This window comes from Sphaeramia orbicularis, chromosome 6 (assembly GCF_902148855.1).
Source record: "Sphaeramia orbicularis chromosome 6, fSphaOr1.1, whole genome shotgun sequence".
In the NCBI taxonomy this organism is placed as follows: domain Eukaryota; kingdom Metazoa; phylum Chordata; class Actinopteri; order Kurtiformes; family Apogonidae; genus Sphaeramia; species Sphaeramia orbicularis.
The window spans coordinates 32,154,782-32,218,619 of NC_043962.1; the positions used below are offsets into that span (position 1 = coordinate 32,154,782).

General features: G+C 38.9%; 2 protein-coding genes across 2 annotated transcripts; one reads left to right on the forward strand and one right to left on the reverse strand.

The window, feature by feature from the left end:
• Positions 1-5,981: 5,981 nt before the first annotated feature.
• On the forward strand, positions 5,982-7,673 carry LOC115420356 (E3 ubiquitin-protein ligase TRIM11-like). The gene has a single exon (XM_030135595.1). The coding sequence runs from the start codon at positions 5,982-5,984 to the stop codon at positions 7,671-7,673; it is 1,692 nt and encodes a 563-aa protein (XP_029991455.1).
• Positions 7,674-33,224: 25,551 nt separating this feature from the next.
• On the reverse strand, positions 33,225-56,080 carry iqub (IQ motif and ubiquitin domain containing). Its single transcript, XM_030137626.1, is given in 14 exon segments — positions 33,225-33,518; positions 35,696-35,881; positions 35,985-36,233; positions 39,339-39,515; positions 41,360-41,530; positions 44,759-44,832; positions 44,835-44,933; positions 45,023-45,233; positions 46,146-46,301; positions 53,290-53,424; positions 53,426-53,466; positions 53,630-53,797; positions 54,976-55,110; positions 55,802-56,080. Coding segments are annotated over 14 exon segments (2,169 nt in total). The 5' UTR covers positions 55,971-56,080; the 3' UTR covers positions 33,225-33,320.
• Positions 56,081-63,838: the final 7,758 nt, after the last annotated feature.

A 63,838-nucleotide genomic window follows, 5' to 3' on the forward strand; every position in this document is an offset into this window, starting at 1 on the left:
GACATATGAATAAAATATTTAAAATGCATCACCGCTGCATCACTAGTACTTCCATCACTCTCCTGTAAAGTGAAGTTAACATCTTTCACAAACCAAAACAGGGATTCTAGTTGTTTTCCCAGATCATGTGGCCACCAGAGGTCAGTGTTTCTCTGGTGTGTTTTAGTGAAGTGCTCCTGCCACAGTGATCCAGACATTATACTGCACCAAGACTACGCATGCCATTCTCATACAGTGGAGGAGTGTAACTATGTACATTTACTCAAGTACTTTCCTGATGTGAAGGACCAATGTGAAGTACTTGTACTTTGCTCAGTTTTTCTGCTTCATGCAGCTTCATATCTCTGCTCTACAAATCTCCTTTGTCTGACAGTCACTTTTCAGATTAGAATTATCAGCCTCCCATGATCCAGTGTGGTTTTCACTGGACAAGAGGAGGGAAATTAAACTAAAATATTATATTATATTATATTATATTATATTATATTATATTATATTATATTATATTATATTATATTATATTATATTATATTAATTGTAATTGTCTTTGCACTATGTAAAAAACTCCGTTTGCACTACAATTATACACACACACACACACACACACACACACACACATAAATATATATTTTTACAGACTGTATTCCTGTACATATCCACTCACTGTATGAATACTTCAATTTGCACTTTCTGTACATATTACAATGTAAAACCCACTGTAAATAATATATACATAAACATATATTTTTAATAGACCAGATCCACACATCCACTCACTGTATAAAAACTCCAATTTGCACTCTGTGCATATTACATTGTAAATTCACAGTAAATCTCAACCAATTGTTGTCTTTGTCTCTAGTGGACTGTTTGTCTATATTGTGTCTAGGTCCACATGTTGTCTGGGTTCATGTCGTAACTGTATGTCGTGAGCAATGTTAAAACCGAAGCCAAATTTCTTGTATGTGTTCATATACTTGGCCAATAAAGCTGATTCTGATTAGATTAGATTAGATTAGATTAGACACATTTAGATTAGATTGGATAATTGATCCGTTGGGTACACCCCTCAAGGAAATTAAAGGTAGAGTAGCTGCACAGCACCATATGTACAGGTATAAGAATAATTAGAAGATAAAAAGGGGAAGAAGACAATAATAACAACAATAACTATAGAAATAGTAAAAACAGGCAATTGCACATTAGAAGTACTAGTAGAAATAAGTGATAGTAGTAGTAGCAGTCATAACAACAATATCACTAATATAGTAACAATGATAACAGTAATACTAGCGGTCACAAAAATGAAGTAATAAAAGTAAGTAGTAATAATAATAATCATCATCATAACCATAATAATCATAATTAGCAATAAAAAAAAAGTAAAACAACAACAAACACACATTGCTCACTATACAAACCATAAACAACATTGCACAACAATAGTTTAGTGTTCTTATACGGTTTTAAGTGATGACTGCTGCAGCACAACAACATCTGGAGACTATTACTGCAGCCCAGGGACCAGCTGGTTGGCAGACCTGGCTGGACCAGGACCAGGAGCATGACAAGGACCAGGACCAGGGGACTGGCATGACACCGGAACTGGAGCTAATCACAGCTTTAACACACACTGTCAGTTCTTTTGCATGCTTGTTGATTTGTGGTTCTGTATCTAAGGGTTTTAAATGTTATTTTTTACAAGTGAATCATCTTTGCTGTTTTATTACATATAGAGTTTTCATCAACATAAATATTGGTTTTGAAGTTGATGACACTCACTATCCATATTGTCCTTTTTATTATTAGACACTCAAGCTCCACCCCCTGTAGTCCTTATATGGCATTGCCCTGTCTTTATTTGGACACTCCCCTTCTCTTTAACCCATAAAGACCCGGTTCTCGATATTTAACTTTTCTTAAGTGATTTATCACAATTTCTTATGACATAATCCTCTGTATTTTGTGTTTTTTCAGTGAACATCAGGTATTTCCTTATACTTAATTCATCGATCATGTAGATCAGGGGTGTCAAACTCATTTTAGTTCAGGGGCCACATTCAGCCCAATTTGATCTCCAGCGAGCCACACCAGTAAAATAATAACAGTGAAAAAAGTAAAATTATATTATGATCAGGTTTACATCTACAAAGTTTCCTTAAAAATCTAAATAACATGAACAACTTGAATTGTCATAAGAAAAACACATGCAATTTTAACATTTTACCAATATTCTGCCTCGTTTTTATCAGTTTATCATTTACACATGTGCATTACAACCCCACAAAACATTTAGTAACAGGCAGAATATTGGTAAAATTGCATTTACTTTTCTTAAGACATTTCTGTTTGTTCATATTTGTTCAAGTTATTCACATTTTTTGTAAAAGTACAGTTTGGTAATGTGAACGTTTTCATGTAATTTTACTTTTTTTACACCAAAAAAAAAAAGAAAGAAAATCTGGGGTTGTCATTATTTATAGGTTATTATGATAATATTTTACTGGTCTGACCCACTTAAAATCTAATTGGACTGTATGTGTCTGTATGTGGAACCTGAATTAAAATGATTTTGACACCATTGATTGTTAAAATCTTCAGTGTAATTTTTGCATTTCATCCCACCGCCCGGACTGGACCCTTTGGCAGGCCGGATTTGGCCCCCGGGCTGCATGTTTAACACCTGGGATGTAGATGTTCATAAAAGTTCAGATTAAAGTTGAGGGTTATTATATCAAAAACAGAAAAGACTGAAGAAGAAGTGACTTTTTCAGAAAAATTTCTTATTAACTGAACATAAGTTCAGTGAGTTACTTTTTACCCAAACAATCCAGTCATTTTACTTCAGCCAAATATCTTGAATACTCTCTATACCTCTACTCTGCTACTTTCCTCACTAACTGAGATAAGTGACCTGAAAACATAAACAATACAATATAAGACAGTATGATGATATTGTTTGGATCATTTTACATTAAAGCTCACATTGGTCTGCATCTCAACATATGTGCTGTTAGAATATTCTGCACACATTTACTGACAGAATAGAATAGCTGAAAACTGCAGCCCATGCAGATGAATATGACTCATTTCCAGTGATGTGCAGTGGGGTTCATGGCTGGGGAGGCACTGACTCTTTCAGAGCCAGATCTACAAATATATGGTGGCCTGAGAAACTGGAATAGAGAGAGTGAGCAAAAGGAATGGCCTGAGTATATGGGCTCTGCATCAAGTCAGCATAGGTAGACTGGCAGGAACTCAACAGGAAACCTTCAAAAAGAGCCATTTCAAACTAAAAATTAAAAAAAGTTTATGGTCTTACCTTTATTTGTACATGAAATCCATGCGCTGATCCTGGTGAATTAAAGTGTATAAAAAAGAACGAAGAAGATTATAAGCGCATGAATCTGTGGACTCACAGGCGCCATCTATCATGAGGCAGGGGTACTGTTTGCCTCCCCTAGTGACTTTTTCACTGTGGTTTTATGATTAATCTGCGAGCCTAAACACATTACAGAAATACATTCCATATGTTATGCAGATTTTGGAAGGATAGAGCATATAATCAGAGTGTTTGAAAGCATTTTAACTGCGATATACAGAGGGACAGCGACACAATATTTTCATCAGGTACCAGCAGAGTTCATGAGGGGAGTAGACAGTTCTCCTGGAGGCACAGCACAGCGCTGCCTCACAACGCATCTCCTCCCTGTATTTGAACGGAGCATGTGGAAATTCTGCTATTCTAATTGACAAAAAAAAAAAAATAAAAATAACAATATTGGATTCGAACAGAAAATGAGTTTATAGGGCATACCAGCTGACAACTATCAACATTTATTACCTCCGCCAAGGAGGTTATGTTTTTGCCAGGGTTTGTTTGTCTGTCTGTTTGTTTGTTTGTCTGTCCGTTAGTGTGCAACATAACTCAAAAAGTTATGGACAGATTTCGATGAAATTTTCAGGGTTTGTTGGAAATGGGATAAGGAAGAAATGATTAAATTTTGGTGGTGATCGGGGGTGGGGGGGGCCCACAGGGGGGGCGCAGACCACAAAATTTCATCAAAATCTGTCCATAACTTTTTGAGTTATGTTGCACACTAACGGACAGACAAACAAACAAACAGACAGACAAACAAACCCTGGCAAAAACATAACCTCCTTGGCGTGGGGGGGCCCACAGGGGGGGCCACTGATCAGCCTTGGCGGAGGTCTGCGCTCTCCGAGTGCTTCTAGTTATATTTTATAGTCAAGTTTTTTTTCTTTTCAAGAAGGAGGCTCTGCCTCCCTTGCACCCTCTGACTGCACGTCACCGCTCATTTCTTGATAAGAAAATACATAAAACAGCTGATAGCCAATGACAGGAACACAGAACTGAACTCTGAACACATTACACGGTCACTGTAGATATAGAACACCTGTAAAGTGAATGTTGCATCATATAAACATTTTCTCCAGTCTTGATCCTGAACCTTAGGAGCTGCATTTGAACCACATTTCTCCGTTTCTAGCAAGAGGAAACCCAAAGCTGCTTTTCTATACAACCGAGTCTCTGCAAACACTTGTGAGTAAAGCCATTTTATGTATCAGAGTCAACAGAAAACTTTAGCTCTATACAGGCAGGAAGTTAAATTTTTAACATTTCATGCTGTAATGCCACGTTTCCACTAAGTGGTACCGGCTTGACTTGACTCGCCTCAGCCTTTTTTGCATTTCCACCATGTAAAAGAACCTGGAATTTGGTACCCGGTACTACTTTTTTAGTTCTTGCTCAGCCGAGGTTCCAAAATGGGTGAAGAGATACTAAAATGTGATGTGTAAACACTGCAGACCACGGATTGGTCAGAGAGTTGTGTCTGTGTCATTGCATCATCAATGCGTGACACGCCATTAAAAAAAAAAAAAACAGACTCGGAAGTTTACACTAAACATAACAGGAGGCTAATCCATGATGACAACTTGCAAAGCGACAAGGTGGTCAGTCGAGAAGGTTCAGACATTTCTGTCCTTGGTGGCCAATGAAAAGATTCAGCGTGAGCTTAATGGGGCAACACACAACCAGTGAGTTTATCAGTAACTCTGAGCAAATGTCATGGAAGTTATGCACAATGTTGCTATGACGTCCAAGTACTCTAAAGTCAGTAGTATCCTGTAATGCAGGGGTGTCAAACTCATTTTAGTTCAGGGGCCACATTCAGCTACATTTGATCTGAAATGGGCCGAACCAGTAAAATAATAGCATAATAGGATTTAAATAATATCAACTCCAAACTTTTATCTATGTTTTAGAGTGAAAAAAGTAAATTTACATTATGAAAAGGTTTACATCTACAAACTATCCTTTCAATCAATGTGAATCACATGAACAACCTGAAAAAATAAGTGTAATTTTAACAATATTCTGCCTCAGTTTATCATTTACACATGTACATTATAACTTATAAGTCACAGTGAATCTACAAACACACAAAACATTTAGTAACAGGCAGAATATTGTTAAAATTGTACTTACTTCTCTTAAGACATTTTAGGTTGCTAATATTTGTTCAGGCTATTGACATTTTTTCTGAAATTTTACTTTGTTTTAGTGTAAATATATGAAAATTTTTACATTTACAAAGAGCAACATTTGAAGTTCCCATTATTTATATGTTATTATGATAGTATTTTACCGAGTCCTGCCCACTTCAATATTGAATTGGTCTGAATGTGGAACCTGAAATAAAAGGATTGTTAATATCTTCAGTGTAATTTCTGCATTTCACAAATTCATCCCAAGGGCCAGACTAGACCCTTTGGCGGGCCGGGTTTGGCCCCCAGGCCGCATGTTTGACACCTGTGCTGTAATGGAAACAGTCTCCAGGAATAGCAACTGGTACCCGAGTCGAGTCGAGTCTTAGTGGATGTGTGGCATTTGTTGTTAAACTTTATTTTCAAGTGCAGTATAACTCCATTTTTACTTTTGTTCTCAGTGTGCAGATATGGCTGCTGCTGGTTTTCTGCTGTCTGAAGATCACTGTCTGTGTTCAATCTGTCTGGATGTGTTCACTGATCCAGTCAGTACACCATGTGGACACAACTTCTGCAAAAACTGCATCAATCAAAACTGGGATAAAAATGTCCCTTATAAATGTCCCAACTGTAAAGAAACTTTCAGTGTTAGACCCAACTTGAAAGTCAACACTTTCATCTCTGAGATTTCTGCTCAGTTCAGGCAGTCGGCTCAACAGAAGGGCAACAGCAGCTCCAAGCAACAAGGTGTAAAACCAGGGGAAATTCCCTGTGACATCTGCACTGAAACCAAACTGAAGGCTGTGAAGTCCTGCCTCTTTTGTCTGGCCTCGTACTGTAAAACTCACCTGGAGCCTCATCTGACAGTTTCACGCCTCAGAAAACATGATTTGATCAACCCTGTGGAGAACCTGGAAACCAGAATGTGTACAAAGCACAATAAACCGCTGGAGCTGTTCTGCAGGGATGATGAGATATGTGTCTGCACGCTCTGCACATATTCAGACCACGAGACACATGAAGTGGTTCCTCTGAAATATGAATGTAAGAGAAAAAAGGTCAAACTGGGGAAGACGGAGAGCACAATTCAGCAGATGATCCAGAACAGACGACTGAAGATTGAAGAGATTAAACATTTTGTGGAGCTGAGTAATAAAGACGCAGACAGAGCAATAGCACGTGATGTTCAGGTCTTCATCGCTTTGAAAGAATCTGTTGTGAAAAGCAAGACTGACTTCATTGAGATGATCACTAAAGAGCAGAAAATGACAGAGAAAAAAGCCAACTTCTTCATCAAAGTGCTGGAAAGGGAAATCTCAGAGCTGATGAAGAGAAGTACTGAGTTGCAGCAGCTCTCAGGTACAACAGACCATCTCCACCTCATCCAGAACTTCTCATCCCTGAACTCTGCTCCATCCACCAAAGACTGGACAGGGGTCAGACTCCAGCCACCCACATATGAGGGAACTGTGGTGAGAGCCTTGACTCAGCTGGAGGAGACACTTAATAAGCAAATGAAGAAAGTTTTTGAGGCCGAGCTGAGGAGGGTCCAACAATATGCAGCCAACGTCACACTCAATCCTGCTTCTGCACATCCTCAACTCCTCCTGTCTGATGGTGGTAGACAAGTCAAACACGGTGATGAGGAACGGAAACTCCCAGACAATCCAAAAAGGTTTGATTTTCTCTATGTTGTAGGAAAGAACAGTTTCTCCTCAGGAAGATTTTACTACGAGGCTCAAGTTAAAGACAAGGCTTGCTGGACTTTAGGTGTGGTGAGAAAGTCAGTTAACAGGAAGGGAGAGATCTCACTGAAACCCCAAAATGGTTTCTGGACGATATGCTTGAGGAACAAAGTTCAATACTTTGCTTTCACCGATCATGAAGTTCGTCTCTTTCCAAAGTGCAGGCCTGAGAAAGTCGGTGTGTTTGTGGATTATGAGGAAGGTTTGGTCTCCTTTTACGATGTCAATTCTTCAGCTCTTATCTACTCCTTTACCGGCTGCTCCTTCAATGACAAACTCCACCTATTTTGCAGTCCTGGTCATAACCTGGGTGGCATAAACTCAGCCCCGCTGATCATTTGTAGGTCTGACCATCTTCGCTTACAGCCTCCACCACCCCCACCCTTGGGAAGACATGTTATAAAATTCCAGCTTTAAGATTGTGGACTGTTGTGCACTGTTGCTGCCAAGAAATGCAGTAATTTAATGTAATTTGAACAAATTGATATGAGTTTATAGTAGAAAAAAGGCTGAAATGTTCGTTTGGATCAAAATGCTGAGTGGACAGACTTTACCTTGGTTTAAATACAATAATATAAACTCTATATAACATATTAGGAAGTTTTTGAGTGTTTGAGGTGATTGGGGAGGAGGATGGTGACCGTGGCAACATTACTGGAAACCTCTGTTACCATGGTGACAATTATGCAAGCCACAATGATGATGGACATCCCAGCCACCCGGATCCACAGACCTGACTCCTGAACACATACATAGCACCAGAACATTACTTAGCAACCGAGGACAATGGTAAACAATGAGAATCCTATTATGATGAAAAATCAGAGAATGTTTTTTTAAGAAATGTGAGAGCTTTGCTTGGTTTAATCAAATCTCTTTGTTCAGTTGGTCTAATATACGAAAGGTTTGTCTCAGTCTAACTGCAAAGAAAGATAGTAAAGATGACATAGATGACATGCAACAGGAAGCACAGTCCCAGGTTCAACTATGACCCATAACAGATAACCTCTGTCTTAAAATGAGAAGATTGCACTGAAACTGCACAGTTTATGTGTCATACAGACTATTAAACGAAAAATTAACTTTGTGCTGTGATCTAGTGTGAAATGAACCTATATTTTCTATATTCTAACTCCTTTCAAGAGATCACAGTCTATGGGTAGACAGAGTCACATCATCACAGAGACAAACATTCCAATTGTGCATTAATACTGTGCAATTCATTTTTTATTTTCATGTAAATTGTTGTATATATCTACAAACAGTTCTGAAACCTTGTTAATTCTGCCAATGTTTGTCTTGGTCAGGATGGTCTTTTTTTTTCTTTCTTATTTTAATCTCTGTGAGACTTTAATGGTAATAAATATAAATATGTAAATCAATGTATAGACAATTAGCTAGTCATTAGAAAAACACAACATTTGCCTCAAAAATGAAGTGGGGTATAGACACAAGATGACATAAATTGAGCTAAATACATTAACTGGTACAGTGAAGAAGAGGCCCAGCAGGGTGGACGAACCAAAATATATGTGATCACATTTATTCTATTTGTTTATTGTTTGTGAAGGTAATACTGAGTAATAGGAGGTGTTCCACTGTATTTATCAACTGAACAGAAGCAAACTGAAACAAGTGGTGCCAGGCACAACACCCCCCCCCCCCCCCCCCCCCCCCCCCCACGTATTGTAACTTATTTTGGCATCAATCCAGCTGATGTCATCATGTCTATGCATGTGCTGATGTCAGCATATCAATTGCCTCTATGTGCCAAGTTGGAAGTAAATTGAAACAAAAATTATATTTTTATAGAAATTTCACCCATTATAAGTAAATGGGAGAAGAAAAAAGATTTTAAAAATTCATAAAAGATTTTAACTTGGACCAACTTTTCCCAAAATGTAACCACATCTATACTGGGTCACTGGCAATCTATAAACCCAATTTGGTATGAATTTAACCAATAGTTTTGCTGCTAGAGTGTTAACAAAGAAACAAAGAAACAAACAAACAAACAGAACCAAAAACAATCCCCCTTGCCTCCCTTTGGGGGTGGGGTAATTATCTGCTGTTATGTTAAAGAGTGAAAATGTGATTAGAGTGAAAAAAAATGTATATGATTGTGAAAGAAGAGAGATGCCCAGGTCTGCATGATACTCACTCAGTTAACTGAATGATTGACTGTGCTGACCGGCTAGCAGTGACATTACCGAACATGTGCAAAGGTCACCAGCATGCTTCATTAACCCGTCTGACACCATCACACAGAAAATGTTAACGTTAGCATTGCACTCATGGATCTGCCTCGGGGTTGCCTCAACACTAGACTGGAAACTCATATTTTACAAATGTGAGATTATGAGGTAATCATATATTGCCTTCGACACTTTCATACTATATCAGACTACGAATATCAAGTTCTAAACCAGTGTTTCCCAACCTTTTTGAGCCCTGGCACATATTTTACATTAGAAAAATCACAAGGCACGCCACCTAACAACAATGTCATGAAAAGTATATTAATTGAAATATAATGCAAATCTAGTCTCAATTTACTTCCTCAGTGTGAAACCTGGGCCTGTTTAGTTGAACACAAAACTGAAATTCTTGAAGGAATTGAAGATTCATATAACAGAGGCATATGCCCCCCGCTCCAACCCGATCCGCAGGTCCGCGCAACACTAGTGTGGGTGGGTTTATTAACAGAACACACAGCACTGGGGCTGGTTCACCTTCATTTTCACTTTGCAAAGGGAAACTGTTGTTGTAGAGTGGATCACTGGCGCGTGCAGTTGTACGTATCTATATCATGCCACTTTCTCACAGTACGTATCAGGGGAAATTAGATAATCTTCCATGGCACATCTGATGATTTCTCACGGCACACTTATGTGCCTCGGCACACTGGTTGGGAAACATTGTTCTAAACAATAATTCTATAGCTCTGCAGCCAAAGTTAAGATGAGTTTTAAAAATCTAACTAATGAAAACAAATGGTTCTTTAAAGGTGTGTGTATAAACACACACCCAAAATAACATCTATAAAATTATTATGTAAAAATTAGAAAACAAATTATATAGTTTCTATATCAGTCAATATATTAAAAAGAATATATAAATTGCATTGCTGAGATTATGACAGAACTAGATTAAGAAGACACTTAAGAAGAGCAGGACACATTATGTATATATGATGAAATCCCTTGTGACTTGTTAGACAAACCAACAGATCTCTCCAGACTCACATCTCTGAACGTCAGACTGCAGAACATGCTAAAAACATGGAATATGCTACAACTGAACACTATGGCCAGGCTACCCATGGCTCTGCTGTATCTCTGAGGTTCTGGTGTATTGAAAAGTTTCATCCCTTTTAAAGGTGGAGTCACACTTACATGTATCTTAAACACACAACACAGTGAAGCCTCTTGATATAAATGAAGAAATTAATGTGTCATGTCACCTGTAATCGGTCACATGTAAATAATTCCTGTATATGTGGATTAATTTGAAGGCCCAATCCCAATTCATCCCTTGGCCCTCCCCCTTACCCCTACCCCTTGGCCCTTGCACTTGGCACTACCCCTTGTAACGGAGTTGCAAGGGGTAGGGGTTGAAACAGTCCCCTATGAAATGGGACAACCCTTTGAGATCTGTTACATCATCAGCTGTCATTGATGCCGCTATAAACAGATGTGACATCTTTCTGAAACAATTCACCATACCATCACCAGCTGTAACCGTCTCTGTTGCATCGGAAAATACATACATTTGTCCTTCTTCCGTCAAACTGCTGCACTTTTTAGCTGTGTTCCCCTCCATCTTCCATCTCCCCTCCAATGGTTCAAACAGAATTATGGGAGATTGCTTATACCAATCTGTTTGTAGTGTGGTCCTGAAAAATCTGTTTCGAGGGTCAAACAGCCCTCCCCCTCTGACTCATTGAGAATCGGGACATCCCTACCCCTTCATGTGAATGCGCAAAATGGAGGAGTAGGGGTAAGGGGGGACTTTCAGTTCCCACAGAGAAAAGGTCAAGTTCTTTTTTGGTGTTAAGATATAATCCATTTGTATTTGAATTTGTATTTGTGTTTGATGAACAGACATAGATTTGATAGATTTTGTTTCTCTTGAACAAATCAAATTGTTATTTTTTGTTTTAATCAATGCATTACATACCTGATGACAGCATACAGTGGTGAGTAAAAAATAAAGCAGGGATTTATTAGACATAGAGTGAAATATTTCAAGCCTTTATTTCTTGACATTTTGATGATTATGCCTTACAGATAATGAAAACCCAAAATTCAGTGTCTCAGAAAATTTTAATATTGCATAAAATCAACAAAAAAGCATTTTAAATAGAAATGTCAGGCTTCTGAAAAGTATGTACATTTCTATGTACTCAATACTTGGTTGGACCTCCTTTTACATGAATTACTACATCAATGTGTCATGGCATGGAGGTGATCAGCCTGTGGGACTGCTCAGGTTGAATGGAAGCCCAGGTTGGTTTGATAGGGGCCTTCAGATCATCTGCATTGTTGGATCTGATGTCTCTCATCTTCCTCTGGACAATACTCCATAGATTCTCCATGGGTTTCAAGTCAGGTGAGTTTTCTGACCAATCAAGCACAGGAACACCATGGCCACTGAACCAGCTTTTGGTACCTTTGGTAGTGTGGGCAGGTGCCAAGTCCTGCTGGAAAATGAAATCAGCATCTCCATAAAGCTTGTCAGCAGAAGGAAGCATGAAGTGTTCTAAAATGTCCTGGTAGATGGGTGCGTTAACTGTGGACTTCAGAAAACACAGTGGACCAACACCAGCAGATGCCATGGCAACCCAAGTTATCACTGACTATGGAAACTCCACACTGGACTTCAAGCAATGTGGATTTGGTGCCTCTCCACTCTTCCTCCAGACTCTGGGACCTTGATTTCCAAAATGACATGCAAAATTGACTTTCATCTGAAAAGAGGACTTTGGACTTTCCACAGTCAGTGATGATTTGGGCTGCCATGGCATCTGCTGGTGTTGGTCCACTGTGTTTTCTGAAGTCCACAGTTAACGCAGCTATCTACCAGGACATTTTAGAGCACTACAATGATTTATGAACTTTTCAGTTATACAATGGGTATGGTTACATAATGTATTTTAACTTTGATTTATTTTTCCAGAAGAAATTAATTTGGAACTAAAGTATTTTCTCTTCTGTTTACATGGAAATGTTAAACCTGAATAAAGGTTTACATGAGGCATCAATGAGGTAGATAAGTGAGCAAAAGGGTTTGCGTTGCAGTGCTCACGTTGCCTTGTTCTCGTAGCCCTTCTGTTAACTTAGCTTAGCATAGTCACTGCATTTCCATGGTCACACGTAGCAAGTTTTTTAAAGGTGATTTGTTGTCTTTTGTAAGTGATTTTCTGAAATCCGATTCTCCTTAATTATTTCTTTAGATCCGCGACTTACTGCACTCATACAATCTTGGGACTGTTGTGTTGACAGAAGTTGGAAAATCTTTTTGTTGGAAGGGATGCATGCGCTAAATTAGCTTTGCTTTACCGTTTTAGCTTTGCATTAGTTTTTATTTCCCAAGATTTTATTACTGCAGTAAATCACATCGCCATGATTTGAGCCTCAATTTGTGATCATATTGACCCCACCGAACTAAAGTAATGATTAGGGAGAATTTAATTTCACAAAATCACTCATAAAATACTATGAATCACCTCTAAAACCTGGCTACGTCTGACCATAGGAATGAAGTGATTATGCTAAACTAGGCTAAGCTAAGCTAACGGAAGGGCTGCGAGAACAAGACAATCGGTGCACTGCAGTGCAAACTGATCTGCCCACTTATCGAACTCAATGCATGACAAATGAATTAATGAAAAAACAAGTGGTGAACTATTCCTTCAGAGTTTTAGAGGCTGGTAGATCCCATCAGAATAGCCCACCGGAGCGGTTTGGGTTGACTAGACTGCATTGCATATTCTTCCGCCAGTGCAGAATGTGTGCGTCATCATGACAGGATAAGACGACGAGCATGCACAGAATGGCAGGAATAAAGTCCAAACGGAATAAAGGGTGTACATGTCCGAGGAATAACTTAGTTTGGAATTAAAAGGGGATTAAACCAGTGACTTTATTCACGTTTAAATTTAATTTGAACTATTCTTTTTCAACTGGAATAAGGTGTTTACATGGGCATCTTAAATAGGATCTAACGTTTAATCAGATTAATCCAGGAATAAAAGTTGTCATGTAAACGCACGGATTATTCCTTTTAATCCAAGAGAATCTTTGAATTCCCAACAAAAACACTTTTATTAAATTTAATATATATACTGTATTTTTTTTTTTTTTTACCTACATCACATGCAGCAGTGGCAGCCTCAGTCTGGTGAAGGTGTCATCTTGCTCTTTAGCAGACAGTGATGGTGGGGCTTTAATGCAAGGATCCAGCGCTGATGCTGCATACAGTGTGTCCTTCTGTGCATCATATCTTTAAGACATTTCGCACATTATTTTTGTCATCACAGTACTGGGAAAACCACGGCATCCATACAATATACAATCTCACACATACAAACAAAAAGTGCAGGGATGCAATTGATTTACCCTCTAAATCTGTCCGATCACTTTTCTAATAAAAGAACATTTTCTATCAGGCTTCTACATTCAGGTAAAAATCTTAAATTTTACAGGCTACAATTAGTTACAGAATGAAATGTTTATTTCAAATATATCGCAACATTTTACCTAATATCCTACTTCTTAACAAATATGAATTAGTTTTTGGTAAAACCAGCTCATTCCCATTTAACAAAAACCTTAAAATCCATCTCTTAAAAAATGTACATGGTTAACAGTGTCAAAGTCATCTAGAAAGCAGCAACCAACATTTAAAATGATGAAAGAAAAGATGAGGCCTTTGAAAACAAATCAGTATTTTGGACTAGTCAGTGAGTTATATTCATTATGTTTCGACACAAAGTTATTTAACTGAATTGTAGTAGGTGTGGGAAGGTTTCAATCAATGCAGTTATCTCATATTTGGATGGAGGCGGCGTTTAGCAGCTTTGCATCTGAACTCTTCAATTATTGTTACAACTACTCATTTTAATGAGAAGAAAACGCACTTATAAAATACAAAACTTTGCTTTTGTAAGGTTTTGATTGGCCTGCTATTGACAATTACAAACACACACACACACAGAGGGAGAGAGAGAGAGAGAGAGAGAGAGACCTTAGCATACCTTGTACTCAAGTTGTTCTTTATAGCAGCCTTTAAGTCCCTCGCTGTTGGGGAGTCTTTGAGATTGGAGGTTAAAGCCTCCTGCAGCACCGCGAGAAGTGGGGTGATGATGGACAGAGTTGGTTGCTTGCTCTCCAACATGGCCAGTGTGGCTTCTCTCATTGGTTTCAAGGCCCTCACCAAATCCTTGGCCATCATTACATCCTTCTCTGTCAAGGTGCCCAGATATTTTTCATTCCTGCACACCTCTTGTGAAAGGAGAGTGGCAGAGATTGCTGGATGCTTCTCCAGAAGGCGCTTGAGCATATCCAGTGCACTGTTCCACCTAGTCACAATATCTAGTGTTAGCTTGTGTGCTGGCTGGTGAAGAAGCTTCTGTTTCTCTTTTAGTCTGTGTTTTGCCGTTGCACTGCGGTGAAAAAACGTTACTATACGCCTCACTCGACTAAGCAGACGTGACACGGCTGGGATTTTTAGACCTGCTTCTGAGGCTAAATTCATATGTGTGTGCAAAACAGCCAACATCCATTAATTGCACTAACTGCACTGCATGGACCTTGCTGCGTTGCCCATCATGACCGCTAGGTCTTTGTTGGTCAGCCCCCACTCCTGTATGGCCCCCGTCAACATATCAGCTACATTACTAGTGGTGTGGTTTGTTTGAACTTCAGTGGTCTGTAGCTCAAGACTTGAGGCTCTACTCGTTGTCAATATAGTGAGAAGTCACCGTGATGTACGACTGCATTGCCAGTGATGTCCAGGTGTCACAAGTTAGGGCAACTCTCTCTGCGGACTGCATTTTCATTCAGATGTTGTCTTTCACATGTGAATACGTCATGGAGATAACAGTTTCAGTCAGACGTTTACATTGTACCATAAGGTAGTGTGGTTCCACCACATGAACGAGGTACTTGAAGCCTTTGTTTTCTACCACCAAATACGGGCGTAAATCTTCGCAAACAAAAGTTGTGATGGCTTCTGTTATCTATATGGCCTGTGGAGAATTGAGTGGTAATGTTAGTAATTCCCTGATTTTCTTTAGTTTTGCCCCAGACGGCTTGTTGTTGGAAGCTAACGTTAGTGTAGAACGTTACCTTACCAAGTGGTCTGAGGTTTGTAGTATTTCTATAATAACTGACCACCGCTTGCCAGATTTTGCAAATCACTTTGGATTTATCCAGCTCTTTGTCTTGTGTTGTTTTAAACCCGAAATAGTTCCAGACATCCAACTTAAGATAAGAAGGCTTGCTGAGCAGAGCTTTGTCTGTGTCAGCCATTCTGCATATGCAAGACTGCACCTGATGTAATGACGTAAAGGCGAAGCTGTGTCACCATGTATAAAATAACTGGGGTGAACTTAATGAGGAAAAATCGATCTCATCCAGTATTTAACGATAGCGTAGAAGTACATGCATCCACACATTCTCCTCATCTGGCTGTTTTGACTGCAGCAGACACATACGGAGACTCATTTTCAATGCGTTGTCATCTGTCCGCAAAAGATAACATTGTGTGAACATTTTTCCAATGGTAAGCTGCATGTTCGGGCCACAGACTCTTGAGCACTAACCTGTCTGTGTTTTGAGTATGCTTGCATTATCTTCTTTGTTTCATCCTTTTCATTTACACTTTTTGAACACACATTGCGCATGACAATATTCAGATACTCAGTCATCTCATGCTCTGGCTTGGATAGGAAAGACAACATATACTGTACATAAGACAGCTGTAGGGGTCAAGGATGTACTGAATGTCCACTTTTGCATCCCATTCTCTCAGTAGATCTGCATTGTATTCATTGACCCAACAGTCTTTGGGCTCTTGCTTCCTAAGGACAACATGGGAACTGGCCAGGTCATCGGCGTACTAAATATAATCCTCATAGCTCACTTGCATTTGTCAAGAAACTCAGACAAATCATTGAACGAAGCATTTGGGTCACTCAGTTGATCCCACACTGGTTGCAGCTTTTCCTTGGTTTCCTTCTGATATTTTCTGGGACTCCTCTCAGTCTACGTTTGGACTTCGTTTTGTCTTTATTTTGGTGACTGTGATCATTGGTTTGCACATAGTTTTGATCCTACTCAAGTTTTTCAGGTGTTGGGTATGCTATTACTGTTTCGGGGATGGGAAGTTTTGGGAACCCAAATCTGCACTTCACTTTGCCTCTCTTGCTCGTCTTTCAATCATTTCTACTGTGCACCTGAACCGCTGAGACAATTTTGTAGACGATTTGTGTAGCTCTGGGTCAACATTTGGATCAGGCATTTGCATAGTTATATAGCGATCAACGAAATGACACACTTTATCATCAAGACCTTCGCCAAACACTGAGGCATCTTTTACCCAAACCAGCATGTGAATGTGTGCGCTGCAGCATGCCTGGATCTAAACTCTGTAAAAATAGTCCTCTATATCACCTATGGGTTGAGCAGGTGACAAGAGAAGATCCCTCAGTAGCGCATCAACTAATTTTTCAAACATTCGTTCCTCTTGTCTCAGGCTTGTGCATTTGGGTCCAAGCCTTGTGAATTCATAACACTCTGAACCTCTTGTTGGTATTGAAGCATTCAGTTTGAATGCAGAGGCAAATTTTTTGGGAACCCATGAAACGGGTTGTTTGAAAGCAATCTGCCAGTCACTGGGTTGCATTAGACTATTTAAGACATTATTTAAGATCGTAGGGAGCTCCATCAGGAGACAACTGTGTGCTCACATCCATGAACAGAACCTGGATGTCAACCTCAGTCTGTGATGTACAGTGAGCTGGCTGGGTAGAGGTGGATGGCACTGGGAGGAGTTGCTTCCTTGTCTCAGGGACATGCGTGTTGTTACTGATGTGGAGCCTGATATTATTGTCATTCACTTGGGTGGCAATTGCATCATTTACATGGATGCGACAGGTGGAGCCTGATGAGACGGATGAAATACAACATCTGGGCATGTCACATCTCTACCTGCTTTGCTTTGCTCTGCTCTCTCTCTCTCTCACATCGCCTCATCTCTCTGACCTTTCCCCTAATTACTCAACTCTTTTCACCTGTTGTTCCCAGCTGCCGTCATTAGGCCTGGGCCTATTTAACCTCTCCCTCTGCATGTGTATGTCGCCAGATTGTTAACCCAGTGTTACTATCCAGCGTACCCAGTCTGAATCTCCGTTCCTGAACCTGTTCTGCCTCGACCTGACCCGCCTGTCTGGAATCCCTGAACCCCACTCGTCCGACTACGCCTACCTGTCCTCAGCCCTCGGTACCGAACCACCTTCGTCTGACCAAGCCTGTTCGTCTCAGCCCTGGATACCGAGCCCCCTTCCGACCACCGACCACGGCTCTGTCTGTCCCTACTGGATTCGTCTGGATTCCCCGGTTCTCGACCTCCGCCTGCCCTGACCGTCCCATCGTCTGCCCCTTGTCTGAATCTTGTTTGCCTGTTAATAAACCAGTTAAAAGACTTGATCCTGTGGTGCTGCGTTTGGGTTCACCGTGTGCTTGTGTCAGGGCAGTGATGCAGCTATTCCCTTCTTCATCACTGATGTTCTCCGGTATCCTACCGTGTTGTTGCAGGCGTTACCAGGGAGTGGTCAGTGGCTGCGGGATGGAGTGGACCAGGTGGTGGCCGAACGGCGTCATGTGGGGCTTCATGGCGGAGTTGGGAGTGGGCATCACCACACATCCCTATATCACCCTGGACCACCTGGCAAATGACGCTGTTCACTTGAATGTGGAGAGAAACGATGTCCTTCTGCAGAACATCCAATCGTTGTCAGCTGAGGTGTGTCATGGTTGATTGTCCAGGTCTGTTCATCACCTCAAAGGCTCTTTGAAGAGCCAACAAATTCTCAGTAAAGAGCATTACAGTCAGGTCCCCTCTCTGTTTCACTGCTTAATTGCTGTGACACAAGCACTAAAGCAAGTTTCTAAAAACCAAAATCAGTTTGTTCCTAGTACACGAATTCATATTGTGCATATGTAGTAATTTTTCATAGAGTTTTTATATAAAGTTAGTGATGAGTAAAATTCCCTAGCTCAGGGGTCACCAACGTGGTGCCCATGGGTACCAGGTCACCTTCAAGGACCACAGGAGTCCCCTTTGGGCTTGTTCTAAAAATAGCCCACCATAGTGCCACTCACCAGTGAGCTGCATCTAATTTTTTTGTTGCTGTTGTTTTTTTAAATTCACACTTGCATTGGTGTAAATTTGAAAATGACAATATAAAAAAAAACATATTAGATCGTACAGGATTAGAGCGTGTAGTCTATGTGTAAGGGGTCACACCAGCTTGCCGGCGCAGTGACGATGTGGAGATGATTTACCCCTGAAAACATGGCAGAAAAAAAGAAAGAAAACCTATCATTTTTACAATGAATGGGAGGAAGAGTTCTTTTTTACCACTGAAAGATTCCTGCATGTGTCTCATTTGAGGGGCGACTGTGGCAACAGCAAAACGGCACAATGTGGAGAGACATTTCAGGACATGTCACTCAAGCTACCAGGTTAACTACCCACTGGGCAGTGCACTGAGAGCAGACAAAGCCTTTGAGTTAAAGGCAGCTTTGTGCAAACAGCAGTCTTTTCACAAGACCAGTGAAATCTCCCAAAAAGCAACCGAAGCCTCATTTAGAACTGCACATTTTTTGATTAAGAAAAAGAAGGCATTTTCAGATGGGGAGATTTTCAAAGAAGTAATGATTATAATTGCAAAAACTGTGCTTAAAGATGAGAAATATGGGAACGACGTAATCTCCACTCTCTCTGATGTTCAACTGGGGGCACCTACAATGGTTAAAAGAGTATCAGCTATGTCCGGGATCTGGCGAAGTGCAGGTGGTTTAGCATCTAGTGCGATGAGTTTGTTGACAGCAGCAGTACAGCGCAACTGATGGTCTTTATCCGGATGGTGTTTGATGATTTCTCCACAAAAGAAGAACTTCTGACACTACCGCCCCTAAAGACAACTATGAGGGGAGTTGACATCTATAACCACTTAAGGAGTTTTTCGCTGAGAAAAAGGTACTGTTGGAAAAGCTGGTGTCAGTGACTACAGACTGGGCTCCTGCTGTGATCAGGAGATATACAGGATTCATCTTGCAATGTGAAAGTGACACAGAGTTCCCAAAGTTTTTGCAAGAAAACAGGAAAAGTTTTGCAGCCTGTTAACATGGACATTTTCAGTTCCCAAATTCTCTTAGATTTTAACCCATTTATCAATATGCAGCATCATATTAACCCCCTTTTCCCACTTATCTTTGATATACACTGTGTTCTCCCATCTAATGTTTTGTAACTCATTATACACTTTTGAGATTAGTTTATTAATTGGACTTGTTTGAGATGATTTTAGGAAAATTTGGACAATTCCATAGAGTAAAAATAAAATTAATTTAAATGAAATATTCATTATTCATGTTCCCAAAGCCACAGGGAGCCCAGCAGAGAGATGAAAGACCCACATGCGGCTCTGGAACCGCGGGATGCCAACCCCTGCAATAGCCTATCTGGTGACATGCACAAAACAGAGCCTCGAGATGTATATACCATTTCGAAGATGTGAACAGTGGAGGACTTACTTAAATAAGCTTGAGAAAGCAGAACTGGATGAGACCCTTGTCTATGAAATCCCCATTAAATTCACCAGTTGCCTGGAACTCCTTGAAGATGTCCCTCCAGTAGTTCACGTTCTGTCTCCTGTAGATCCCCCACCAGCTTTTGATCCGTTGGTTTGCTGTGCTGCGCCCTTGGAACACACAAGGTCCATGCACAACGCCAGTCTCATCTTCTCGCAAGAAGTGTTGCAGCTTGTTAACATGGACATTTTCAGTTCCCAAATCCGATCGGATTATCTTTGGACACCCCCCAAGTTCAGTTACTGCATTAATGAAGTAGGCTGCGATGACTTTGGGGTTACTATTTGAAGAGTTTGCCTGCATCCAAATTATATGACATGAAAACCCATCAATACAGCCATTTATTCCAATGCTGAATGGGGTCAGCTTGTCGTATGAGTCCATATGCCATAAATAATTGGGCCCTGGGACACTGTATGATCTTCTCCGAAGTCTTGTTCCTCTCCGTAGCTGTACACCCTCTGGGTCAAGATGGGACTGAACCTCGTAAACCATGTCTCGAGTAACGTGCAGTCCAGCTAATCTGCACCTCTCGTGCATCATTCGGTAACCATGAAGACGACCTGGTCCCCTTATCTGGTTGCTAATGAAGTTAACAATCTCAGCAGGATCACTCAAGTGCTATCGCCTGTAAAGTTGGAGCCGGGCTAGTCTTCGCCTTAAATGACGAAGACTAATCTGAATGCCATCTCTAACAGAAAGACACAATGTCATTTCTGCCTGTGTTAGACCTTGATTGAAGTACATCCTGATACGTTGATCAATAATGGGTACTCCTTGATCTGCCATTTCCACCTCTCTGGAACAGACACACACAGACACACAAGCTCAATAAAGGACAGCAAACGTTAACAGCAATTATTTGACATGTAGTATTTTGACATGGAGTAAGTTCATTCATTCATTCATTATCTGAACCTACTTTATCCTCACTAGGGTTGCAGGGGTCACTGGAGCCTATCAAAGCTACTTCTGGGCAAAGGCGGGGTACACCCTGGACATGCCGCCAGTGTAATCTAATTTGTACAAAAGTTCGAGGTCACACTCAACCGTTTATTTAACAGACACATCTGCTTTTGAGTTGACAATTGTAACGCACTGTACTGCTCCACTAAGCAGATCATACTGTGATACCCTGTGTTAAGCGTGTTAACAGTGTGTTTGTGTTTCTGCATTATGTGGGTATTCATGTTCAGGCAGTGACTGTTTCATTCCTGTGCTTTGGCTGTGTGCACGCATGCGCAGAGAGTGTGGGAGAGACAAAGAAATGAGACGCACGGTGTGTGGCTGTTTGTCGAAGTTTAGCAGCGAAAGTTGTGGCTGTAACAACAAAATCTGTTCTTAACTGCTTAGTCCCTTAATAAAGCCTGAATCCAGTGGAACTATACTCTGTCTCAGGTGTCATTGACTTCAGGGCTATTACAATATATACAACACAAAGCACTATTTGGGGAATAAATAAACAATTGATTAAACGTTACACAACACATCCTGCTGAAAGAACATTAGCCTACATAAGTCAGTGTAGAAAAGCCCGACTGATGTCTGTCAGACAGATGGAGGCAGACAAAAACCGACAGGGAGCAGGCAAAACGAGATGGCAAAAACAGGTCTCAAACAGGTAGGCAGACAAACAGACAGGATCGGAACGCTGGTAAGTAAACTACGAGAGATTACGAACTGGCGACTGATCTGGGGAAAAGACAGGACTTAAATACACAAAAGGGAGGGAAGACAACGAGACACAGGTGGCACAAATCAGGGCGGAGTCAGGTAATCAGGGAAAAGGTGAACATGATCAGGGAAGGGAAGTAAAGACGACAGACAAGACACATGAGGGAAAATTAACAAAATAAAACAGGAAGTGACAGACAACATAAAAGACAGACAAAACCAGACTAACGTCTGGTGGCAGGCTTGACAGTATTACTTGAGCAACAGCAAGTCGCTAGCGCTACGTTAGCTAAAGCAACCGGATGGATGTTAGTTGGTAACCTGGTCAAACTCTCATCTGTTCAGACTAACATATAGCCCCTTGGACTTTTAAACACCCTGTAAACAAACTAACAGAACTTGTAGTTACTGTAACTTACCGGTAAGTTGTTAATGAATGTGTTCTGAACAGCAGTCAGGCTGCTCCTGACGGCAGTGTTGTGGAGGATGTGGTACCTGCTGCATCTTCTCTTATGAAATAATGAAGCAAATTAACTTTGTTATCTCGTGATAATGACGTAATTAATTCGTTATCACGAGATAACGACCATAAAATTATGTATTTACCATGGCCCTTCTCAGCTTCCATAGATATGAAATTAAAATAAAAATGTAAAATAATGACAGGACTGACAATGTGTGTACTTACCTGGTAGGCAGCACAGCCAAACTGTTGCTATCTCCTTGGGGTGTACGACCCTAGTCCGCAGGGGTGTGGCGTTCAATGCCCATAAAATAAAACTGTAGTTAATACAATAACAGTGTGAGATGGCAAGTGGAATCATGCACTGCATACATTAACTCTGTTACACGTACACCCAAAAATGTGGCGTATGTCCTTTCCCACGCTCACGTTCAGATGTACAGTACAGGCCAAAAGTTTGGACACACCTTCTCATTCTTTGCATTTTCTTTATTTTCATGACTATTTACATTGTAGATTCTCACTGAAGGCATCAAAACTATGAATGAACACATCTGGAATTATGTACTTAACAAAAAAGTGTGAAATAACTGAAAACATCTCTTATATTCTAGTTTCTTCAAAGTAGCCACCCTTAGCTCTGATGACTGCTTTGCAGAGGTAGTCACCTGAAATGGTTTCCTAACAGTCTTGAAGAAGTTCCCAGAGATGCTTAGCACTTGTTGGTCCTTTTGCCTTCACTCTGCGGTCCAGCTCACCCCAAACCATCTCGGTTGGGTTCAAGTCTGGTGACTGTGGAGGCCAGGTCATCTGGCGCAGCACTCCATCACTCTCCTTCTTGGTCAAATATCCCTCACACAGCCTGGAGGTGTGTTTGGGGTCATTGTCCTGTTGAAACATAAATGATGGTCCAACTAAACGCAGACCGGATGGAATGGCATGTCACTTCAGGATGCTGTGGTAGCCATGCTGATTCAGGTTGCCTTTAATCTTGAATAAATCCCCAACAACGTCACCAGCAAAGCACCCCCACACCATCACACCTCCTCCATGCTTCACGGTGGGAACCAGGCATGTAGCATCCATCCGTTCACCTTTTCTGCGTCGCACAAAGACACGGCGGTTGGATCCAAAGATCTGAAATTTGGACTCATCAGACCAAAGCACAGATTTCCACTGGTCTAATGTCCATTCCTTGGGTTTCTTGGCCCAAATAAATCTCTTCTGTTTGTTGCCTCTCCTGAGCAGTGGTTTCCTAGCAGCTATTTGACCATGAAGGCCTGATTCACGCAGTCTCCTCTTAACAGTTGTTGTAGAGATGTGTCTGCTGCTAGAGCTCTGTGTGGTATTCATCTGGTCTCTAATCTGAGCTGCTGTTAATTTGCGATTTCTGAGGATGGTGACTCAGATGAACTTATCTTCAGCATCAGAGGTGACTCTTGGTCTTCCTTTCCTGGGGCGGTCCTCATGTGAGCCAGTTTCGTTGGAGCGCTTGATGGTTTTTGCGACTGCATTTGGGGACACATTCAAAGTTTTTGAAATTTTCTAGACTGACTGACCTTCATTTCTTAAAGTAATGATGGCCACTCGTTTGTCTTTACTTAGCTGATTGGTTCTTGCCATAATATGCATTCTAACAGTTGTCCAATAGGGCTGTCAGCTGTGCATCAACCTGACTTCTGCACAACACAACTGATGGTCCAAACCCCATCAATAAGGCAAGAAATTCCACTAAGTAACCCTGACAAGGCACAGCTATGAAGTGAAAACCATTTCAGGTGACTACCTCTTGATGCTCATCAAGAGAATGCCAAGGGTGTGCAAGGCAGTCATCAGAGCAAAGGGTGGCTACTTTGAAGAAACTAGAATATAAGAGATGTTTTCAGTTATTTCACACTTTTTTGTTAAGTACATAATTCCACATGTGTTCATTCATAGTTTTGATGCCTTCAGTGAGAATCTACAATGAAAATAGTCATGAAAATAAAGAAAATGCGAAGAATGAGAAGGTGTGTCCAAACTTTTGGCCTGTACTGTATAAAGAGTGAAATGACTGTGGAAATGTGCGGTGCCCCACGCCAACTTCACAGCACATTGTACGCACATTTCTAGTGCTTTTGAACTGTCTGCAATACTTAGAGGTGATGTGCACATCAGAGATAAACAGATGAACCTTTAACACACCGGCACGTCTATGTAAAACTAATCCTGTCCGAATAGGTGTTTTCTCTGTGCACTCCAAGGCTGTGGATGTTCACACATGAGTCTGATGGCAATCCCATTTATATTATAATGTGAACAATCGCGCAATAAATCCAAATTTCAGCAAAAAAAATCTGAATTGAGCATTAACACGAACAGTGTGAACGTAGCCTTTGACATCACATAATGAAGATAAGTCACAACCTTACAGTGGAAGGAGTCACACATGCTATAGTAGTTGAGATGCATCACATACCATGTAAATGCACTGGTAAAATTAACCCCATATATCTTATGTAACAACAGAACACTGACAGGGACTTTTTTCTGCACAATTAATGGTAATAATTCTTACATATTTTGGTTAAAAGTAAGGTTTCATAAACTTTTACATGGAGGTGTCTATATTCACTTGCAGCTTATTATATCCCACTTATTAAAAGGTGCCATGGTAACAAGAAAACCAACATTATTTATGGCTGATGAGCTTTTCTCCAGGTTAAATAAAGGTTATAACAAGAACAACAACATCAACAACAACAACAACAACAACAATAATAATAATAATAATAATAATAATAATAATAATAATAATAATAATAATAATAATAATAATGATAATGATAATAATAATAATTAAACCATGATTTTTATACCAAGCATATTTGATGTCAGTATTTGCAAGTTAATAATTAACTTTGACATACATTTTTATTTATTAAACCTGTGTTTGTAGAACTGGATGCTTTTGAATGAAGTTCACTGATAAAATTATGACAGAAACAGAAAACAATGAGTAGGGAATATATTGGTGAATTCATAAAAAGATGCAATAATAGGATGAATTGTGAAGAGACATCCAAAAGGTTACTTCAGATGATTAAGGTTAACGTGTAAAGTCATTATATTTAACCCTCAGAGCTGGTTCTAAGATTAGTCACACTATTACTGCTAAGCACTAAAATGTGCTCTTCATAAGGTAGGTATGAAAATATCATACACTGATGTGAATGGGTTTCAATGGCACACTTTTTGCGCTTAACAGTATGAGTTCAACTTTTGCTTGTACACTGTGTATTTTAGGCGTAAGAGCTGATCAGGAAATAACACACACAAAAAAAAAAGGACCAATGGCCCTGTAGCTTACCGGCCAAATTAAAAGCTTTGGGAAATGTATCCAGATGCCATTTATTATCACCCAGTTATGTGTATTTATTATATGACAGAAATAGCCCATGTTTTCGTCATATTCCAATCAGATCTGTAAAAAATTCAAATTCCAACTTGATATCATTGATACTGATTTATTGGATCAATCCACTTCCTATCTGTTATAATGGGAAATTTTTCAAAGTCGCATCAAATCCAGAATCAGATCCGGATCGAAATAATTGCAATACCTTGTGTTGACATCATCATACAGAAGCTGTATACCAAGTTTGAAGTCAATCAGAACTGGAGTTTCGGAGAAGAAGACAATTGAAATTTTTTCCCCATAAGAGCCCATGTTAAATTTTCTGTAAGTTCCCAGATCCAAAAGAAGATCCTGATCAGCATGTGGACATTATGTTTTGGTCATCTTCCCATCAGGGCTGTACTGTAGAAATTTCAACTTGATATCATTTATATTTACTGAGTTATTGCATCGATCCACTTTCTATCTCTTATAATGGGGAAATTTTTCAAAGTCGCACCAAATCTAGAATCAGATCCGGATCCAAATAATTTCACTAACTTTTGTTGACATCATCATAAAGAAGCTGTATATCAAGTTTGAAGGCAATTGGAACTGGAGTTTCGGAGAAGAAGACGATCGAAATTTTTGTAACAGACGACGACAGACGACTACAGACAACGACAATGACGACAGATGACGACAGATGACGACAGATGACGACAGATGACGACAGACGACAACGACGTCGGCCGCCACATGACGACAATAGCTTACGGCCTATCGGCCGGTAAGCTAAAAACAACACACCTTATTGCCAAAATTCATGTCATATGCCAGAACACAGGCAGAATTATATATATACTGTATATAAATTAAGAATGAAAACAGTCCCTGAGGCTTAAACTATTTATACTAAATTTGTAAGTGACATATTATTGACATTGAAATGCAACAGAGAAAAAGAACAATATTTGCCTCTAAATTGCAAAAGGGATGTACAGTATGAAGTGTAATATTCCAATACTGAAGCATACTGAAGCAAAGTATAACAACTTACTGTACTTACTGTCATTTAGCCTCTGTACAGAACTGCTTTGAATATGGTTTAATATGGTTATATTTTTTATTACACCCGTTGAATTGAAGCTGAAAGTCCGCACTTTAATCACATTTTGATTGTTTCCTTTTATATCCACTGTGGTGATGTACAGTGGATACTAGTGGACTTGGCTGTATGTATGTAAATTGCTGTATGAACTATGTACACAAAGATCATCAAACTATTGATTGCGTATTATGCAGGGAATGTGAGTAAAAGCTGGAGTTTTTTGTTTCCAAGTTTCCAGATGGAATAAATGACAAGAAAGATAATTACAACACAAATGTACAACGTAGATAATTACAATTCAGATATACAATGTAGATAATTACACTGCATAACAATACGGGGGATTACAGTGCAAACTTTAGACTATGAATACAGCAGTGTCTCATTAAAATGTGTTGATCAAAAAAAAACCTAGAATAATTTCTATAAACAATCTATAAACAAAATGCTATAAGTTCTTCGTTTGCAACTTTTGAAGGTAGTTACAGTGGTTCATTGCTGATGTTTAAAGTAGTCTCACCTTTGTTCATTTGACAAGGAACCACTGACAGAGACGTCAGAAGAATCAGAAACACATAATGATAACTTAGAAAGCCTTTGCTCAACCTCTTCAATATTCTTTTTCTTCTTTTCCTGGTGGTCCGTCTTTCTTCCCTCCTGCTGCTTCCTGTTGAAACAGCTCCAGGTAATGTGTCCATATCTATTTTTTGAGCGAGACATTAAACCTGCACATTTTTGAACTAATTTATTTTGGTTACATACGAATGCATATGTATAAGATTGATTATTCCTCAGTCAGTAACTGAAAAAGTTAAAGCCGAAGCCAAAGCCATTGTTATTATCATTATTTTGCTTATTCTATTTCCCTTGTATTAGTTATTCAAAACACCAGCAATGCAAAACGTATAAACATACATAAATAAATCAAACTTAAATTATTTTCCTCAATTATGTTATATTTAACTCATAAAGGCCCAGTGCTACTTTTAATTTTGCATTTTTTCCAATGAAATTCATATATTTTCCTATGTTTAATTTACTGATCATGTAGATGTTCATAAAAGCTCAGATTAAAGTTGACAGTTTTTCTATCAAAAACAGAAAGCTGAAAAAAAAGTGGCTTTTTCAGCAAAATGTATCATTAACTAAACATAATCGCAGTGTGTCCATCCACTGTCATTGATCCAACTCCATGGGTTTTACTGGTGAATTAATGCTGTAGAAGATGACAGTGTTTCCACATTCACTACGGAGCCTCTGAACGTCCAAACGGGTCATATCTGATGATATCTGACACAAACCATCTACAGATATAGACTGTTTAATACCTGCTGATCCATTAATCCTATCAATACATGTAAATAATTGGTGTAAAATACAGTTTGTCATCTTTTCATGGTCATCAGATACCCCCCCTTTGGATGTTCAGAGGCTCCGTAGTTACCGTGGAAACACAATCATCTTTTATAACATTGATTCACCAGTAAAACCCATGGAGTTGGATTAATGACAGTGGATGGAAACACTCGTTTTTATACTCAGTTAGTGACATCTTTGCTGAAAAAGTAACTTTTTCTTAATTTTTCTCTGTTTTTGATAGAATAACTGTCAACTTTAATCTGAGCTTTTATGAACATCTACATGATCAGTAAATTAAATATATGAAAATACCTGATGTTCACTGAAAAAACATGAAATACAGTGGTGAATGTCATTATCAACTTTGAATTTACCCTGAGTTTTCATGAACATCTACATGATCTGTGGATTAAATATAGGAGAATACATAGTTTACACAAAAAATGCAAAATACAGAGGATAGTAGTAAAAAAAAAAAAAAAAAAAGGTGATAAATCAGTTAAGAAAGGTTGAAGTAGAGAAAAAATCATTTGGGAACTGCTACAAAAGTAGCACTGGGTCTTTATGGGTTAAAACTTGTTGGACTTAGATACATAAAACATGACTGGGTGAAGTAATTAGAGCCTTATGTTGTCATGATATGAGATATTCAACCTAGAGCAAGGACTGAAAAATTAAAATAATCAAAATTCGAGCAATTTTTAAAAGAGGTTTTCTGAGTGTTTTCTTCATGCACTGCATAATTATGTCCAAGCAAATTAGAAAGCATGAGATCGTGAGACATTTTTTAATGATACACCATTTGTTAATTACAATAAATGACAGTAAATCTGTACAGTATTTGTTCAAGACAAGCATGGACACGCACATGATATCATTAAGACAATAACATGAGGTCTGGTGAATATATAGTGTGAGAACTGTCTTTGGATGATTGGAGTGTTTCACCTTAGCTCCTCTCTGCCTTCCTTCTGCCTCAGGCTCAGTGTGGAAGCATCTGCATGGATCATGACTGTTATAACCTCCTTTAATGAGACCTGCCATGTGTTACACATCACAGGAGAAATAAAAAACAAAAGAAACAAACAAACAAAAAAAAAAACAGCACAGTGTGATTTGTCTTCACAGAAACAGCAAAATGTGAACATAAATTTATTAAAGCTGTCCTTGTAACTAGAATCCTATAACTGATTATCATGAAAGGACAACGTAAGGTATTTCTTCTTTCTAATATTAATGACCTAAAATTATCATTATAGTGTTAAAGGAGCTGTATGTAAGAATTATGCTCCAATCAGAAAATGGCTCTGAATGTCACCAGACATTAAGGCAGTGTTTTTCAACCTTGGGGTCGGGACCCCACATGGGGTCGGCTGAAATTCAAATGTGGTCGACTGAAATTTCTTGTAATTGATTAAAAAAAAAAAAAAAATACTGATAAAAAAAAAAAAAAAAAAAAAAATGGTGAGTTGAAAGAGACAATCCCAATCCATAAAAGACATGACAAACTCTGAAGCTGAAGTACTGTGGTACTGTTTATCTTTCAAATGTTCATTGTGGCATTGTTTTAAGATGCTGCAGCTCTTTCATAATTCATAGTTTGAGTTCTTGTTTGTTCAGTATTAATTGTCAGCCTTGTAAATCCAAGCTGGACTGACTGAACATATCCTGACCAAGGAAAATAAAATTCTCACTTTGTGCAGTAATCTACACCTGGCTTTTCTGCCTCCACCCATAATAATATACATTATATAGACTAAATGTCCTCTAAAATTATTTGCAACATAGTATAGCAAACTATTACGTAATCAAAAACAAATTAATTTTAGCAAAAAAAAAAAGAAAAAAGTATTTGTTTTGAATGCCTGGAGTCGCCAAAAATTTGTGATGTGAAAATGGGGTCATGAGCCAAAAAAGGATGGGAACCACTGCATTAAGGAATCATGTTCAATTCAAATACTGATATCACTGAAAGTAGTAGTTCAGCCAGAATATTCGCATTTGAAAAGCTAAGTGTCAACCCACAAGTAATGTTTATATTGTCATTTTGTGTTTTGGTCTGATGTTCCGCCCATCACCTATCTGCCAATCACCAAGTCAGTATTGTGTCAGCATCCGGGTTGTCAGTTCCCACTGAGTTGCAGCTGGAATAAAACTATTGGTTGAATTCATATCAAATTTGGTTTATAGGTTCCCAGTGACCCAGAATAGATGTGATTAGATTTTTGGCAAAAATAGGTCAAAGTTCAAATTATTTATGAATTTTTTAAAATCTTTTTTTCCCCCCTTTACTTATAATGGTCAAAATTTCACATGCCTGTAGCAGCAAAACTATTGGTCGAATTCATACCAAATTTGGTTTATAGATTACCAGTGACCCGGAATAGATGTGATTACATTTTGGGAAAAGTAGGTCAAAGCTGAAATTTTTAATGAATTTTTTAAATCTTTTTTTTTCTCCCATTTACTTATAATGGTTGAAATTTCACGTTTATAAAAACATCAATTTGGTTTCAATTTACTTCAGACTTTACACATGCATATATAGAGGCAATTGATATGCTGACATCAGCACACGCATAGACATGATGACATCAACGAGATCCATGCCAAAATAAGATACAATAAGTTCGAGGGGCGGGGTTTGTTGTAATACGTGTGAGTTTTGTTCAGAAATCATCCCCAAAACCTCGTCCTTAGAACTTTCTCTTCAGCAAAGGTGTATATTATGGGCTGCCCTCACTGCAGCCAAGAAAATGCTGGCATTGAGATGGCAGCCGCCTCATACTCTATCACGACAACAACTGATCAGTTATTTTCTAGATATAGTTATGACGGAGAGGTCAGTGGTCCGGATGCATGCAGCCGGTCAAAAAATGCTGAGTATGTGGGATGGTGTTTATATTATGGTTAAAGAAAGAGTGCAACATAATTGTCTATGACTTTCCTGATCACTATTCTGTTCATATCTAAAAAATTATATTCTCTTTCATCTACATCTATCTATCTATCTATCTATCTATCTATCTATCTATCTATCTATCTATCTATCTATCTATCTATCTATCTATCTATCTATCTATCTATCTATCTATCTATCTATCTATCTATCTATCTATCTATCTCTATCTATCTATCGATCTCTCTATATCTATATCTATATCTATCTATCTATCTATCTATCTATCTATCTATCTATCTATCTATCTATATATATATATATATATATATATATATATATATATATATATATATATGTATATGTGTATTTGTCTTTACTAGTTAGTTTTCGTATTCTGAGATCCAGATTGGGTCGGTATGGGGGTCGCCACTGGTTCTAGGGGGGTGGGATTTATACTTTGTGTGTCACAGAATCTTGTATTATAAAATGTGAATTTCTTTCTTTTTCTTTTGTTTTGTACTTCTGAGATGCACAATGAAAACAAGTAAAAAAAATGATTAAAAAAAAAAAAAAAAAGAAATCATCCCAAAAACATCAACTCCTGTCCATCACATTCGCCCAATAACTGTCAGTGGAAAGAAACTGTCAACAAGGCCATGACAAATTCCTCTCCATGCCACTTCGGTAGATGACTCACACAGCCAATGGCCCTTGAGAAATATCAAGGCTCAACTGATAAAAAATAAAGCACTTGTAGGAGCAGACAGTGACATAAATCTGATCACATCAACCTGCTCTAACTCCTCTTTACCACCTGCCTCAGCATTAGTAACCAGGGAAAACAGCCATGGTTATAATGATGTGACCAGGCAAGAATCCAAAACACCACACCGTCTACAGACCCGTCAGCCTCTTCAGTCAGTTGAACAAACTTTAGGAACTCCAACTTTTAGCAAACAACTGATCCTCTGGGTGTCAAAAGCAACTACCTGCAGCTTCATGAAGAAATAATCCACCATTGCCATGTTTCGATATTAACCCATAAAGGCCCAGTGCAGTTCCCAAATGATTATTTCTCTCAATCCAACCTTTCCTATGTGATTATTACCACTGATTATAATATTATCCTCTGTCTTTTCCATATTTTCAATGAAAAGAAGGTATATTCCTATATTTAATTCACTGTTCATGTAGAAGTAAAAAAACAATCTCCAAATTATCCATCTTCTAAATTACTATTTTTCTCTATATTTAACTTTTCTTAAGTGATTTATCACAATTTATGCCGTAATCCTCTGTATTTTGCATTTTTTCAGTGAACATCAAGTATTTTCCTTTTTTTAATTTACTGATCATGTGGATGTTCATAAAAGCTCAGATAAAAGTTGAGGGTGATATCAAAAACAGGGAAAACTGAAGAAAAAGTGACTTTTTCAGCAACCAAGTGTCTCCATTCACTGTCATTGATCCAACTCCATGGGTTTTACTGGTGAATCAATGTTGTAGAAGATGACAGTGTTTCCACAGTAACTACAGAGCCTCTGAACACCCAAATGGGTCATATCTGATGACCATGAAAAGATGACAAACTGTATTTTACACCAATTATTTACATGGATTGTTAGGATTAGTGGATCAACAGGTATTAAAACATATTAGATCATTACACGGTTTTGGTTGATGTAGAATGTTTGGGTCTTTATGGGTTAAAAGGGTGCATGAAAAGTAATCCAGTGTCACATTTTACCAAACTACAAGACAAATAACTCAAAATCCCACTTCCACTCTACAACATTGTTTTAAACTTCTTCAATAACTCCATTACATGTTAGGAACAGAAACAGTGTTATAGTGCATAATCCTTTGAACTGATGCACCAGTAAAACACATGTAGTTTGACAAATGGCAGTGGCTGTCGACATTTTATTTTTAGGTTGTTATTGTGGTGAAAAAGTAATCTTTTCTTCAGCGTTACTTGTTCTGACGTAACACCCTTTGAATTTACTCAGAGTTTTTATGAACATCTAAGTGGTCAGTAAATTTAATATAGGAAAATACCTGATTTACATAGAACAATACAGAGGATAATATTACAATAAATAAAGAAGAACATTCTTTCTTTATCAGTATCTAATAAATGTGTCCACACATATCACAACATCCTAATTATAAAATAGAAATACACAGTAGAATAGATTTAAATGATTTAAAGTCATTTTATTTGAATTATCCTCGGCACAAACAGACCATATACAGGAGGGAGAAAAGCTTAAAAGTAATAAAACCACAGGGTGTTTCTTAATGAGTCGTGTCTTGTATAGTCTTGGTGACATGCTTGCCTGTTGCCATGGTGATGGGCTTGGAGACAAGCTGGTTGCCCAGGGTAGTGGTCATTTGGGAGTCCAGGTACTTGGCCATCTCAGGGATCTGACTGAAGTGTCGAAGGGCCACCAAGTGTTTGTGTTTGATACTCTGAACAAATGTTTGCCCGTAAGCCTGAAAACACACACACACACACACACACACACACACACACACACACACACACACATGCACAGAGGAGACAAATCAGTTTGTGCAACAGCTGGATGGAATTAATGCTCAATGGGACAAACACAGTCAAGAATCTCACATGAAAATGCCATGTAGAGAACTGGACATCCTTAACCACCAAGGTTAATCCATCAATGCACTGGAAATAAAAACAGTATATGTCCTTGTGCTATTTCTTGGGAAAATTAAAAGCTGCACTAAATCTCAAATAAGCTGTGCTATGAGGTATTTTATTGGGTTACTAATGCTCAGTGAATTTGGGTTCAGTTGTCCTGTGTATGTGCCTAGAGTTTTAAATTGTGAAGGGTAAAAACAAACTGAAGTGGTTTCGTAACATGGTCAGACTTTAATGCCTCCATATTTTCATTTTATAACCCTCATAAGAGCCAAACCCTTAGTTACAGTGCATTTGATAATAAAACCGCACAATTTAGGTGACAGGTGAGCTACAGCCCTACAGAGAATAAACTATACAGGGTGTTCACAAAGTCTCTTTACAATTTAAACAAGAAAAGCACTCGGAGAGAGCAGACCTCCGCAAAGACAGATCTGCCCCCCCCCCCCCCCCCCCCCCCCCGATCACCACCAAAATTGAATCATTTCTTCCTTGTGCCAGTATCAACATTTCCTGAAAATTTCATGAAAATCCATCCATAACTTTTTCAGTTATCTTGCTAACAAACAAACACGCTCGCATGCAAACACACAAAGCAAAGTGATCACAGTACCTCCTGGTGGAGGTAAAAATGTATTACAAAAGCAGCTAATGAGATATGTTAACCCAATTTTTTCTACGTACTCAGAGGTTATTGAAGTTTTTAAATCACATTGCAGGATCATATGCAATCGAATCCCTGGTCTATTATTCTTCAACGAGAGATCAGTTACTGCAAATGTTTACCTTGATTTTTTTTGACTAAATATGTGGAACTCCAACTGGATGACCTTCAACCAACCGTCATTTTCCAGGTAGATAGTGCACCACCACACTGGGGACTGCATGTTGGTGGGTTCATAAATCAAACATTTCCAGACCAGTGGATTGGAAGGAATGGCCCAATTCCTCATTCACCAGATATCACTACCATGGATTTCTTCATATGGGGTTATGTTAAAGGGGTCATATTTTGCTAAACCTACTTTTATTAGTCTTTGGTACATTTATTTGTGTATTTGGACCCTAATAGTTCAAAAGGTTGAATTTGAACCCTCCAGGTGCTGCAAAGCTATCTTTATATTCATTCCAGCAAAATTCGAGTGGATTTCTACAACCTATTTTAATTCCTTCTTAATTTGTTATGTCTATAACTAGATAACTAGTTACATCACGACATTTGCACATATAAGGTCAAGACTTCCATCTAACATTCCCGCCATAATTGTTTGTCAGCAGCAGCAGTTGTAGTCCATACTGAAAATATGTCCAAACTTTGAGCCGATTACCTAAAATGTTCAGTTGTTGGCTGAAGGGGACAGAGCAGCACAGCCAACAACCTGAAGGGGGTGGGGTCATGTGCATTTAAAGGGCCAGCGCTCAAAACGACCTTTCTGGTGTCATTACTCAGAAATAGGGTTGAAGATGGACCTGTGGAGTTGAATTAATGAAGAATTCAGACCCAAGCATAGCATTTACAGTTTATGTAGACCACAGGGAAATTTTTTAAAACGCATAATTTCATTTAAAAAATCAAAATATCACGCCTTTAAAGATATTTTGTATTGAGCAAAGATACGGGACATCAACAACCTGAAGTAAAAGATGACTGATGTCAGTGACACCATTGATGAGGCTATGATACAGCCAACACGGCAAGAAATCCAGTGGTGTCCATACAGAGGTGTATTAAATGAGGCAAAAAAACCTTCAATATCTAATTTTCATTTTGTAATAATTTCCACAGATTTGTCTATTCACTTGCTTTTGTAAAAAATGTGTTAAATTTTGGACATCCTGTAAAACACTGAATATAAACCTGAATGTTTCAGCCAGCTTGAGCTGAGCTGGGCCAGTTCACACTCCTGCCATTTTTCTACCCAATGTCCTGAAATAGTTTTGTTTGGATATGTGCTTCATAGAAAACAGCTACTATATGCAGCAGTCCTTTTTTCCATGCACAGACCTCGCTGACATCCTCCAGCTCCAGGTGAGCTGCTGTCTCTTCTTTGGACAGAAGGATGCAGTTCCAGGGGCTCCAGTTCCTTTGACGATCCCAGCGGACAAACACCAGGTTGTAGAGATCACTGTCAGCACTGAGAGCTGAGCGGGATGTCCAGATGACCTTAACCAGATACTGCATGTCCTCCACCTGAAAGGAAAACAGAAGCATCAGTGTGAGGGTACCGCCATGATAGAAAAAACAACATATTCAACTAACACAAACATAACAAGTGGCTTTTTTTTTTTTTCACCTGTAGCAGGAAGGGGATCTTTGCGTCTGTGTCGAGCTGCTGTTCATAGTCTCTCAGTTTCTTGAGGATGTTTTTGTAGCAGGAAAAGTCATTGCGGCCTCGTGAAATATTGTCCAGTCTGGTACAGTCTCTGCACCGGTTGCTGAAGCCGGCGCTGGCAGATCGGCTGAAGTTGGCAGAGCCGAGGTGGCGACCACAGCTACGGCAGAGGAACATGTCGCTCCTCAGCTCGGAGGGATTCTGAGGAACCTGAGAGATGTTTCAGATCACAGGTGTCAAACATGCAGCCCGGGGGCCAAATCCGGCCTGTGGGATGAATTTGTGAAATGCAAAATTTACACTGAAGATATTAACAATCAAGGATGTTAAAATCATTTTAGGTCAGTTCAATCTAAAGTGGGTCAGACCAGTAAAATACAATCATAATAACCTATAAATAAAGAAAACCACAAATCTCTCTCTTTGTTTTAGTGTAAAAAAGGTAAAATTACACAAATATTTACATTTACAGACTAACCTTTTACAAAAAAATGTGAACAACCTGAAATTTCTTAAGAGAAGTATATGGAGTTTTACCAACAATCTGCCTTTTACTAAATGTTTTGTGTATTTGTAGATCCACTGTGGTCTGTAAGCTGTGATGTACATGTATAAATGATAAACTACGGCATAATATTCTTAAAATTGCACTTATTTTTCTTAAGAATTTTCAGGTTGTTCATGTTTCTTCGTGATATGTTCGAGTACAGTTCACAGATATAAACATTTGACTTGTTTCACTCAAAAATATAAGAAAAAATATTGGAGTTGATATTAATTATAAGTTCTTATCCTATTATTTGTATTATTTTACTGGTCCGGCCCACTTTAGATCATATTAGTCTGTATGTGGCCCCAGAACTAAAATGAGTTTGACACCCCTGTTTTAGATTATATTGAGATATTTATACCTATTCACTTTGTCCGTAGGTTTGTCTAAAATGTACAGTTTAGTGTTTATGGCAGCGGTGTGGGACACATTCAGCCCAATGTGAAGTGAGCTGGACCAGTAAAATAATAGCAGTGAAAAAAATAAAATTACATTATGAAAGTGTTTACATCTACAAAGTTTCATTAAAATGTGAATAACATGAACAACCTGAAGTGTCTTAAGAAATGTAAGTGCAATTTTAACAATGCCTCAGTTTATCATTTACATGTGCGTTACAACTTACAGATCACAGTGGATTTACAAATCGTTGCTGTCGGGTGGAAACCTCTTATGTTATTTTTTCGTTATTTTTTCAGGAAACTGGAAAATCATGTATACACTCTAAATAAATGAATGGAGTTAAGAGATGCAGTCACAAGCCATTTTCAACACTTTTCATTGATTAATATTTCTAAAACCATCAGGCCAATGTAAAGATTGACCAACAGAATTGTTTTATGAGAAAAAAAAAAGACAAAAAATGGACTTATGAGGTTTCTGCCCAACAGTAACAAAATACACAAAACATTTAGTAAGAGGCAGAATATTAGTAACATTACACCTACTTCTCTTAACTCTTTCCCCGCCATTGACGAGATATTCCGTCAATTGCTTCCCAACGCTTCCCCGCCAATGACGAGATTTTCCGTCAATCCGTGTTTTCACTGTTATACTGTAGTTGGAGGTGTTGTGGATCATGTGAATTACTTTCCTTAGTCCAAAAACAAACAATTAAGCAACTTTTTCGGAAAAATGACGGGCCGGGTTCAACGTTTTTGCACTGGAGTCTCCGTATCCCATGGCAACGCATCCAGCGGCAGTCACTGAATGAGGAAGTGCAGACTGTGCAGGAACCGCGCGCAGTTTCAAAAGCCTTAAAGATGATTATGGAGACAGAGTCTGACAATTCAATATGTGATGGAGCTACAGAAGAACCATTTAGAGACAGGAACGGAGAAATAGAAGGTGAGGGAGACGGACACGGAACACGGGAAACAAGGAGCGGCTCAGGTCCGACACGGAGGTGCGGGGGGGGGGGGGGGGGGGGGGGGGGGGGGCGGGGGCACAGAGCAACACGGAGAAAATGACAGACAGGAGGAAGAGAAAAGAGACATTTGTAGAGGACATTCAAGGAGGAAGACAGACATACAGACATGGGACAAGACAAAGGAAAGCTAGTGTTCATCTGTTAGAGTGAGTTCAGATTCAGACTGAGGACACAGAACAGATTCAGCTGTAGAATGTCAGCAGGACACAGGGAAGACACTGTTTGATTTGGCTTTTGTATGAATAAATAAATACATATATTCATACAGAGATAAATAACTAGATGTCCATAGAATTATTTACAGATCAAACACAGCAGCTGGTCCAACAGGAGGACCTGGTGCAGCCAAAGGCCAGAAATCTACAGTATTTAGTGCATTTGTTTCTTTTTTTTCTTGAAAATGAGGAATATTGAGGTGTTTATATCCAAAAGCTAAACTACTATGTGTTAGACTTATAACTGATGTATGTAAATGTGCAAAGTTTAGAAGGAACCTGGTGCTTTAGAAGATGTTCGGTCTAAAGTTTGGTGTGGATTCCCCTAACATTTTGTGGAATGATGGGATATCTTAGAGCTGTTTGTTACTATTATTGCTGTTATTATTATTTTATTTTGTGATTTTGAAGACAGCGTTACTGTTGGTAAATAAGAAAGAGTCAAAAATGTAAATAGGAAATCAGTTTTCTCTTGAAAATCAATATCTTTGAAAAAAATGCAATTTTCTCAGCTTTTTGCTCAAAATTCATTTTTTTCCTGAAAATGACCAATATTCAAATGTTTATATCTCACGAACGAATAAAGATAGAATAAAATAGTTTTTTGTGTTTAAAAGTTGAAGTTCTGTTCTTTCTTTTGATGTATTCAGTGTTCACATACTCCTAACACAACATTTTCAGTGAGCCTCCAAAGATTAGTGAAAATGACCAAAACGGCTGGCGCTGGCTACCAACTCACTGGAAAATGCTCTGGCGGGGAAAGAGTTAAGACATTTCAGGTTGTTTATATTTGTTCAGATTATTCACATTTTTTTTCTAAATGTAAACATTTTTATGTAATTTTACTTTTTTATACTAAAAGAGAAAAATTTGGAATTGTCATTATTTATAGTTTATTATGATACTATTTTACTGGTCTAATGTACTTGAGATCATACTGGCCTGACTGTGGAACTTGAACTAAAATAATTTTGACATCCTTGACTGTTAATAGATTCAGTACAATTTTTGCATTTCACAAATTCATCTAACGGGCCGGACTGGACCCTTTGGTGGACTGGTTTTGGCCCACAGGCCGTATGTTTAACACCTGAGGTTTACGGTATTTGCTCTTGGCTCACCTTCAGCAGCTTGGCTATTTCAGGGTTAAATGCTGGTGTTTTGATGTACTGAAGGAACAAAGTGCTGATTCTTCTCCGCAGACCCACCAGACTGGCTGCCTTAATCCCTCGAGTCATCAGGTCCACCTCCCTGTCAATCAACTCTACAAGGTCCCGGGTCAGCTGACAGTCATGCTCCTGTCCAATCATAATGACATGTATGAATAAAATAGTCAATCTGGAACTGTGCTACTGTAGTCACTGATGAAGATTAGGCTCAGGCTACAAGTCAGGACAGCTCTTTTCTTTCTTTCTTTGTAGTATATTATATAGAGATTAATTTATACAAGTGCTATTTACAAAAGCACCATTTCCTCCTAACACCACCCAAAACTATGACAGATTTCAAGAAATACAAACAAGTCAGAGAGTTTTTCCTTCTATTCCAGAAAGATAATGAGTTCAGCCAGACCTCTCTCACACTGGCATTGTGCAAAAACAACATGTGGACATAAGTTTGGCTGTGAAAAAATAATTATACTGTGGGGATTATCTTTGTGTAGGTCGTGTGAAGGTTTGTGAGATCTAGTACCAAAATAATAACAACACCACTCAACACATACATACAAATACTTTTTCACAAGTAGTGCAAGTTCTGCATTTCAAACCTTTTTTAAATGAGTGCAAAACATTTTGTATGTATTTTGAAAATACTTTTATCCAAAAATCAGTAAAAGTACCAAAAGAATGCTCAGAATAGCAGAAGTTTCATAAAGTGTGGAAATCTTTCTTAACCTTTTTTTGACAATCCTACAACACATGTACAAAGTCCATAACAACTTAAGATGTATATGTAATATGTATGTAATGCTCTATGATATGTAATTTTATTTATTTCTATAGTGTCATATTGTAGATGCATACAGATATCTGGTGACAGCAAGGGGTTTGGGAAGGTTAAGTGGGATTTGTTTAATTTCCTTTTTTTTTTTTTTTCTTTGTGTGTGAATACCTGTGTGTATTATCTTTGTTCTGTATTTTGAAAATTCAACAAACATATCTCAAAACAAAAGAATGCTCAGAATAGTCCATGTCAGAATAATATGCATTGATAAGTAGTACATGGATTTACACATACATAGCTCCTTTCTACCATTAATCCAAAAAGACCCAGTGCTACTTTTGTTTCAATTTCCAAGTTAATTTTTCACACTAGTTAACCTTTCCTAAGTGAGTTATCACCATTTATCATAATATTATCCTCTGTATTTAGCTTTTTTGTGTGAAAATCAGACATTTTTAATTTACAGATCATGTACTTTGCTGAGATAACATTTGAGGGTAATTATATAAAAACAGAGAAAGCTTAAGAAAAAGAGACTTTCAGTAAAATATGTCTTTAACTGAATATAAACCAACTGTGCCCATCCACTGTCATTAATCCAACTCCATGGGTTTTACTGGTGAATCAGTGTTATAGAAGATGACAATGTTTCCACGGTAACTACAGAGCCTCTGAACATCCAAATGGGTCATATCTGATGACCATGAAAAGATGACAAACTGCATTTTACACCTATTATTTACATGTATTGATAGGATTAGTGGATAAAAAAGTATTAAACACTTTAGCTCAGTAGACGCTTTTGGTCGTCAGTGGATGTTTGGGTCTTTATGGGTTTAGACAGCTCTGCTACATTTACCCATTTGCACACACACTTGAACATTCACACACTAGTGATACAATGACTAGGAGTTTAGAAGAAACTGTAAAACATGGACATTGGTCAGGGATTGAAAGACCATTCTTCTGGTTTGTAGTGTGTTCCTGTGATTTTTTTTCCGGCACTATCAATGGCTCAAACTTTAATTTCTTTGTGAGTTAAATGTTGATTAAAACTTCAGATTATCGCTTGTAGATCTTAGAATAACAGTTCACCAGACAGACAAGCATCCAGCACAGTTTCATTGGTAGTAATGTTTATAGCGTAGAATTGCAAAATATAGCAGTATAGATGTGTTTGTAGTATATGGTACTGTACCATGACGGTGTGTTTGAGTGTCATCAGGACATGGAGCCGCTCCTCCTTTTTAACAGGTGACAGGCTGATGCTGTTGTACAGATCTCGCAGTTCTCTGGCTCTGATAGTGTGCTCAGTGTCCATCTCGACCATTTGTCCATCTTTTGCTAGCCATCGGTGAGGAGCTGCAGACTGGAACACACACCCTTTATAGTGTCAGTATTACTGTAGTGGCAGGGTTATGCAGTTATGAGGATTATAGTGGTGAAATAGTAGTGGTAGTAGTGTGCTCAGTTCTAAAAGTTCAGATATTTACCCATAAAAGTCACAGTGTTACTTTTGTGGCAGTTCCAAATTCTTATTTTTCTCTATATTTAACTTTTCTTAAGTGATTTATCACAATTTATTATGTCCTGATCCACTGTTTTTTGTGCTTTTTCAGTGAACATCAGATATTTTCCTATATTTAACTTACTGATAATGTGGATGTTCATAAAAACTCAGATTAAAGTTGAAGATGATATTAAAAACAGGAAAAACTGAAGAAGGAAGTGACTTTCTCAGCAACACAGTGTCTCCATCCACTGTCACTGATCCAACTCCATGGGTTTTACTGGTGAATCAATGTTGTAGAAGATGACTGTGTTTCCATGTTCACTACGGAGCCTCTGAACGTCCAAATTGGTCATATCTGATGACCATGAAAAGACGACAAACTGTATTTTACACCAATTGTTTACATGGATTAACAGGATTAATTGATCAGAAGTTATTAAACATTTTAGATCAGTAGATGGTTTTGTGTCAGATATCATCAGATATGACCCGTTTGGACACTGTCATCTTCTACAGCACAGGTGTCAAACATGCGGCCCGGGGGCCAAATCCGGCCCGCCAAAGGGTCCAATCTGGCCCTTGAGATGAATTTGTGATATGCAAAAAATACACTGAAGATATTAACAATCACTGGTGTCAAAATAATTTTAGGTCAATTCCATCTAAAGTGGGTCAGACCAGTAAAATACTATCATTATAAACTATAAATAATAAAAACCACAAATTTCTCTCTTTGTTTTAGTGCAAAAAAAGCAAAATTACTAAAAATGTTTACATTTACAGACTAGCCTTTTACAAAAAATGAAAACTGAACAAATATGAACAACCTAAAATGTCTTAAGAGAATTAAGAGTAATTTTACCAATTTTCTGTCTGTTATTAAATGTTTTGTGTATTTGTAGATCTACTGTGATCTGTATGTTGTAATGAACATGCGAAAATGAGAAGCTGAGGCCAAATTATGGCATAAATTGTTAAAATTGCACTTCTTTTCTTAAGAAATTTCACTTTGGTCATGATTGTTCATGTTTTTCCACATTTTTTTAAAGGATAGTTTGTAGATGTAAAATTTTGATAAAATAATTTTACTTTTGTCACTCTAAACATAGAAATAAGACATACAAATTTTGGAATTGATATTATTTATGTATTATTATGTTATTATTTTAATGAGCCAGCCCCACTGCAGGTCATATTGGGATTTATGTGGCCCCCTAAACTAACATGAGTTGACACCCCTGTTCTACAGCATTAGTTCACCAGTTAACCCATAGAGCTGAATCAATGACAATGGTCATCGCTGGCTGTTTGGGCCTTTTTGGGTTAAATACAAACCCATTAATATTTCTTGTCTGCAAGGCTTTTATTTATAGACTTCTCCTCCGCTTTTAATTACAATTCAGCCCCACATTTTAATCAAAAGGCTTTCAGAACAGTTTAAGATCAGTAAAAATCTGATGGGCTGGATTTTAGACTTTTTAACAGACAGGTCACAAAGAGTGAGGATTAATGGGGTTCTGTCCAACCCAGTGTTCTCCTCCACTAGTTCTCCTCAAGGCTGTGTCCTGTCACCATTATTATACATTCTCTACACAAATACGTGTCAGAGTGAATATGAAAACAGGGCCATCATTAAGTATCATTAGTACTCAGTCATTGTCAGCCTACTCAGAGAGGGGGAGACCAGTCACGGCCCTGTCATTGATGACTTTGTCCAGTGGTGTGAGGAGTCCTACCTTCACCTGAACATATCTAAAACAAAAGATATGATCATTGATTTTAGAAAACAACAGGACAGGCACGGAGTCACTTTAATTAAAGGTTAGACTATAGAGCAAGTGCAATCATACAAATACCTTGGGATGATAATTGATGAAAAACTGAGTTTTAATGAAAACTGCAGATCTGTGTGTAAAAAGGGCCATCAGCGCCTTCACTGCCTTAGAAAACTGGCACACTTCCACATTGACCGAACCATTTTAACTTTGTTTTATCGTTCCTTTACTGAGTCTGTTTTATCTTTTTGCCTGGTGGTGTGGTTCGGTCAGACCTCAGTTGCAGAGAGAAACTCACTGAATCAAATAGTGAGATGGTCCAGTTGCCTGATTGGTGAGTCCCAGTCTTGTCCCGCCTCCCTGTACACTAAACAAGTACAGAGGATGGCTTCATCAATTCTTAATAATGACTCCCATCCTTTACGAGGTGAATTTCAGCTCCTTTCCTCTGGACGGAGGTTCTTAGTCCCAAGGTGCAGGACACAGCGTTTATAAAAACAGTTTTGTTCTTGTCACAGTTACTGAGCTCAATAAGAAATAGTGACATTGCACTTTACTAACTTATTTTAGTCATTTATCCCATTTCTTTGCTCTATTATTATTATTGTGACTTCAAATTTTTAAATTTTATGTTCTTATCCTGGTTTTATCCCGGATTGTTTTTATCTTTTCTGGTTTTTATTGTGTTCTATTGCATCTTGTTTTTATTTATGTGATCTTATTTATTTATTTTATTCTTTTACTTATCCATGCTGCTATTCTGATGAATGGTGGAACACTGAGCACTTTTTGCCCTGTCTTTTTGTCCTGTCTGTAAGCTTGATCAAGTACCTGTCTTACATGTTCAATGTATGTCTTGTTGTAATACCAAAGCAATCACCTAGACTGCAAAACAAATCTACCTACGGGTATAAATAAAGTAACCTTGACCTTGACCTTAATCCAAAAATGAGCAAATGTTACATGTTATTGTAAATAATGTTGATGTGTGTAATGCTTTTGTTATATGCATGACTTTCTGCAAAGCTTTATGCAGCTTTTTTTATCAACAAACAATTGACAAAAAGTTGTGGACAGGTGGTTATTGAGGGTTTTTTTTTATATGTCAACTTTAGATTATAATGACAATATGTTCTATAAATGCATGCCTCAGCTGCACATATTAAGCCTTTAAACTTTAAATTTATTTTTTTTCATTATACCTTAGTATAAACCAAGATTAGACCCAAGTTGAGTAGGATTTAAGTGCAGGCAACACTCAAATATGGAGAATATTAAGTGGGAAACACCAGGAGCAGAGACCTCTGACCTTATCTAGAATGTTCCTGACAGTTTGGTCATAGTTGTTGTTGTGGACAGCGATGCGATGGCGTCCTATTGCATGATGAAAGTGATCTCCTTCTCCAACAAAAAGCAGAGTGCTGCCTTCTTCTCAGCTCCTCTCAAGGTGGAATTTATCTGCTCCTCCTCCTCACATCTCCACTCTGAAACATCAAAAAAAAAAAAAAAAAGAAGCTGAGAAAGAACTAGTAAAACCTTCCCTCCCCCTTAAAGTGTCACCCATCCATCTTACTCTCCAGCGCCTGGTACATCAGGTTGAAGTCCTCCCTCTTCTGTGGGTTCCAGAAGCGTTGGCGGCGATCTCTCATTTGTTCCTTCTTCTCTTCCAACCTCTGTCTTTCACGCATCTCCAGCCAGGCCAGACGCCGATCCCGCTCCCGCTTTATACACTCCACTTTCTGCTGAGCCAACCAGCGTCGGGTGCATGTCTGCAGATAGATCACCTGGGAAGTGATGAGAGACACAGAAACAACACAAAATATATAGACTGAATCCTTCATTTATTTATTACCCCAAAGGGCAGGCAAGGGAATTGTTTTTGGTTCCGTTTGTCTGTTTGTATGTTTGTTTGTTAGCAAAACTGTTAGTTGAATTCATACCAAATTGAGTTTATAGAGTACTAGTGACCCAGAAGAGATCTGATTAGATTTTGGGAACAGTAGGTCAAAGTTACATTTTTTTTTTTTCTGAATTTTTAAAATCTTTTTCTTTTTCCCCCATTCACTTATAATGGCCAAAATTTCAAATGTCTGTAGCCGCAAAACTATGGGTTGAATTCATACCAAATTGGGTTTATAGATTGCCAGTAACACAGAATAGATCTGATTATATTTTGGGAAAAGTAGGTCAAACTTCAAATTTTTAATAACTTTTTAAAAATATTTTTTCTCCCATTTACTTATAATGGGTGAAATTTCAAATGTCTACAAAAATATCAAATTTGTTTCAATTTACTTCAAACTTGGCACATTTATAGAGGCAAGTGATATGCTGACATCAGCTGGATCGATGCCAAAGTAAGTTACAATGCATTCGAGGGGCGGGGTTTGTTGTGCCTGGCACCACTTGTACAAATGATTGTGTATAATGCCTTAAATAACAAGGAAATAGTTTAATAGGCTGGTTGGCAGACAGACAGACAGACAGACAGACAGACAGACAGACAGACAGACAGACAGACAGACAGACAGACAGACAGACAGACAGACAGACAGACAGATAGATAGATAGATAGATAGATAGATAGATAGATAGATAGATAGATAGATAGATAGATAGATAGATAGATAGATAGATAGATAGATAGATAGATAGATAGATAGATAGATAGATAGATAGCCCCATCGTTGACCCACAGCTTTCAGCCGTCTGTCATGATACTCAGCAGCAGTCATGTATCTTCCAGGGGTGACCAGTTTGTCGTTCATACAGGAGATGTAACAACCAATTCCAGACGTCTGGGTGGAGGCTGAACACGGAGTAGCTTGAGACTTTTCAAGTGTCTTTACAGTCTGAAGACAGTGACACACTATTGACACAAATGCAAGTGAAGGAAATGTCAAGGAAGCATTTGAATGTGACTGATTAAAATCCATTCTTCCTCTAATGATGGACGGTTCACTGCCTGGTTAATCATGTCTTTCAGGAGTGAATAAATATGTGAAGGTTTGTTTTTTTTAATTTTAAGCATACGTTTAATTCACTCAAGTGGCAGCTGATGTGACGTCTAATCTCTTATCTGCCGCAAGAATGAAAGGATTATAATATGTTTGCCTGAGCAGAGACGAGTTTCCTGCTCCTCTTTATACTGATAGAGATGAGTGGTGTAATGCAAATGAGCAGGATGGCTGTGAACATCTCAAGGTCAGAGGCACAAGGCTGTTAATTGAGGTTCGATGCAGACAAAATGAACTGGTGAGAACATCCTTCCATTCCCAGGCTTGTTGTGACATAGATTAATGGTGCTCCAGGAGCCTAAAAAGGTTTTAGTCAAGGATTTTTATTAATGACTTTTAAAGTCAGAGACCAACGCAGATCATTTTTCAGGAAGGTTTTGGTCTAGTTCCACTCCCTAACCTAATTAAATGATTGAATGTTATATTAAATGTGTCAAATGTCCATTTCTCCATGGACAATATCAGTCTTGGATCTTTATAATCTTCAACCTTAATCTTGAAACCCAAAACTTAGTTTGAATTATAGAAAAAGAGTGGCTTCATTTTATGGGCATTGTGGCATTGGAGAGTAACAGAATACATATGATATTACATTTATAATACAAAATATGAGTTACTGTTTTTAGTTTAGGTACAACTGAAGATGCAAACCAGAATGCTACATACTGAAATAATTACATTGTGTTAAAGGGATTATTTTATTGTCTGTGTTCATTCTGAAATCTAAAAGAATACTCTATATTTTTGCACTTGAAAAAAGTGCAAAAGGGTACCTGTGCCAAAGTAAGGAATGCGTGTGCACATGAGAGGATGAAGTTTTCACACAGCCAGGGCAGGAATACAAGGTTTACCTCACATCCATAGGTGGCAAAAAAGAGACTGCAGTATTATTGTACAGGTCACCCAATGCTTTCCTAAAAAAAAAGGCTTTTTCCCATCTCTAAAAACTTAACTGCAAACTCGAATTAACCTTTAAGTGCCAAAGTTGCAATATTTTGACGAGCAACATAACTGGAAAACAGACCATAGCTCCAGATAGAGTTACCAAGTCGTGTTACCACCTCCAAACCTATAAATGGTGGACATGTGCCCCTTCAATCCTAACACCATCTCAGGGCATGTTTCTATTCAAAGTGAAGGAGAAAACTGAGTATGAAAGGTGTGGTTTAGTAAGTAAGTAGGTAAAGTTTATTTAGTTTTAGTTTTGATAGATAAAGACAGATTTGGCTACTCTGCTGCTTGGATAAAAAGCTACCAAAATTTACTGCATTTGCTTTCTACGGTGTTTAAGTTCATTTATTTTAGGAATAAGATGAAAAAAAAAAAAAAACAAAAACACAAAGAAAACGTCCATGTAAATATGTTCAAAGTTCAGTTTTACTAAAAATTACCAACATAGCCTGAAATCTTGACATCAAAACTGCATTTTTTTTTTTTCAACTCCGGCACCTGAAGGGTTAACATTTTGACGTTTATTTTTGTTCCACTAAGGTTGAATGTTTGGTCAAATGACCAACTACTTAGCCGTTCATGGATTAAGTCCACTTTAAGTAGCTAAGTGTTTTGAATGAATGAAAAATCAATTCACAGTTACACTTAAACAGAGTCACTTCCGTAATCTAAATGAAACATTACAATGACATCAGTAATGAATACATTTTAAAAATACCCATCATAACATGGCAATCAACCATAAAGACCCAAACCTCCATTAGTGACCAAAGGCATCGACTGAACTAAACTATTTAATACCTGTTGATCCATTAGTCCTATCAATACAAGTTAATAATTGGTGTAAAATACAGTTTTTGTATTTTCATGGTCATCAGATATGACCCATTTGGATGTTTAGAGGCTCCGCAGTTACCATGGAAACCCTATCATCTTCTACAACATTGATTCACCAGTAAAACCCATGGAGTCTTATAAATGACAGTGGTCGGGTATGTTTGTTTTATGTTCAGTTAATGTAGTGATTTTCAACCTTGGGGTCGGGACCCCACGTGGGGTCGCCTGGAATTCAAATGGGGACGCCTGAAATTTCTAGTAATTGATAAAAAATTAAAACTTACTAGTAAAAATTTACATTATATGGCCTAAATGTTTCCTAAAATGAATGTTTATTTGCAACATATTATAGCAAACTATTACACGATCAAAAACAAATGAATTTTAGCAAATCAAATGTCGCCATTTTGAATGTCTGGGGTCGCCTGAATTTTCTAATAATTTATTTTAAAAAAATTAAAAAATTAAAACTTATTCATAAAATGTACATTATATAGTCTAAATGTTGTCTAAAATTAACGTTTATTTGCAACATAGTATAGCAAACTATTACATGATCAAAAACAAATTAATTTTAGCCAAAAAAAAGTCTCTGTTCTGAATGTCTGGGGTCACCAGAAATTTGTAATGTTAAAATGGGGTCACGAGCCAAAAAAGGTTGGAAACCACTGAGTTAATGATATCTTTGTTGAAAAAGTTGCTTTTTCTTCAGTTTTCTCTGTTTTGATATAATAACCTTTGAATTTACTCTGCATTTTCATGAGCATCTAAATTAAATATAGGAAATTAAATAAAAGAAAATACATGATTTACAGTGAAAAATGCAAAATACAGAGGATAATATTATAATAATCGGTGATAAATCACTTAAGAAATGTTGGCCAGAGAGAAAAATTCATTTGGGAACTGACACAAAAGTAACTCTGAGTCTTTACGGGTTAATAGCTGCACAATCTCATTTCTGATTCCTTTCCTTGTGGCCTCCTTTCTTAAAATGGTCCTATCATTAAATTTTAAATGCTGGTAATGATAATACTTAAATGGAATATTAAAAGCACAAGCTCCCCTGTGTGACTATAGATGATACAGATTCCTTTGTGAGTTTGTGTCGTATGAAATAAATGGTGGGAGGACAGGATGATGAGACGCTGTAGTGTGTAAACAGTGTTTGCAGTAGGTGACAGGTCAGCTCATCATACATGTAACACTGACAACACCACACAGCAACACGCAGCTGAGGACGTCTCATTACCGCAGCCTCGTGTGTCTTCATGTATGAACATCAGTAATGACCTGAGCATCATCATTAGCAAAATATGTGGTGCATGACACAGAGTAAAGGTGAGGGTGAGTCATACCTCCATCTGATAATGAGACACACTGAAGTCGCTTTTGTTTAAATGTCTCTGCAATTTAGCCACTGAAACAATACATTCTGAAAGTCTGTTTTTTTTTTTTTTGGGCTGAGCAAATTTCCAAATTATAAACTGTAATTCAATTTTTAACAACAGAATAAGGAATTAGTTTTTAACTGTGTGCCCTCTTTTTCTCTTTATTTTATTATTATTATTTTTTTAATATATTTATTTCTTTATTCTTCCTTCTCTCTGAGCCTTTGGGTGGGTGGGGTTTTGATGTTGTGTGTTGTTCTGCCTTGGACTAGTTCATATTTCCTATGATCATGTAGATATTATTTGAAAATTGAAATTTTTTTTTTTTTTTTTTGATTAATAATAAAAGAATAATGGATGAATATTGTGAGTAGTTTGCTTCTGTACATTTTTTACATGTATTTTTTTTTTGGTGAAACTTGTGCCATTATGGTAAAGAGATAACACACAAGGACACAAGGGCAGAGAGATGTATCAGAACCAAACACTGGGCTTCATGGATACTGGTATATATCAGTTCTTGGTAAATGGTAGTAGGACTTAGCTGCACCTTCTATGAAAAAACAAAGCAGGACTTGTCGCTGTCTTCCTGGTTTTAACTGATGAAAAGACTATCACAGTACATTAAAAAACGATGATCAACAGCACATGAATGATGACTAACGGCACATAAATAACCTCTCTGTTTTTCAACTGGCACTTCCTCCTTCTACGGTTCAAACTTTGACCTCGTCTCAACTGACATGTAAACAAAAACACCCCCTAGTGGTCTAAATGTGAACATAGCATATCAGTAATAAATCATGTAGAAGTAACTTTACTTTTAACTCTATCTATCTATCTATCTATCTATCTATCTATCTATCTATCTATCTATCTATCTATCTATCTATCTATCTATCTATCTATCTATCTATCTATCTATCTATCTATCTATCTATCTATCTATCTATCTATCTATCTATCTATCTATCTATCTAATATATTTAAACTATCTGAATGTAAATCATGAAATATAACCCATAAATAAATAATAATGAACAAAGGATACAACACCTTCCCTGAGACAGTGAACATAAATGTCCTAAACTCTGATGAGGAAAATCAGACCATTCATTGATATTTTTTTTACCCAGAGCATAAATATTTGAGGAGGATTAGGGTTTATTTGATTATATTTTTCTTCACTGAAGCTGTCATCTTTTTAAATCTTGCCTTTGAAAACTTTGGAAATGTCTGATAAATGTGTCTGTTTCTATTATTGATTCATGTCAATGTTTTCAGATCTGTGTTTTTTATGTTCTTTGGCAAAAGTTTTTTGTAACATGGGTAAAAAAAAAATAGGACAGAAACACTCTAATATTACTGTACATATTTGTAATAATATTTAGATTTTTCATTCATTACATTTTTTTATTCTTATTAAGGTAAACCAATCAGTAGGACTAAAAGGATAGCAAATTTCAGTAGTTTTCTGGAAATTTACCATGTATATTGATGTAGGTAAAAGTTGACTTCCTTAACTCCATATTTCTCATCCAAAAGAGGCTTTTTCCCTGCCTCTAACGTAGTGACAAAGGCTGAGGTTATGGTTGTGACATGGCTTGACAGCAGATGTTGGACCAGGTATTTTCCATACGCACAGTGCGGACTGAAACCAGCAGCTGTCATAAGCCCTTAATAATGGATTTTTATTCCCAGAAGATCCCTGAATTTCATTTCCAAGCATTCATTCCCATAGCTGGATTAGTTTGAAGGTATTAAAATTTCAACTGGAACTCAGAGCAGTTTTGTCTCTGTTCCATGAAGCACATTTGTTTAGTTATCCAGATAACTTTGTTAAGAATAACACCACTGATACTGTCATCTGATGACAATGAAGTGCTCCAGATTCTAAAGAGTTGCCTAGTAACTCTGTAAACCAACTTCTCGGGAGGTTAGTTGTTAAAGTTCTTGTGAAAATGGACTTTAAATTCCAGGAAAAAGATGTGAATCTTCAGTGGGGACATCATATGACATTATCCCAAAATTATATTATCATAATATTTTGGAATGGGATTATATTCAATCTATCAAATGATGGTGATAAACTTTATTTTAAACATAAGTAGGAATAAAATATAAAGGTGAACAAAAGGCAAAGAGAAATGACAAATTTAAATGGAACACTCCGGATTAATGAAGGAAATAAATAAACAAAGAAAAGCACCAAAATGTCACACAGAGTCCACAACTACTTCATTGTGGCTCTCTAACAACATTTTATGTCCAAAATGTAGGAAGAAGCCAAGCTTGTATTGTCCTACCACAAATTTATAAGACCTGGCTGATGAGCTAATGTCCATAAAAAAGAACAGGTCAGTAATATCAATCACACCTGCTGTAGATGTAATAAACTACAGGTTATGCCTCAACAGCAGAGGTGATGTCTGATTTTAAGAATTTTACATTTTGGTTTCCTGCTTGGTCAAATTAATACCATCATACTTAACACATCTGCTTGACATTTGTAATAGGTTAATGACTTTTTTAACCTGAATTTTTCATAACAGAATTAAAGTTTCAAGCTTTTGGCTTTGGAACCAGGCTATTTTTTTACCATGCCCCACGAAGGGGGGGTAAGGGGTAATTTTTTGGTTTATTTTTTTTTTGTTTCTTTTGTTGTTAACACTCTAGCAGCAAAACTATTGGTTGAATTCATACCAATTGGGTTTATAGATTGCCAGTGACCCAAAATACACGTGATTACATTTTAGGGAAAGTAGGTCAAAGTTTAAATGTTTTCTGAATTTTTGAAATCTTTTTTCTTCTCCCATTTACTTATAATGGACGAATTTCAAATGTCTGTAAAAACATAAATTTGGTTTCAACTTACTTCAAACTTTGCACATATATAGAGGTAATTGATATGCTGACATCACCACACATAGACCATGATGACATCAGCTGGATCGATGCCAAAATAAGCTACAATACGTGTGAGGGGCGGGGTTTGTTGTGCCTGGCACACTTGTTTTGTTTGTTTTTCATATCAGATTCATACCATGTCTTTAAACATACCAACGTTTATATTATTGGTTAAATGTGAATTTCTATGTGAATAAATGAAACAGTGAATGCATCAGTGATATATGTAAATCCCCTGGTATGTTTATGACTCAGACTTCCATTATCTACTAACAATGTGCACATTTTATGGATGTATTGAAGATTAAAGTCAGAATCATGCTAATTAAAATGAATGCTCAACAGGGAGGTGTTGTCCTGGTATTCTTCTTCTGTCATCGTATTAAATAAGCTCATTTACTCTTTCTTTCCCTCTAGCTGTAATTAAACTGCTTAATCTGCACATATAGATTCGTGCATTGTTTCATGGCTGAATGAGAATGCTATGTTTTGTTGTAAGGAGTGACCTTTAAATACACCCACATTAAATACACATTCTGATTTGAATTGATAAAGCACTTTGTGACTCTGTCTGTGAAAAGTGCTCTATAAATAAAATTTACTTTACTTTACTTTACTTTACACCCCACATGCTGAGCTTTAAACCACTGGACTGGTTTCATTCACTTTCAGGGTTTATCTCATGTGTACATGTGTGTGTTTTATGTTATCATTTGTGTTGAAGCTCTGCAGTATACCTGTGTTTCACGGTTAAAGATGATCACACCTTTATCCGGTCTCCTCCTGGGCAGGGTCTGGGTGGTGGCATGGTGATACTCCGCATTTGTCAGTCGATGTCTGTATCCACCCAGGAAAGCTTTCTGCTGAGGGGGGGCGCTCGATCTCCACCACCACCTCCTGGAAGACTCCGTCACCTGGAAAGAGAGAGAGAGAGAAACCGGTGTGTAAAAGTTTCATGTTTAGTAATTAAAACATGAGACGTTGTTACAGAACTGAGTTTGTGGAAGAGTTGCTGTTATTCAGAATTTTGAAGATTCTATAGATACACAGTAAGTACAGAAATAGACATGTTCAGACCTGGTTGGACTCGGACAGTGATGACGTCTGGCATGTTATCCTGCTCCGGAGGCCGAACAGGACGGAGTGGGTGAGTGTTTGGGTCGATGGAGCTCATCTCTATCCGGGTGGAGCCATGAGGCCGGACCCCAAGCTCCATAAGGCTCTGCTGCTCCTCTACTACCCTGCCTGAAAAAACAAGTACAAACTGGTAAATCTTCTGTAGATAGTCGGACACATGCTGTTATATTTGGAAGAGCTTGTAAAAAAAAAAACAAAAAACAAAGTAGATATATTAGATTATAATAAACAGGAAGTATGAGGCAATTATTATAGCAGTTAAAATGTGAAAGTACAGACATTTACAGTGGCAAGAGGAAGTATGTGAACCCTTTGAAATGACCTCTACACACGGATGTTAACCTGTTCATTTGATTCCTTCAACCCTTCTGCTGTGACGTTATTTTTATTTATTAACCCCAAAGGGGACGCAAGGGATATTGTTTTCGGTTCGGTTTGTTTGTTTGTTAACACTCTAGCAGCAAAACTATTGCTTGAATTTATACCAAATTGGGTTCATAGAAAACCAGTGACCCAGAATAGAAGTCATTACATTTTGGAAAAGTAGGTCAAAGTTCAAATTTATTATGAATTTTTAAAATCTTTTTTCTTCTCATATTTACTTGTAATGGGCGAAATTTCACATGTCTAAAAAAAACATAATTTTTGTCTCAATTTACTTTGCACTTGGCACATATATAGAGGCAATTGATATGCTGACATCAGCACACACATAGACATGATGACCACAGTTGGATCGATGGCAAAATAAGCTACAATATGTCCGAGGGGTGGGGTTTGTTGTGCCTGGCACCCACTTTTTTCTTTTTTTTTTTTTTAACCTCACTGAGCATTCTGTGTTCTGTCCTTAGAATTATAGCTATGTGGCTTAAGTATGGACTGGTGAATACCTATGTTGTAACAGTCTTCAAATCAACAATTCTTGATCAAAAGTCTTCATAGATCTCTTTTCTGTAAAACATGATTCACATCAGTAGAAGAGTGTTTTTCTAAGTCAGAGTACCTCCACACCTGGCTCAAATCTCATTTCATCAGCTGGACATCAGCTTTAATAACTCCTTAATCCATTTAGCTCTTTTCTTTCAAGCATGTTAAGTTTGTCTGTACTTGTGACTTAGTGCATCTAAACAGATCACACTTTATTGCCAGCTCATGCAAAAAAATAACAGGAAAGAAAGTACCTTCTTCTGAGTGTGAGTGCAATGACTGCACAAGAGCATATCTTGAATCAAATCCTTCACCGTCCACCATCATCTCAGTATTTGTTGCTGGAGACATGGACTTACCATCAAGAGAAATCTGCAGCACCTCTGCAGGAACTCGGAGCTCTGAGGCCAGGTGACATTTCAGCTCTTGAATGCTGAGACCAATAGCAAAGGCTACAGTCATCACATGACCCTCTGGCACCAGCACCACCTTCACTGCAACCAGACACACAGACAAACGTCAAAAGATACAAAGTCTGCAAGAGACTCTAGATCTGTGACTTCAAGTAGCAGTAGTTCTGTTAACACTGGACCTTAAGCTACCTGTTGCTGTTGAGTCTGTAACATCTGTTTTTCTGGCCTTAGCATTTACAGGTTGATCTGTTTGTGTTGTAGCTTCAAAAGCATAGCAATCAAACTATTTTGTTCAGTGTGACATTATACAAAAACTAATACTGCACCAAAGTCAAAGTTTTTAATAAAGTAGTTACTGGTATATGATCAAAACTGGCACCTAAATGGTACATTTTTAATTGTAATGAATTAAATTAGGATGCAAATTAAAAAAAACAAATCTTAGAGTCCAAAATACAAATCTTTAACAATCCGACCACTTTTTTTTTTTTTTTTTTTTTTGTGCCTGGCACAGGGGTTATTTCCAGATAGGACATGAAAAAGGACAAAAGGGGCGTTTTAATGTTTAGTGTCTCTTCAGTTCTCATCTATGGATCATTATGTGGAATATACTAATACTGGAGAATAAATAGTGTAAGGGATAATACACTTATGACTGGATTTTTGCTGTTTTCTGCCATTTATAAAATCAAAGAAACACATATTTCTGAGTTCCCCGGACCATCCTCACTTCCGCCCACTGCTCACCTGTCTTCACCGGACAAACACTCACCTGTGGCCGGGTCCTCCTGCGGCTCCTCTCGCTGCCTCTCCAGCTCTTTGTCGTCCTCTGGCGGTTCATTTTCCGTGTCCTGTCCGTGTACTTGAATGTTGTCCGTGTTTTCCTCCTCCTCATCCTCTTCTTTTACACTCTGTTCTTGGGTTTGTGTTTGCTCCGACATGACAGCGGACTAAATTATTTATTAGCTTATTTATTTAAGGAACCGACTCTGTCAAACGTCGTTAAAAAAGGCAACAGGTTTAGAAACACTGAGAAATAAATCCAGTTTCACAGAATATTCTTTAAACCCTGTGGTTAAAGGACACTAAAAGCCAATGAGTAGTCCTGTAGGCTAAGCGTTAGCCTTGTTCATTAGCACAGTTTACATGTTGCCGTGGCAACTACTTTTCTCCTCTCCTTTTCCGGTTTCAAAATAAAATGTAAAAAAATAAAAGCTGAAAAATAGTGCTTTACAGTTTTACATGTATGTATGTATGTATGTATGTATGTATGTATGTATGTATACATTTATTTATTTATTTATTTATTTATTTATTTATTAACTCCTGTCCCTGGTTGGGATATTCAATAGAGAAAAACATTTAGGCTACAGTATATATAAAATAAAAGCCTATTCACATCTACCACACACACTCACACACATTCACACACTTAGAGAGAGAGAGAGAGAGAGAGAGAGAGAGAGAGAGAGAGAGAGAGAGAGAGAGAGAGAGAGAGTCCAACACTAACAAACATTCTACATTTTAAAAGTGGGTACCTTCTTGTCTTAGTGTTTGCTGTGAATGCTCTGACATCTCTTATCTTACAGTTATAATACAGTTGTTACCATTAATACATTTGTGATGCTTTTATGAGGAGAATTGGTAGCAGCAGTAAATATTAGTGCTCTGAAATTATTACAATTTTAATCAGATTAATCACAGGGTTGCTGTGGATTAATTTTGATTAATCACGACTAAATATTAATTTTTCATATATATTAATCGCGTTTAATTTTGCATGGGCAAACAGACTCAAGAAAGAAGGGAATACGTACTGCATGTATTTGGATGAAAGTGATGTTTTGTGACACTGTGCTCTCATTGGCTGAAGTTCTGTGACGCTGCGCTCTCACTGGCTGGCTGTCCGTGATGCTGCGCTCTCATTGGCTGATGTTCTGTGACGCTGCACTCTCATTGGCTGATGTTCTGTGACACTGTGCTCTCATTGGCTGAAGTTCTGTGACGCTGCGTTTTCATTGGCTGGCGTTCTGTGACGACACACTCTCATTGGCTGGTGTTCTGTGATGCTATGCTCTCATTGGCTGACGTTCTGTGACGCTGCGCTCTCATTGGCTGGTGTTCTGTGACGACGCACTCTCATTGGCTGGTGTTCTGTGATGCTATGCTCTCATTGGCTGACGTTCTGTGACACTGCGCTCTCATTGGCTGGTCAAAACAAATAAATGAATGAATGAAAAAAAGCCTGTTTTGTTTAAAATCATTGCTTCCTGGTGCTTTTTAAGGCTAAAAACTCAAAAAAGACTGTTCTAGGTAATTTGCTAATGCCCATGTTCCTGTGACTTTAATAAAAGAAGCCTCAAATCATTGCAACTTTCACCGCAATTTTTTGGAAAAGCTGCCGCAAAATCAGGCATTTTAGGCCACAACAATCAAAAAAAAAAAAAAAAAAATCCTGCGAAATCCTGGAGGGACTGATATATGCACTTAACATGTTTATTAAACACCTTCAACAGTTTCAACAAAACAACTTGAAACAACTGTTCCATCTTGTTTTTTTTGTCCTCATATTTCCATCCAGAGGGCCAACATGCTGTTTAACCTCTTCCATCTTTATGGGATGGTTCATCTGCCTGTCACTACTGGATCGACTGCCCACTTAGACATTTGCAACAGTAACTCTACTTGGACAAACTGCCCCAAATGTGTCGCCAGAGACGTTCATAGTCATTCTACACTGCAGACGGGTTAATTACATTAAAATTTTTAATCAGATTAATTATGATGATGGATTAATCTGCGTTAATGCATTCATTTTGACAGCCCTAGTGAATACATATCATAGTATGTGGAAATAGGAGTACCCTGTTTATAGAACTATATAGAATACAATGAATGGGCTCTCCAAGGCTGTGTGACATCACCTATAGGCCTACATTTTATGTTGCATAGGAATGAGTGTTGGAAGATACACAGTATTGTAATGACACTGTAACTCTGATACTGTTCCTCCACCAGGCCGTGCACATGCATGTGTACGATGATGTGACAGACATCATCTTGAAGTGACGTCTCACTAATCATCTCACAAATGTCACCAAAACACAGGAAATGATCTTTGACCTGTGAAACTGACCATGTGCCTCTGGTCATTAAAAACCAAGTAATCAACCAGGTGATCACATAAACACATAGAAACACTGACGGCCTTCTTTGCTGGAAAACACAAACTGAAGAACTGTGTTAAAGATGTTCTTTTACAGGATCAACACATCTCATAACCTGTTACAGTATAATAGTTTTGTAGCACTCAAACCACTTGTTTAAGGTTTGGTATTATCACAGAATCAGTTTTATTACCTCCGCCAAGGAGGTTATGTTTTTGCCAGGGTTTGTTTGTTTGTCTGTCCGTTAGTGTGCAACATAACTCAAAAAGTTATGGACAGATTTTGATGAAATTTTCAGGGTTTGTTGGAAATGGGATAAGAAAGAAATGATTAAATTTTGGTGGTGATCGGGGGTGGGGGGGCCCACGGGGGGGGCCACTGATCAGCCTTGGCGGAGGTCTGCGCTCTCCGAGTGCTTCTAGTTTAACTTAGTCTTGTCTCAGTCTTGGACAAATTTGAAACTTGAAGGACTTTCATTTTTATTGTAAAACCCCAGTAGTAGGGATTTCCCCAAACAGTCTGGATATACTGTATATCAGCCAAATCTGCACTTGCAACAAATACTCAATTTATAACAACATCCAAAAGAAAACGCAACTCACTGTCAAAATATGTCATGGTGGTTACTAGTGTGTTACTTACTCGGACATTAAATAAGATTAATAACATTTATATACATTAGATTAATATCTCATAAAAAATGAATAAAGCACATGTAAATATTTTTGAAAGCAACATTATTTATCAAAAAGTTTTTTTTTTTTCTAAGAATGAGTGAATTCAGGTATCTGCAATGTACTAGCAACACACCCAGGCTGTACCCCATGTACCCTATTGTTAGCCATGACAGGCTCCAGTACCACCACAACCTTCTGGAGGAGTGAGCGGTTCAGAAAGGGAACGAAAAGGTGAAAATCAGGTGGAAATTCAAAATAACTGATATCACTGACTTAAAAATGACTAAAGTAAATCAATTTCCTTCCTTCCATCCATTCTCTTCCGCTTATCCGGGGCCGGGTCGCGGGGGTAACAGTCTAAGCAGGGATGCCCAGACTTCCCTCTCCCCAGACACCTCCTCCAGCTCTTCCGGGGGGATCCCGAGGCGTTCCCAGGCCAGCCGAGAGACATAGTCTCTCCAACGTGTCCTGGGTCTTCCCCGAGGTCTCCTCCCGGTGGGACATGCCCGGAACACCTCCCCAGGGAGGCGTCCAGGAGGCATCCGAAACAGATGCCCGAGCCACCTCAGCTGGCCCCTCTCGACGCGGAGGAGCAGCGGCTCTACTCCGAGCTCCTCCCTGGTGACTGAGCTCCTCACCCTATCCCTAAGGGTGCGCCCAGCCACCCGACGGAGGAAACTCATTTCGACCGCTTGTATCCGGGATCTTGTCCTTTCGGTCATGACCCAAAGCTCATGACCATAGGTGAGGGTAGGAACGTAGATTGACCGGTAAATCGAGAGCTTCGCCTCTCGGCTCAGCTCCTTCTTCACCACAACCGACCGGTACAGCGACTGCATCACTGCAGACGCTGCACCAATCCGTCTGTCAATCTCACGCTCCATCCTTCCCTCACTCGTGAACAAGACCCCGAGATACTTAAACTCCTCCACTTGGGGCAAAGACTCCCCACCGACCCGGAGAGGGCAAACCACCTTTTTCCGGTCGAGAACCATGGCCTCGGATTTGGAGGTGCTGATCCTCATCCCGCTCGCTTCACACTCGGCTGCAAACCGCCCCAGTGCACGCTGAAGGTCCAGGTTCGATGAGGCCAACAGGACAACATCATCTGCAAAAAGCAGAGATGAAATCCTGTGGTCCCCAAACTGGACCCCCTCCGGCCCTTGGCTGCGCCTAGAAATTCTGTCCATAAAAATTATGAACAGAACCGGTGACAAAGGGCAGCCCTGCCGGAGTCCAACATGCACCTGGAACAGGTCTGACTTACTGCCGGCAATGCGAACCAGGCTCCTGCTTCGGTCATACAAGGACCGGACTGCCCTTAGCAAAGGGCCCCGGACCCCATACTCCCGAAGCACCCCCCACAAGATACCACGAGGGACACGGTCGAACGCCTTCTCCAGATCCACAAAACACATGTGGACTGGTTGGGCGAACTCCCATGAACCCTCGAGCACCCGATGGAGAGTATAGAGCTGGTCCAGCATTCCACGACCAGGACGAAAACCGCATTGTTCCTCCTGGATCCGAGGTTCGACTATCGGTCGGATCCTCCTCTCCAGTACCCTGGAATAGACTTTCCCCGGGAGGCTGAGGAGTGTGATCCCCCTATAGTTGGAGCACATCCTCCGGTCCCCTTTCTTAAAAATGGGAACCACCACCCCGGTCTGCCAATCCAGAGGTACTGTCCCCGACCGCCACGCGATGTTACAGAGACGTGTCAACCAAGACAGTCCCTGCACATCCAGAGACTTAAGGTACTCAGGGCGAATCTCATCCACCCCCGGTGCCCTGCCACCGAGGAACTTGCCAACCACCTCGGTGACTTCAGCTTGGGTGATGGACGAGTCCACCTCTGAGACCTCAGCCTCTGCTTCTTCTATGGAAGACGTGGCAGTGGGATTGAGGAGATCCTCGAAGTATTCCTTCCACCGCCCGACAACATCCCCAGTCGAGGTCAGCAGCTCCCCACTTCCACTGTAAACAGTGTTGGTGGCGCACTGCTTTCCCCTCCTGAGGCGCCGGATGGTTTGCCAGAATTTCCTCGAGGCCGACCGATAGTCCTCCTCCATGGCCTCCCCAAACTCCACCCAGACCCGAGTTTTTGCCTCCACAACCGCCTGGGCTGCAGCACGCTTGGCCTTCCGGTACCCATCAGCTGCCTCGGGAGTCCCACGGGCCAACAAGGCCCGATAAGACTCCTTCTTCAGCTTGACGGCATCCCTTACTTCCGGGGTCCACCACCGGGTTCGGGGATTGCCGCCACGACAGGCACCGGAGACCTTGCGACCACAGCTCCGAGCAGCCGCTTCGACAATGGAGGTGGAGAACATGGTCCACTCGGACTCAATGTCCCCAGCCTCCCCCGGGATCTGGGAGAAGCTCTCCCGGAGGTGGGAGTTGAAGACCACACTGACATCGGGTTCCGCCAGACGTTCCCAACAGACCCTCACAACACGTTTGGGCCTGCCGAGTCGGTCCGGTTTCCTCCTTCGCCAGCGGATCCAACTCACCACCAGGTGGTGATCGGTTGACAGCTCTGCCCCTCTCTTCACCCGAGTGTCCAAAACACGCGGCCGGAGGTCTGATGATACGACAATGAAGTCGATCATCGACCTCCGGCCTAGGGTGTCCTGGTGCCAAGTGCACTTATGGACATCCCTGTGTTGGAACATGGTGTTTGTTATGGACAAACTGTGACTAGCACAGAAGTCCAGTAACAGAACACCACTCGGGTTCAGATCAGGGAGGCTGTTCCTCCCCATCACCCCCCTCCAGGTCTCACTGTCGTTGCCCACGTGGGCATTGAAGTCGCCCAGGAGAACAATGGAGTCCCCAGTCGGAGCACCATCCAGCACCCCTCCCAGAGACTCCAAGAAGGCCGGGTACTCTGCACTGCTGTTCGGCCCGTAGGCCGAAACAACAGTGAGGCACCTGTCCCCAACCCGAAGGCGTAGGGACGCGACCCTCTCGTTCACCGGGGTGAACTCCAACACATGGCGGCTGAGCTGAGGGGCTATGAGTAAGCCCACACCAGCCCGCCGCCTCTCACCGCGGGCAACGCCAGAGAAGTGGAGAGTCCAGCCCCTTTCGAGGGGTTGGGTTCCAGAGCCCAAGCTATGTGTGGAGGTGAGCCCGACTATATCTAGACGGTATCTCTCAACCTCCCTCACAAGCTCTGGCTCCTTCCCCCTCAGCGAAGTGACATTCCATGTCCCAAGAGCTAGACTCCGTGTCCGGGGATCGGGTTGTCGGGCTCCCTGCCTTCGACTGTCACCCAATCCACACTGCACCCGGCCCCTATGATTCCCTCGATGGGTGGTGAGTCCGTCGGAGGAATTTCCTTCCTCCACCATGAAAGTCTACTCAGCATCATATAGTTAATTTAGATTTTTATTTCTGAAATTATTTAACCCATAAAGACCCAAACAGCCACTGGAGACCAAAACCATCTACTGATCTAAAATGTTTAATACCTGTGGATCCCTTAATCCTATCAATACATGAAAATAATTAGTGTAAAATGCAGTTTGTCATCTTTTCATGGTCATCATGGATGTTCAGAGGCACCATAGTTACCATGGAAACACCGTCATCTTCTACAACATTGATTCACCAGTAAAACCCAAAGGAACTGGATCAATGACAGTGGATGGAGACACTGGGTTTATGTTCAATTAATGATATACTGTACTGAAAAAGTCACTTTTTCTTCAGTTTCCACTGTTTCTGATTAAATAACCCACAATTTTGATCTGAGCTTTTATGAACATGTACATTATCAGTGAATTAAATACAGGAAAATACCTGATTTTCACTTCAAATTGCCAAATACAGAGCATATTATTAGAATAAATGGTGATAAGTCATTTAAGAAAGGTTAAAAATACAGAAAAATTTATTTGGGAGCTGCTACAAAAAATGGCGCTGGGTCTCTACGGGTTCAAATGTAATAAATAAATGATTTAAATACACTTAATTCAACTTAATATTTGTTAAGATAACCTGCAGTCTGTTTTATTAAGTGAAAGATTTAAATAATATGAATTCTCTCCAATTTCACATTATACAGTACAGTGAGACAGTCAAACTTAAACCCACATTTAGGAATCTTAAATTAACATATTCTAACCATGTTCATGCAAATTCTTCAAACTTTTTCCTACTTTATTATTGTATATGTGAAGCATTAACTCTCCAACTCCATGTCTATATGATGTTTATATTTATTTTCTGAAATGCAACAGCTGCAGCACCATGCACAAGATATGGGGACACGGGGATCATCGAGTTTATTTTAAAGGTTCTTTTACCTAAGCAGTGACTATGTGATTCAAGAGGTAGACACAGTAATGATAAAGTATACTATTATTATACTATTAATAAGGCAGTTAGGACTTAATCATTTTACTGCACTGAGGATACTTACTTACTCGCTCTGTCATATAAAAGGTTAAACTCAGGTTACAGTTACAGAAAAGCTTTAACAGATGAAAACTTTTAAAGAACATTGTGTCATTGAGGATGGAATCTTATCCTTTGTTTAGTCTTTTTACTACCTCCCACTGTTTACACTGGTGACAATATGGGAGCTTTATGTTGCGGCTATTTCGGTGGGTGAAACTGAGGAGACATCATGGCCCCTGTAAAGCTCCACTAATCTGTTGTTGGACATCTGGTGGCTCCCCACAGATCAGCTGAAGAATGGGCCCTGATGTAAACCTGTCACACAGGTATTCATACATCCAGCAGGGCTCTGTTGGTTAGTGGAAGTGTTTTTAGGATTGCCAGGATCACATTCTTTAATGCAAACACTGGTACATAACTGGATGAAACATCTGGAGAATAATGTCCCTTAACACAAGAGGGGTCCTGGATTATTGATCACAGTCTGCAGACTTTCTTTGTACTTCAGCGGTGGTGATAAAATGGGAAAAGATAAGGAGTGTTATACTACGTGGTAAA

What these genes read in the sequence shown, in the direction of transcription:
- LOC115420356 (XM_030135595.1), top strand. Translation starts at nt 5,982, where the DNA reads ATGGCTGCTGCTGGTTTTCTGCTGTCTGAAGATCACTGTCTGTGTTCA.